Source organism: Tyto alba, unplaced genomic scaffold, assembly GCF_018691265.1.
Source record: "Tyto alba isolate M040663 unplaced genomic scaffold, T.alba_DEE_v4.0 Super-Scaffold_28, whole genome shotgun sequence".
Lineage (NCBI taxonomy): Eukaryota > Metazoa > Chordata > Aves > Strigiformes > Tytonidae > Tyto > Tyto alba.
Genome location: NW_024881302.1, coordinates 4,121,905 through 4,190,823, shown reverse-complemented (window position 1 = coordinate 4,190,823; position 68,919 = coordinate 4,121,905). Strand labels below are relative to the sequence as shown.

Genomic DNA, 68,919 nt, shown 5'->3' with positions numbered 1-68,919 from the left:
GCCCAGCACAGGAAGGTGCCGGCCCTTTCCTGGGCAGGACAGTGGATCCAGAAATGAGGCGAGCAGGGCTAAGGGGGGGACGTGTCCAACGCCTCACCCCAGGCAGCTGGCAGAGGAGCAGTGCAGGCTCGCAGCTCCTGCTGGGGCCTCCAGGAAGGATCTGGTGGTGCTTTTCAGGACACGTGTTCTGCAGTTGTTCCAGGTTATTGTTTTGGGTTTTTTTTTTTTTCCTGGCATTTACCCTAAGGCTTCCCCAGAAGCTGGCAGTTCCCAGCACACTCCAGGAACCAGCATCGCCCTGCCCAGCAACAAGAAGAGATGCACCAACAGAGCCGGCGCTCCCCTCCCCTGGTAATGGGACACATGGCATCGCCTGCACAGATCCGAAGGATCCACCCCCATGACCTAAAGCTGGCCTTCAGCCCAAGCCCTCTTCCTCCATCATGTCACGCCAACACACCTGGTTCAGACCCCTCCTGAAAACACTGGAGCAGACAGAGCAGGGAAGGAAGCAGGTCTAGAGAGCTTTCCTCAAGCTACACCACTCTCCCCTTGCACACACCATGCCCAGGCTGTTACAGAGAGCATCTCTGCCCAAGCTATTAATACACATGACAGTGGTCAGAAAAAGGCAGCAGGATTGTTCCCTGGACCGAGGCAAAGCTTCCTCTCCCCTCTCCTAACCCTAACACCTTGCACTGAGGCCGGGGGGCTCAGATCCCACCAGCCAAGCCACCTCCCAGCCTGGAAGGTAAGCAGCTAGATATAGGGCTGATCCAATGCACAGTATTTTTAGCTCACTTGCAAACAGCTTTTTGCAGCCCCGGGAGAGCTCGTAACAAGAGAATGAAATAAAAGAGAGACGGTGGCTATTTCTAGCAGCGTTTTTCATCAGGTCACTAGGAAAGGCTTTGGAGAGCTGGAATGAAGCTTTGTGCCCAGCTTTTCCTGGGCCACGGGTAGTAATACAGCTCTGCGGGTACACCGGACAAAGGGGACTTTGGAGCAGCCAGAGAGCGCGGTGAGGCCACACTGACTTAGGGCCCATGGGCTGGGCCCATCCATTCAGACCAAGGTGGCTGGTGGGGCTGCCAAGAGACGGCTGTGATTTCCCACTACAGACAAAACCGCACACCTAAACTTTGATGCTACCCATCTGCCTCGCAGGGACTGCCAGCAGGCAGGAGGGACCAGCCAGCGAGTGCACGGGATCAGAGACGAGCCATCTTGCAGACGAGGTGACATGTTCAGCTCCCCAAGAGTCACTGCTCTAAACACACACAGACACCCCACTGCACCTCAGGGGAAAGGTCCTGCTGGGGGATGTCTCATCCCTGCAAAGATGCATCCTGTGAGGCTGCACCAGGAGGGCACCGTCCTTCTCACAAGGTGCTCTGAAACCTCAAGATCTAACCTGACAGGTTTTCAGGCATGATCTATAAAACTCTCCATGCATGGGGCAAACAGAATTGGAAGCAAATAAGAAACTACACATCGACACGTACTTTATCTCCGATGGTAATGAATGCTCTGGAATCCAAGTTCCTCGGGGGCCTGAAAGAAAAAAGAGAGAGTCAGGAGAAAGCCCAGCTTCATTAACCAGAGGCAGGTTTCATGTTCCTTCAAGGACTTTCAGCCGCATCTTTCCACCATGCCTTGTTGTCGTGGGTTCAAACCAGCTCCCTCCAAACGCTCACAAATGCTTTCATCGTGCCAGTAACATCTCAACCCACACCCACGAGGCACTCGCTGCACGCAGGCAGCGAGAACCCCAGAGAGTCAGCTAGGTGAGACACGCATCAAAGCAACAGGCTACGAGACCATCCCTGCTCAGGAGATGAGCCCGAGGAACCGAGAGCGACGGGCTGAGACGTTTCTGTGGCACAGCAGCTCAGCTGTCATGTTTTGACAGGCAGGTGTTGTCACAGGACAGCCACGTAGCCCAAAACGCATGCCGAGAGAACAACAGGTAATTCCTCACCCGTGAGTCATTTGTGTACACTCGCAGGCCTGTTTCAGGCAGCGTGGCAGGCAGAGCAGGCAGTACTTCAGTGTCACGCTTTGCACAATATCACGCAGGCAAAGGCAAAGTCTTCCTTTGTGGCTTTTTTCCTCATTGCTGCCCACTTCCCATTACAGGCAGCATGGTACTTTTAGAGCGTTTTGTCCCTCGTGCCTCGCTTCTCTGCTCTCCCCATCCCCTGACACCTTCTAAGAGTGGAGATTGCCCAACTGGTTTAGCTTCTCAATTGCCTTTAGAGCAATAAGGCAACCTCCAGCTTCAAGGAAGTACTTCAGGCTCACAGCAAAAGCCTTGCACTATGCAAATATTTGCACTGCAGCTCGAAAAGCACAGAGAAAAGGAGTTGTAGATAGCTTGCACCAGCCTCTGGGCACACAAGCACCCTGCAAATTCCATCCTGACGCCTTCTCCAGGGGAAATTCAAACACCCATAGGAGCAGAGACAGATGCACCCACAGGGGAAGGAGGTGGCTGTTGCATGCAGGGCTCGGCACATGCATGCTAGGCTGCACAGCATTAATGGGGGAGTTCCCCTGGCTCCAGCAGATCTGCCCTATCTACCTGGGGGTTTCGGTAGTGGTATTTCCCCTTTGGGGATTTCACTGCTCTCCTGGAGCTGGGAGAGTCTCTAGAAAAGGTTTCTGGAGCAAACAAGGCTCAGTGGTGGAGATGCAGCCCAAGGTGTTTTGGAAGAGCACCACAGAAAAGGAATTTAAGCTGTCTGCTCTTTGTCAAATCAAGCACTGCTACCCTGGGCTCTCCCCCACAGCATAACAAGCATGAGCCACACAAACAGGGCAGAGAGAAATTCCAGTGCCCCAAGATATAGCTGGGCACCAGCCCCCAGCACCAAGTGATGCCCAGCACAGCAACAAGACATCCATGTCCTCCTCGCAGCAAGACAGGGAGATGCAAACAACACAAACTAGCCCTGACGCACATGTCAAGGGGAGGGTGTCCTGCCATGCAGAGCATCCCCCCAACCCTCACCCCCCTGCTGCTGCCATGGTCCAGCTGCTACCACCTCTTCTGAACTCCCTGAACTAAGACCCTTTCCCTCTTCTTCCCTCGGGCAGATTTGTTCTCTCCACCATGCCTTTGCCCTTTGGTATTGGCACTGCCATGGCAGGAAGGCTGAAGAAAGTTTCCAAGCCATCTCCTAGCCTTTGCCTTTCAGCCATTTCAAGTCACACAGGCGCCTCCCAGAGAGACACACACTGTGTATCTGTGTGCATACATGTGTAGTTCCTTCTCATCACCTGCAAGCCAGAGCTTAAGAGAAAAAAATGAACTATCCTGATTCTGTAAAGTCTACATGGGCCATTCCCCTTGACACAGTGTTGAATCCAGCTCTGAAGAACCACCGTCTGGCTTTAAGCAACAGACACACTTACGTTGTGTTGGCAACGGGCTGTTTGATGGGGACGCATGTTATCCTCAGTTCCCGTTTCTTCTTGCTTTTCACTGGAAGAGAATATGCACATGTTAGCAACTGGCATTTTTACTTTTCTTCCTTCGAGCATCCTCCCGCCTCCAGCCACCAGGTAGGAGAGGCAGGGCCTGGATCCCCTAACACTCTGCAGCCCCAGCAAGATGACAAGGTCACAGTGCTCACGACCATTTGCCCAAAATTTCAGGCAAGAGCCAGAAGCACAAGTGAGTCTCAATGTTGAGCACCTGCCTGCAGAAATACCTAGGGGTGCACTGACAGAGACCATTTTCAAAGTCTCACAGCCAAGCACTGTCTTGCAGTGCTCCTTGGACACCCCAAAAGTGCTCTTTACACTTCATGGCCATTAGCAGTCCCCTGACTTTGGGGATTTTAACTGCTCATGTTCAGGAGATGGGTTAAGGCTGCCATTTCTGCTGGGTGCTTACCCGGTTTGTGCGGCTCCAAGGATCCTTTGGAATCTGAAAGAGAGAAGGGAGACACCAGCTCAGCCTTCATGGTCCAGACCTGCTGGGTACCCACCCCACATCCCTCACGGACCCACGCACAGCCCAAGGAGAGCTCTCCCTGCTGCTCTGCAGGCAGAGACACACAGACACAGGCTGCCAGAGCCCAGCCCAGCAAAGCCTGGCCTGATCCCCGTTTCTCCAGCCACAAGAGGTCCCCACGCCATTAGTGATGCACAGGGCTCCCGAAAACACTCCCTTGTCCAGCTCCTCCTTGCCCCACAGCCCCCACTCAGATCTTCCTGGGACGAGGCAGACCCACTCTGCAGTTTGGGACGGAGCTGGCACAGAGGACGACAGCCACGAGACCTCAAGCAAAACCAAGGAGTCACTCCCAGCAGGAGAGGGAACACCCCACACCCAACAAAGGGAAACCAGGGCAAAACCAGAACCGAGTATAAAAGCCAGTAGCAAACCAGCCACAAATCCAGGCTTGCAGAGGCTGAGACCCTGCCAGACAAGGCATGACCCCATCAGGAGTGACTGGCAAGAGGATACTCTCTTCCCCCTCCTCCCCAACTCCAAACAGCGCTGAGATAACATAACCCACTGCTGTAGAGGGCAAAGGGGTTCAGGGCAGGCCAAACACTTGCAGATGAAACTGCAGGGATGAGAAATAACCAGCATGGGGCTCTAGCTGGCAGCAATGGGCAGAAGAGACCTGTACAGGGCTGAGAAGGAGCTCTCGGTAGTGTCACGAACCCCAGGCTGTTCACTGAAGCCCCAGCCACTCTTTCATCAGCAAACAGCTCACCCACCTACCCCAGCTCGCTGGGAAAATAAACAGACCATAAGGAACTGGGATGGGGGCTGAAGTGATACAGCTGAGAGCATCCAAGTCCTGATCCCCCCCCAAAAGAGACAAAGGGGCAGCTGTGCTTTGCAGCTAAAGATGCTTCTGGCTGCACAGACCTGGAAAACGCATTAAAAAGCAGGAACAAAGAGGTGTGATCCAGGCACTGGGCTGGAAGCAGACAGCTCGGAGTGGACTTGGACAGCCCTTGAAAAAAGGTTCCTACCTGTCTGGCTCCTGGGAACAGGCTGGTGGACAAAGTCCAGCACTCCCAAGGCTGCCAGGGAAGGAAGGGGAGAGGCGAGGAGCTGGGATTTCAGCAGGAGATGCAGCACTGCGCGAGAGCTCCCGCAGCAGCAGCGAGACAGAAGGATGATACATGTCCAGCATGTTCCCAGAACACGTCCACCATCAGCTCCACATGCCTCAGCCAAGATGGGTGCCCAAAACCCACTTTTCCAGTCCCGTCCTTCCCCAGAGGCAAACCTCGCTGAGGCTGCAGGTGGAAGCTGGACTGCAAGATACTGCAAAAGTTGCAGCAGCATCCCTCCCTGCTGAGGGAATCGGCACAGATCAGTCCATATCCCCATCTTATCTGCCACCTTTCCTGCATCAGAGCCAGCCCATAAAGTCTGGGAATAGCACAGTTTCCGTGCGGGAGCGATGTGAACTTCCAGCTCAACAAAACCAGCCAGCGAGCTGCTCCAAACTGATCCTGCTTGGCTGGAAACCAGCTCTGAAGACCTGACCACATCATGGCAATCACAGCTTCTAATTCGTGACCCTGCAAAGTTTCCCTTCCCCACCGCCCACCCAGCAGGGTTGGAAGGAGGACTAGCCCAGCGTGCCCCCTGATGATACTGTGCAAAATACCTGGTTGGGCAACGATGGGAGCAAACGCAAAATGAAGCCAAAGGAAAAATGCCATCCATGGATACCCACACCCAGCCTCTTGTTATTCAGCGAGGGGGGCCGACCACAGAACCTAAAAGCTGTGGTCCCCAGAGTCCTTCTGCAGCCAGGCAGGTTGCGGAGCTCACCGTGGGCACACATCCCACCCAACCCAGGGGGATGGATTTAGCTCGCTGCTGACCGGGCGCCTTGCCCCAAGCATTTCTCCCCCCCACCAGCGACCTGCTCCAAAACGCAGACAGCAGTTTGCACGCAGCCCCCCCAGGCAGTTACCAACCAGACCTCTACACGAAGCCCCGAAATGCCCCCCCAATCCAGTTGGTATTTTGCTTAATCCGTTTGCCCTCCCTCTCCCCAATTGCCATAGTAACCCCACACAGCCGGCACAAAGCGCCTTCTGTGCCGCCGGCTCCCCTGGCAGCGCCGGCCGAAGCGCGGTGACTCACGGGGCAGGAGCAGGGTCCACACTCTCCCCGAGCCAGGCGTCCCAAAGGCTGTGGCGTCAGCCCTTCCTCAGCCCTGGCTGCAGGAGTGAGGCCGGAGGGAGCTGGGAGCACCCAGTCTGGGGTTGGGAATCAATGGGGCGCGTTGTTCGGTGAAGCCCAAGCTCGCAGGCGGGTGGATTTGCAAGCATGGGTTAGAGGGGCAGCAAGGGACACAGAAATTCCCTGTTACAAACCCCCTGCACCGTACAGGAGAGTCATTTAATACCTCTGTGCCTTGGCCATCACCCACGAACTCAGCTGTAACAGAAGCCCTGCATTTCCCCGTACCCCCAAACTGCTGCCCTTGACTTCCCAGCGTTGTACCACCAGGCTCAGCAACAATCCCCTTCCCACCCTGTCCTGCCTAGCCCCAAAAAGCATTTCCTAGCTCCAACCTGAAAAAGCACTGATTAAACCGGAGGTATTCTGCCACCACTCCCAGACTCTGGCTGGGCCACCTACGCCGGTGGAAAACCCAGCTCAGCCCATGCCTGCAGAAATAAAATCATCCGCGATGCCGCCTTGCAGCCGGGGGAGCTGAGGCGGAGATTGGATTCGCCTGTTACAGCTCTCCCAAAATTTGCTATGATCTTTCCAGCATGCTTCGGGCTGGCCCAAAATCCTGCTCCTTGCTGCAAGCAACTCCCGCTGCTGGTGGCAAGGGTGTGGGTCCAGCCGGGCAGAGGTGGAGTGGGCAGACACCACTTCCCCTCGAGTGCAGCCCGGAAAAAAAAAAAAAAAAAAAAAAAAAGGAAAAAAAAAAAGAGGAAAAAAAAAAAAGAGACAAGCAGTCCTGAAGGTCTGCACAGCCAGCTCTGAGCAGGCTCCCAGTATGGGAGATGGGGACACAGTCTCCCCACAACTGTGCTACCCAACAGTTGCCCCCCAAGCGCCCCGGCGCTGCCTGCTACAAGCCCCAGAGCTGGATGTGTCACCTCCGGGAGGTGACCTTGATCCTGACCCTCTGCAGCCCCCCAGGGAAAGCCCACACACTGTTTCAGGGTGAACGAGGGTGGAGAAAGGACTGGTGGGGGGAGGAAAATAAAATGGGAAGAACAAAAAGGCAGTGGGATGGGCATGACAAGACCTTGCAATTCAAGCCCTTCTGTCCCAAGTACCTCCCAGGGCAGCATTTGCTTTTAGCCCCCGCAGGCAGCTGCTCTCAGCTCCTTCTCACCAGCGAGGCCTCAGCACCATCTGCCCCACGTTTGGGATCCCAGCAGGGCCAGTGCAGGAGGAATTGCTATAACATGAAGAACATTTTATGTCACCTGAAAATCCCAGAATTGCTAGTTTCCCAGGGCACTGGGCTCTTGCAAGAGGGGTGGCTGTAAGCACAAAATAACACAGCTCCCTTCCAGAGAGCCCCTTCCACGTGGGCAAAAAGGCAGCAGTGGGACAAGAATTTGGGGACACATCCCGGTTGCCCCCCGCGAGCCCCAGGGCTCTGCTGCCAGCCCCGAGCCCGCGGGACGGCCGGGCACTGCCGGTGCTGCTCCGGGCAGCGGAAGGGGCTGTCGGCCGCGGGGGCACATGGCACAGTGCCTTGCACCCGGGCAGGGGAAAATTAGCTGACAGAAGTTCCTGGTGCGGATGAGATTGTAACCCACGTGATGCTGCAGGCACGTAACTGCATCCTTTATGCTAAGAAAGGAACCATTTCCTCCTTAAAAAAAAAAAAAAAAAAGCCTTTTTTTTTTTTCTCTCATGCTATAACCTCCACCGGCTAAGAACTGACACAGACATTTCCTGGAACTGCTTAATTCAACATCTGAATCCTCATCTTCCCCACCACCGGCTCCAGTCCTATTAAGCTGCACCTCTCCCTGGGAGGTTTATCCTTCCCACTCCACTGGTGTGGGTGGAGAGAAATGAATAGGACAATCTAAAGAACTGCAAATAAAACTATTTGCCTGAGCCGACCTTTGAAATTAAACCTCTCCACTGCCTTCCCAAGGCTCTGGTTCCAGGCCCAGGTGAAGTCCTGGGGATGGCTGCGGCACAGGAGAGTTCTTCCAGAGCCATGGCACTTTATTAGAGCTAGGGAAAACATTTTGGATGCATCCTGATTCTCCTTGATCCAAGGAGAGTCAAATGCCATGGATGGGGCAGAAGGCTGGAGAGTGGATCCCAGCCGTGCTGCAAAGAAAGAGGTTGAACAAAAAAGCATCAAGGAAAAAAAAAAAAAAAAAAAAAAAAGACAGAAAAATTAGGGGCAGGGTGCAAAGCAGAGAGGGGAATTTGGTTGCTTTGATCATGAGAGCCAGCTCCTCACAGGCACACTTTGTGCTATTTTCCACTGTTGAGAGTGGAAAAAAACTATCTGTGGAAGTGGAAAAAGGGCTCTCAACCTGCCGAAAGCCGTCACTCATCGGCCCACTGAGGTCCTGCTGCAGAGAGAGGCTCCTGCGGGTCATTGCTGCCCCGCGCTCGCCACTTCTGCAAAAAAAAAAAAAAAAAAAAAAAAAAAAAAAGGCAAGCGAGGAGGAGGAAAAAAACATGCTTCAGAAAAAGCCCCTTGCAGCCCCAAAACAACCTGTCAGCCTGTGCTGAATCAGAGCTCCTGACTGCCGTGGCTGCCCGCCTTTCCAACGCAACAGGCTTTTTAGCAGGGGACAACCACGCAAGAGCTGCTGGAAAACCCTGCATCCCAGGAATGCAACCAAAACCGGAGCCAGGAGCTAGCTTTACCCATCGAATATTTTCCTTTAGCCATGCAAGATTTTTTTTTTTTTTTTTTTTACAATTAAGATGCCAGTGTTTCAACTCCACATAAAACATGCAAGTTTCCAGTGCTTTAAAAATAGATCCCCAGCTGCAAACAGTGACCCCCCCCAGCCAAGCAAGAAGAAAGAAGTAAAACTGCAGGGATTGACCCAAAAAAGTTACACGGCCCCTTTTAGCACTAAAATCAGCCTTTCACTCTCCCCCACCACGTGTTTTGGAAATTGCAACATCTACCTTGCTTCTTGTCCATGGTTTCCCAGAAATGAAGAACAGCGCTGGCAAGCCGGGCAGAAGAGAGGGATGGGGGCGGACGGGAGGAGGGAAGGGGGGGTGGGGGGGGAAAGGAATAAATCCCACAGGATCCAGCACACGGCACTTCTTGCAAGCACCGAGGATTATTTTCAGCGGGAATGCATGGCCCAAAGTGCTCGCCGGCTTCACGCAGGGCTCCTCGTCCGGTGTCCCCAGTTCCCGGGGGTCCGTGGGGCTGGGAGCAGCACCGAAGGCGAGCGGGGGGAGACGGGGAAGGTAACGCCGCGTTCCCTCATCGGCAGCTGCCGAGGTTGGCCAGTCTCGGCTCCGATTACCCTTGAAAGCTCAACAGTTGTAAAAACTGCAGCAGCGAAATAGCAGATGACGTCAACAGGAAACTGGGGGGGAGCCAGCTCCAGCTCCGGGAGCCATTGAAGGCCTGGATTGCTACAGCGCATCCCGGTGGGACGCGTGTTCTTCCGACAAATTAAATCCTTCCAACCCAGCATGCGGGCAGAGAGGCAGAGCCTGCCCTTGCCTCCTCCATCCCTTCATCTCACCCGGGCGACCCTCGCTCGAGGACAGCCCTGCCGTCACCCAGCATCAGCCGGTCACCGGAGCAGAGGGAAGCCCACGCTCGCCGGTTTGAGCACCGAGGAGGTGCCGGGATAGAAAGAGGTCACATTTCTCTGCGCTGCAGGTGACGCTCTAATTGCTTTGCCACTAACAACTATTACCACAACAAATAGTAGAAATATTGTTCCATGACAATACCAGCAAGAAGCTTAGCAGCTATTCCAGGGTGACAACTGAGACGGCACCTCTGGTGGCAAAATATAAATCGCTGCATGCGTTTGGCTGGTAAATAGCAAGGGAAAGACATGAAGGCGAGGGAAAAAAAAAAAAAATCATTAATTTCTCTGCAAACGCATGCAAGAAAAGCCACTGCAAAGTATCACTGCTTTTCCCCTTTCCCTCAAAACCAGCCTGGCAGAAGGCAGCACTGACATTCCTGATCAAAGCCAGACTCAGCTTTGACGGGCCTCAGTTTTGTTTTCGATTTCCCTGTCAGCCTGAAGGGGAGATACTGTACCAGCTTCTTTACCTTAAACTAATTACAGAAAACATGTCTTTGGTTTGCTCCTGAGCTATTCCCTAACTTGCGGGCTGTGCTGGGCCGTACACATTTGCAGGCAGAAAAGTCAGAGGTCAAGGTAAATGCACATACCAACATAATGAGTGACTCTAATTTTAAATAGTGTTTATATAAGCCCCAGAAGGACTGTGGAAGATATTTTCTCAGGCACATTTCCACTCCCAGGGTATAGTTTCAGGCACAGATCATCAGCACATAAAGGATGCTGACGCAGGAGCTGCTATCGCAGACAGCACCAAGAGCCACCGGCACCCATCCCCGGCACTCCTGGGGAGAATGATGCTGCGTTGTCCTCCCAGCATTAACTCTCTGGCTTGATGGCTAATTCCCTGACCCAGACATAAGATGCTCCAAGGGTCTTTACAGACACCCACAAAGTCAGTGCTGCTTTGCAGCAAAAAGTCCCTAACCCAGCAGGTGGGACGGGAAACACCTGAATTAGTTCTGTTGGTTTTCAGTGCCCAAGGACCAGGGATGGTATAAAGCAGATCTTACCAACATCTCCAAAGCATGTTAAAAAAAAAAAAAAAAAAAAAAGAAGCCAGTTCAAATCCAAGCATCTTTTCAAGTCTCACCATTGGCACCTCTTCCAAAAGTTTGCCGACGCGGTAGGAATTGCCCAGCCTTGAAAGACGCACACCACTTGCTATTAATCATCCAGCCCTTTATATGCTACTGGTAATCCCAGAGGAACAAAAGGCATCGGGTGTTTCACTGGTGTTAACGAAGACTCCCCACACCTCGGTACTGGGATGTCACCCCATGACAGGCGAGGGAAGCTGAGGGAGCAAATCCCACCACGGGGAGAAGCCAAGGCACTTGCTGCAGGTCCAGGTACAAGGACGGTTCCCCTCACTCCCAGCAGCCTCCTGCCAGTGGGCCGGCTTGAATAAGTGGAAGAGCACACCCTTAAAAACAGCAATGAGCTCAAACAGTGCCCTGCCAATGCCAGGCCCCTCTCCCCACCCTTCCCCTGCAGACAGGCAGCGTCTCCCAAAGCCAGTTTAGTTAGGACTGGCTCAGCATCGCAGCCGGGGACAGGGGAAAAGCCCCTTTGCCACGAGCAGCAAAAGAGGAATGCCCCATTTAGGGTCAGCAAGGAGCTTTTTATAGGCATGTGTTTGGGATTGAGCAAAAAAATTAACAGCTTCGCCTGCCCCGAAAGAAGACTCACTGCCTAACCAAGGGGAGGGGGGAAGTTTTCATGGGATACCCCCTCTCCCTCTGAGCAGAGAAAACCCCACGCAGCAGCTGGCTGCACCGTCCCAGCCCCACGCTGCCCGATGCCCACTGCACCTCGCCACCCGACTGGGAATTGCAGCAGTTTCCCCGGCCAAGGCTGTAACGCAGCCGCGGCCCCAAGCCCGGGATGCGCTCGCCTTCCCACGCACGAGGTGCACGTGCCCGAGCCATGCACGGGACCCGCAGCCTCGGAAACTCTGCGGCAGCTCTATTTTTAAACAAAGCCTTTGAACCGAATCCAATCGGAAAGGGAACGGGGTCATTTTTCTCGTCCCCCTCGAACGGTGCTCGGGGACGATCAATCACCAACACCACGCAGGGCTCGTCTCCTCCGGGCGGAGGGGAGACCGATGCGACCTCCTGGTACCCAGCAAGGGATTTGGGGACAGGCACATTAGCCAAAGCCACTGACAGCCAGAAGACAACATTTGGCTACCACCTCTGGGGCTGGGAGCCACACCCGGCCTCTGTGCACCGGCCAGATAAAGCTGCCACGAGCCGCACCGGCTCTGCCAGCAGCTCCAGGAGGATGTCACCACCCAGTTACACTCCAGTTGTATTTTTAGGTTACCTGCACAACCCCATAGGCTGGAAAAATTTGAAAAAACAAACAAACAAACAAACAAACTTTGGTTTTGTTCCCAGGTAGCAGCTTGGTATCCTGCAGTCCCATGATTGTGGAGCACACAGGCTCCCCTCTGAGAAAGCATACATGAGCAGAGACCAGACTCATTTTACAAAACTGACAAGCACCAGCACTATTACACTATAGGGCACGCTACATACATGCCAAGAGTTGTGCTGCTTGTACAAGACCCTAGTGCAAAGGTGGTTACGGTCACCGGGGCACCTCTTTGGAGCAGGCACAGAGCTGGAACGCGGGCAGAGCATCCTTGGGGAGCGGTGCCACAGGGATGGACTCTGCCTCCTTTGCATCCATCACTCCAACTGGATTTTCTGCCCCTAAAAAAGCAGCAGCAGAGGCTGTACCTCCTCCAAGCTCAGCTCCAGCACAATGCCAATGTGGACCCACCAAGGGTAGGCTGGGGGGAAAATGCTTGGGATGGGTAATTAACCCAACCCACAGCTCATCAGAAACCACGGAGCTGGGGGGTGCGTGGGTCTGGCCAGCCCACAGCATGCATGGCCAGTGTGAAACCTGTGGCCACGAGCCACCTCGTGGGACGGACACGGGCTGCACCGACTTAGCTGCAGATGCTGGCGTGCTGCCATGAGACAAAGGTCTGGAAGCAATCCCAGCCCCAACACCTTAATTGTTAGGAGAAGGCAAAGGAGAGAGTGTTTAGAGAAAAGCAAAGAGCCTGCTTAAAAAAAAAAAAAAAAAAAAAAAAAAAGCAGAACCACCATCACTTGTACTTATCTCCCTGACAGAGGGTACCCAGCCCTCCCCCGAGCAACACTCTTTCCTCTGATTTCTCAGCCCATAGGTGAAGACATGAAAAAATAAAATCTGTTTGGAATTGATGTGACCAGCTGGTGACAGTTTCCTGATGGGAGAGAAAATTCAAACAGTTTTTGGAATAGATCAGCTTGACAGGAGGCACATAGTTAGCGGGAAAGGAAAAGAGTCGTCTGACTTTTTGTCAGCTGTAACTCAACTCTAGAGTTAATAGACAGTCTTTCTATCCAAATTGGTGCAATTCAAGTACTTCCAGGTGTCCTCAAGACTCTGTAAGCTTGGTAAGAAAGCAAAGTATTCCCTCTCTGCTTCTAATGCAATTCTTAAAAAAAAAAATTAGCTTTCTATCATCCTCCCTCCAATTTATTTTGGGCAGGGATAGAGTGATTTCATTGCTGCAAATGATGTAAAACAGAGCAGGCACCTGGTCTGAAAACAGATTTTATGGAGGGGTAAAAAAAACAAGGCAGGCCTCGATGTCCAGACACCTGCTCCAGAAAATAGGCAGAAACAAGACACTGACCCAGGTGCTTCCGGGGCCCAGAGACTTCAGGTAGGACTTTCGCGAGACCAGCGTCGGTGCTGGAGAACGGGGCAGGCTCAGATGGTTCACAGTGACCTTACCCTCTGGGACCTGGAGTGCTTCCCTGCTCCCGGGATGCCATCGCAGCTCGGGCAGACCAAGCCTGTGTATCTTCAGAGGAAAACCTCTGATTTTCAGCAGGGTGGAGGAGCAGTGAAAACCTTCATTTATTTCTTTCAGAGCAGGGTGACGACCCTGTGGCTTACAGAAAGCAGCAAGCAAGCACTGTGTACAGTCCCCTATGCCTCCTGCTGTCCCACACCAATTCTTTGTTCTTTCTGCTGCATCTTCAGTGCCATTCCTCTTCCCTGCATCCCTCACCCTGTCCCCTCCCCGCTCCGAGGGACCAGGCAGAAGATACAAATGCAAAGCGCTCATCACGCCAGAGAGCTGGTACAAAGCAGACACAGCCAGTTGGAGTCCCCAGTTTCTCCACTGAGTTTTTCAGAAAGAAAAATCCACCCCACCACGAAGTGAAGGGGGAGCCGGGATGCCTCCCAGGGCTCGGATGAAGCAAAGGAAAACTGCAGGCTGAGAGCAGCCAGGGAATTCAGAGATTCTCCAACTCCCCTCAAGCCACCACTCAGCCTTATCTCCACGTAAAGCTTGTTACCATGCTCAAACCTCAGCGCCCAGCCAAAAACCAGCAGTCTTAACCACTAATGATGCTCCCAAGTCAACAGAGGTGACCATTTGGTCCCCGTAACCTGCTTGCAATAGGGCTGGGAGTAAAGGCTGATGTACCGAGGAGAGAGCTGGCTCCCAAAACCCCCAGAAGAGCTCAGCCACAGTGAGCCGGACCTGCAGCCTGTTTTCAAGGCATTACCCACACCACCTCTCTGACCCACACCACATACCTCCTGCTCTCCCATCGCTGTCCCTCTGCGCCAGAGGACAGACTACATCCACATTCCCAGAACAAGCCCCACATCCAGCTGGTCTGTGAGATCAGGTCCTGCTGCTCACTGGTTTAGGAAGATATATATATATATATCTTATAAAGATAGATAAGAGAAGCAACACATACTTACTAAGCTCCACATTTTGCAGAAATCACCTGCAAACATTTGTCCTTTGTTCCTCCAAATTCCCTGCTGCAAAACTTAAAAATCCCACCCCCCAATTAAAGGCTGGACCACCAGCACGCTGAAAACCGCTGCCAGCCCCACTGCCCAGCATCACCCTGCACCGTCCCCTCCCACCTTTCCCCGCCGTGGGCTCTCATCTGAGACCGCAACAGCTCTGCGTGGGGAAAACACCTATTTTGCAGCAGATTTGCCCAGTACCCACAGGGCAGCTTTGATTCGTGCCTAGCAAAGGCAGGGGCTCTGCGGGCGACGTGCCTGCAGCTCAGCAGCATTTCGCCACCGTCATCCCACGTGGCCGCTGGCAGGAAGGGCACAGCCTCGCTCCGCTGCTTCCCCTCAGGTGGGCTTTTTTTTTTTCCCCCCTTTTTTTCACTCCTCGCCTACCTCTCTCGAATTCACCTATTGCACTGCAATTTTTCTGATGTGCAGGGGAAGTAAGCGTTGCAGGATTTTCCTAGCAAAGCCGGATTAAAGAGCTGTCGCTCTGTCCCAGGAAGCCAGCGGTCTCCGCAGAGGGGCCAGTCCCGACACATCCGGCTCATGTCCCAGCTCAAGAGCTCGCAGGCTGTGACTTGGGGCAGTTCAGCCTGCAGCTTCTCATGAAACATACCTAGGGCTTCCAAGAAACATTTCCATTTAAATAAGAAATAATAAAAGTTTTTAAATCCCCTTTGCCCCCAGAGAGCAAGCGCCTCCCATTAGCATTTTGGGGGAAGGAGGAGTGCTCTGCAGGGCGGCGTGCGAAACAGCAAGGACAGGAGGCTGGAAGGAGACATGTGAAACGTCAAACCTGCTTGAGATAAGGGGAAACACATGCTGGCTCCCTTCCCTGCGATGGTTACACACGGTTTTCCTCACTGAGCTGCGACTGTAAAGCCCCACGGGGAAATCCACAGTTACCGAACAAGAAATTCTTTGTGGATCCAAAAACTAAGGGTAAACTTTTGCAGCAACCTGGAATGTACACAAAGAAATCACACGTACAGGAGAGCTCCTGGAAGAAAAGCCAAGTCGTTTTCTAGCACCTTAGCAAAGCACACACAAGGCTGATAAGAGTTTCAATTAAAATTCACCCACAGTCTCTGCCTGGTGATTTCCAGAGGCACCTCCTCCAGCCTCCACTTTACTCTCATCACCCAGGCATCCTTCAACAAACCAGGCAGCGGCAGGTGTAATTAATACCTGCAAAAAGCTTCTCTTGGGCAAGAGAACAGCGTCTGCATTGGACGAGAGGCAGCCCAGCCCCGTGGTATCCCGGGCTCAAAGGACAACCCCAGCCCTGGCCAGTGCCAGCCATCCTCGGGCACCCGGTGCTCACCACTGATGCTCAAGGCCACAATGCTCACAGCCAAGCAATTGCAGGGATCGGCCAAAAACCTGGAGAAAACGGGCTGCAGATGCTAACAAAGAGTGAACACAGGGGGCCCTAAAAGCAGCAGATCTAAAACACCCACTGCATCCTCCTTTTTTTGGCAGCCTTAAGGCAGCGTGCAGATGCTTCCAGCCTTAAGGAAAATGGGTGCTGCCAAAGACAGGCAGCCAGTGCACAGCACAGAGGCAGCTACAGGTCCATGCCAGTGCCCCAGCAGCATCACCACCCACCGCCCACTCCCCCAGCACCCATACCCCCCTTTCTGCACTATTACATCATTTTTTTTCTGACCACCAAACTCTTGCCCAAGGGGATGGCAGTTGGCACGGAGCATCTCAGGCGAACTGGGTGAGGATTCAGCACAGGATGAATGACTTTAGTTTCAGGGAGACCAGGGAAACCTCGAAAGCCAGCTCAGCACACGTGCACACGCACAAAAATGTCTTGCACTTCCCTGCTCTGTGCCGGCAGGGATTTTCTGGGTGCAGGCACGGGGTTTTACAAATAGGCACGTGGGGCTGGGCCTGCCACCTACCCCCGAGCACCTTTTCAAGGTGCTTGGAAGATGACAAAGAGCAGCCGAAGCAACGTATCAGCACAAGATCGTTTCATCTTTGGCTGAGGTGCAACTTGGCAGCGTGTCAGGAGAAAAACCATGCGGTCCGCAGCGGCAGGGGATTTTTAACTATGCAGAGCAGCTTTCTTAAAAAGCCTCAATGGTGAGCACATCTGGATCTCAGAAAAAGAGCCACGTCATTTTTAGTGACGAGCTGCAAAGACATCCTCGTGTCTTCAGGACAACACACACCCCTACAGCTGTGGGGGCCACGGGGCACATGTTCAGGACTGACTCAGAGGGACCATCCTCGGGGCTGTATGCTCTGCTGCTCCATCGTCTCCCTCTCAAGCCTCTGCTTTCCCTCTCCGACGCCAAGGAAACCAAGATCTCCATCCTGCTGCAAAAATCACCCCCATCATGCAGTATATTCACTACCTTTAATAGAAAACAGGCTCCTGCAGAGACAGCATGCAGCAGGAGAGGACATCTGCTCCAGCTATGGCAAATGCCTTCCAGCAAGCCAGGTCAGGATGCTGCCACCTCCAACAGCTGCTGTTAACACACCAAGAAAGACAGCCAAGGCAAGCTGCAGCCCTGCAAGGCCACGGCACCCAACCCACCGTGGCCAACTCCTGTAGCACAGGCAGGCTGCTTCATCAACCGTCCCTGCGAGATTCGAGCTAGGAGGGAATTTATATACACACACCACAAAGCAGTATCTAACTGGCCTGCAAGCCCAGACAAGCTGACACTCCCTAGATAACCTCGTCATCCTCCCCCTAAACCACCCCCGGCCCATCCACGTAACCAGCCCTGCGTGTTTATGATCTGTCAAACACATGATTGTCACCTGCCAAGCCCTGCAGATGAGCTTCTTCCCATCCTGTCCCTCTGTCAGGCACCGCTGGTCCCACCCGCACCCATCACCAGCAGATAGCAAGGGAGGACACGGCTCCCGGCACCACCGAATCTCAAAAAACCTCCGAAACCTTTATGGGAACGAAATACAATTATTAAAAGCTGCTTTTAGGTTTCCTAGAAGATACAACAGGCACTATCAAGGCAGGAGATGAGGCAGCAGGGTACAAACGCCCCGTGACAAGGGGCACTCGATGCCCAACAGGCAGCTCCCTGAGAGGAGAAAGTCCAAGCACCACCATCATCCTCAGAGAGGTTCATCTGATACAAGCAGTTAGGCTGATGCCAGTGCCAAACCACAGCTAAGCTTAGCAGCCTCTGATGGGAAATTACTTGTATCAAGCACTCTGGAGGTTTCTTCCTTTCCAAAACTAGATTTTTTTTCTTCGGTGGTGGTGTGGGGGGAGGAAGGGTGGATGCTCTACAAACAACTTCTGGTAAGTTTTGTCTCCTCCTCATCCTGCCTCTTCTTCCACTCAAATTATGCTTTTAACAGAAATTTATCCTTTTTTTTTTTTTTTTTTAAAAAAAAAAAAGGCAGCATTTCATTTGAAATGATGAAATTAATGCTCAGAGCAGGGGACAGACCTAGCTCAGCATTGACCCTCGCAGAGCACAGTGCAGCACCCCAGTGGGTGTTGGACCCTCCCCAGCTCCCCGTGCACCCTGCCAGCTCCCGGAAGATTAAGCAACAGCCAGGCCATCACCTTCACACACTTCTCCTTCCCTCACTTCCCCGTGAGCAGGGCTATAAAGCCATTGCTCCCAGGAACAGGGCAGAGACATCCCACTGCACCACACCCCAGTGCACCAAACAGCTCCCTGAGGTCACAACACTTACATTTCAGAGAAACCAAACTCCAGCACTGGATGTCTTTAAAAACAAGATCGGGTGTCTTTTTACACAATCTGGCTGAAGTCACCCAAAAGCTGTTGGACCGGCTGCAGTAATTCCTGGAAGCAACGTCCTCACCTCCAGCCCAGCACGATGCTCGCCATTGTCCCTTCTGACCTCAAACCCCATGATTCAGGTATTTTCCCATTCCCCCCCCACACGAGATCCAGCAGCACACAAGGGCAATTGTGCCACACAGAAAAGCCCACCAGCCTGCAGGGCTTCAAAGGGATGGGTTCTTCCAAAGTGCTGCCCACCTTCTCGTGCAACAGGTCAATACCGCACACAGTGCACAAAGGAGCCCTGTACTATTACACCCGTGGATTAAATAAACCATGTTGACAACGCAGCACAAGATTAGTGGGGGAAAGGATGCTGAAGAGGGTCCACCTCCCCCCCACCTTCATCCCACCGCAGGACCAGAACCTCCCGCAGCATTAGGCAATGATTCCCTCCCTCCCCTGGGACCATGAGACCCCCAAACCCTGCCCTTCCCCTTGGCCACACCATAACCCACTGCATCCCGCACGGGCAGCAACTCCACTCCAGTCTTTTCCTGGACAGAGAAGCTGCTGTAAGAGAAAGGTGCAGGCAGGGAGCCCTGTCCCAGCTCCAGAATAGGGAGCAGAGATTTGGAGCCACTGCAAACCGAGGCCAGCTGGGGTCACAAGACACTACTGTGATATCTGAGATGGCTGCAGTTGTGCCCAGTAATTATGGCATTCCTTGGGGAGATGAACATTTAGACTCACAATGCTGCCATGGAATCAGTGCAGCATTGGCCCCATGCAGATGAGAGGCCGTGGGGAGATGGGGTATCTCCCAGGCTGAAAAAAGAACATAAACTTCCAGTTTCCACCATAAAAAAATTCTCTCTGCCCTCTCCCCAACTCAAAATCCCTGGCCAACACTCGACCTGCGCTACAGAGTTTTGTCAGCAAAAGAGGCGGCGGGTAGATCTAGCTCCATACATACCCACAAGCAGTCCTGAGTCATGCCAGTAAAACCCCAGACTTTTTGCCAGTAGAGTAAAAACACCTCCCCAGCCAACGCAAGTTCCTCTCCCAGCTCTTTCCCCAGCAAACAGCCTGCCCAGGCAGTGCCTTGTTAGCAGCAGTGAAAACCACCTTCCATCCAAAAACCCACAGAGCCCCACATCCGCAGCAGTGGCTTCTTGGGTCACAAAATCACCAGGACCAGAAACCCGCACCGAATCTTTGGGAAGCTCTACAAGACACAATTACAAAATACGAGTTTCCTGCAGCAACGACCACCTCTGCAAACAGGGGCAAAGCAAACTCCGGCTCAGCCGTGGACTGCAGCCCAGAGCTGGAAAATAAAGGCAGCAGCCTTCGGGGAGAAGCATTATCCACTAAAAAAAAGCAGGGGAGCATCCCTCCGTGGAGGGAAATGGATTACTGAAGCACAGTTAAATATTTATCACGTCCAACATGATATTTTCCAGGTGCCCACCGTTATGCTAGCAGAAAGTGGCATGAGGAGGAAGGCCAGAGCAAAGCGCTGTGCGCTCCCTTTCCGATTGTTATAATTAATTGGATGCAAGTTCCGTAATGCTTCAACTAGAATCAAAATAAAAACCTGGCTCCATGGGATCAGAGCTCTTACCCCTGCCACTCCCGCTGCCCACACACACCCAGGGGACACCAGACTGGTGGCTGCCCTGCCCAGACACGATGGGAGCCCGAAGCCAGGATCCTGCTTCTGCATATCACAGCCCCATGTGTATTTTCAGCAGAACTGCCTTTTTTTGGGGTGGCGGCAGGAAAAGTGTGAATGGCACATGAGACAGTACAGGATTCACAGATGACTGAATTGCATAACAGTGGTGTGCTCCTGCGGAGGGCACAGCCAGGGCACGGGAGGGACGCGTCCCCACCGCTTATTTACCTACCCAGAATAGATGGTGCCACCAGAACAAGTACCAATTCATCCCCAGGTTCTGGCATTTCTCCCCACTGATTTTTTCCAATCTCTGTGTCAAAAGAGAGCTGCCTCCCCAGAAACACAGCCTGGCTTAGCCAGATCCTCTCCCCAACAGCACCTATCTTCCCAGAGGAAGATCTCTCCCCCAAAGAGAAGGACTTGGTTTTGAATTACTCAGGCACCGGCGCTGGGTGAGCCCAGGGGAGGCTGAGCAGGTCTCCTCCTGCCAGACCCCATCCGTGCACCTTCCCTCCCCGCAGCTGCACAGCTGCTTTCTCCAGCAAACTCCCCGGTTTTGGGAGACACGTATCTCCCCACCAGCACGCTCCTGCCTGTCCCTCCAGGAGGGGCTCCCCAAGTCACAGCCAACAGCCACGGTGATGGGCACACGGGTCTTCACACACAGGTAGAAAATATGCCTCAAGTCCCAGGGGAAAGGCAGCAGCCTGGATTTGTAGGCACTGAGTCTAACACAAGCTCTTGCACCCTCTGCCGTGTGCCTGCACACACCCAAAGGCTGCAAACTCCCCCAGGCTCCATCCCCTCCTGCTTTAACCTCTCAGATACAACACCCCTCCCTTCACAGCATCCATTTCACCAAAAAAAGCTCAGACTTTGTTGGAGAATCATGCCCAGGACTAGCCACAGCAGCAGCTCTGGTGCTTTGCACACAATTCCTTCCCTCAGTGGCACCCATTCAATGAAAAACAGCTCGAGGGAGCTTTGGTGACCTGAGACAACAGGGAGCTTTTGCATATTTCAGTAATCATCAGACCTGACAGTGCAAGATAACACTGAAACCAAGCGACGTTTTCCCACACACCTGATGCTGCACAATAATTTAGATCAAGCAGATACAAGCAATACAAGAGGAAAAGAAGAAATCCTTCCTAAGCTTCGCATAATCCCCAGAAGGTGTTTATCTCACAAACTATGTTTAGCACAAAGCAAGGCAAAGCTCTCGCTCAGCACCATTCCTATCGCCCAGCACCATTCCTATCGCACGTGTCACAGCCAGCCACGCGCATCCCCAAAAACTCCCGAGGCAGGAGACAAGCCCATGACTAAGCCAAAATGACAGCAGGCAAGTTTTGGTACACATCCATCATGGAAACAGCCAACTTGAGAGCTTCAATGCAGCGGCCTCCATTTATGACCCTGATCAAGTCAAGCCCAAGAAGGGAAAGCAACCAGCAAAAGGAAACCTGAGACTGCTCGCTGGATTTCCCTAAGGAAAATTAAGGAAATTTAGCTTAAATTCTGGCCGCCTGAAAGGAGAGGCAGAAGGAGCTGCCATGAGTGCTGGCAGCAGCATCTGAAGGTATTCGGACCTGCGAGCATCCCTACGCGGCAACGGGCAGCCGGCAAACCCGCTCGGAGGGCTGGCACTGCCCAGGCAGATGCAAAACCAAGGAGAGGCATGGTGGATGGCTAGCAGGACAAGAGGAGAGGGTTTTGAAGAGGCAGACGTGTTACACACGCTCAGGATCGATCCCCGTGCTGAATGCTGCCCCAACAAAGGAGCTTCGGGTCAGATGCCAGTGCCAGCAGAGACCAGGTGCACTCAGCACACGTGCGATGCCTCCAGTGAAGGGTATTAGGAATAACTGTATGAATGAACCAGTTGGGTATAACCAACAGCCCCAACGCCACCAGAAACCTGCAGACACAGAAGGGTTCCAAAACTTCCTCCGAGGAAAGCACCACGCGCCCAGGTGCTCCTGCGGGCATCGCCTTTTGCTGTCAGCCAGATTGCTTCCTCCAGAATCCTCCCAGGCCCAGCTCAGGCCTCGTCACTCATGAGGTACGAGTGGTCCCTCGGCCAGACTCACCTTTTCCCTCCATCCACACATCCACACGCTGCACTACGGCGAGCTGAACAAGAGGTCTGGGCTTGGGCGTCCCAGCAAGAGCCTTTTTAAGAAGCCCGGTTGATCCTTTTCAACGCGGGACAGCAGCTGGAGGCATGTGCTCCTACCTGTGAGTCAGCAGCTCCGCTCAGCAGCACCGTAAATCGCTGCTGATTCACACCCTGCTTACACAGCAAACAGGAAACTCAGGTCCACATTCCCTCCGGTTAAGACATGGATCGTTTTAAAAGGAGGAGGGGGGGGGGAAAAAAGTCACGCCGAGGTGCGTTCATCTGCTCACATGGTTCCTGACTTCAAGTTTCCAGCGCATCACTCCTGAACAAGGAAAACCCCTCAAATTTTATTCCGGTGATAAGAGAGAGGCAGCAGCTGTAGTCCGTGCGCTGCCTCCTCCGCTCGCGGCGCTGATGCAACCGGCTCCCTGGAGCACCAAGACACCAGCAAAACCATTTCCCTCGTCTTCCTCAACGCCGGCACACTGGCGGTGTCATCCGGGGCCGATGCCTGCCGGCCGGCGCTCACCTCGGGCCGGCGACCGGGCCACCTGAGTCACAGCAATGCTCTATAAATAAACACCCGTGACACACCGTCACGTTTGCGTGCCGCGTACGTCGGCCACGACGGGCAACTCGGCCACGGCGCTCCCGGCATCGGGTCGCGGCTTCGCCCCAGCCGCCGGTGTGACGCCGGGGGGACCAGCATCCTCGCCCCCATCCTTCCCGCCTCACGAGGCTGAGACGAAGGCTGCGCTCATCCTCAGCGCGCACCGCTCCAAGCCAGCCATGCCGCTCGCTGAGCTGCCACGGGTGGTTTTCTTTGAGGGGGAAGAGACTCCAGCAGCAGGAGAGGAAACTTGAAAATTTCTTTTTTTCTTCTTTTTTTTTTTTTTTTTAATCGCTTTCCACGCCAAGAGGAGCTTCGCCCCGTCCCTCCCCCGCAGGCCCAGCGCCGCGCTCGCTCCCCATTTCCCGCAGCTCTGCAGCTCCGGGGAACGCAGGACCCCGGCCCCGGCCAGCGATACCGGGCTGCAGGCGTGGAGCAGCGCGGAAAACACCCGTGGCCCACGCAAAGGAAGCCCCGGCCGGTGGCAGCGGGAAGCCCACGCCCGGCGGGTTGGGCAATAGCCCCGTCCCCACGGGTTACGCCAGACCCGAAGACGCGGTTCCAATTCGATCCCCCCCCACCCACCCACCCACTCCATCGCGGAACCCCGAGCCCAGCACCCCACGGAGCATCCCCCCCCCCACACACACACACACGCTCCTCGGTACCTCTGGGCAGGGACATGGCTGGCGACGGCCCCGCTGCGCCCGGGCAAAGCGCGGCGCCCGGCGGAGTCCGGCCCAGCGCGGCGGCCGCCGAGGAACAACCGCGGGGCGGAGCGACGGACGGCGGGCTCCGCCCCCCCGCTCTGCGCCGCGGGATTGGCCACTGACGGGGGAGGAGGCGTGGTTAGTGCCTCCCGAGGGAAGAGCTTCGCGGTTCTCCGGTAGGGCTGTGAGGGTGAAGTGAGGCGGGCGGGAGGGAGAGCGGTGCTGTGCAGCCTGGGGGGGGGGCGTGATCCCACTGTCCCTACCACCGGGGTGACCCCGCCACGACAACCCACAGGGCAGAGGTGGAGTTTGGGTCGCGGAGCTCTGTGGGCAGCATGGCCCAGGGGGGCCCCGTTGCCTCACACCACACCTCTGACAGGAGCATTGACTAGGAGCCTGGTGCTGTGCAGCTGAGACTGGCCAATCTCATCGCATCTTCCAGGACGCTCTGCTCCTGCACACCGTGGATCCCACGGGTGGGTCCGGCTGAAAATTCGATGGGGATTTATTCCTCTCCGAGTCACTGGGGAACCAATCCCTCCCAGCCCAGCAATGTGCTGTGGCAGGTCTCGGGGTGAGGATGCTCCCCCAAACACCGGAGCTGGGTTGCCAACAGTAGTGGCTGAACAGGACGTGAGTGATGCAGTTGAACAAGCAAAAATGAGATTACGAGTGCCATTTTCTGGCTGAAATTCCTAGCATGATCCATAAAGAGACATAGGAGGGGTTGGAGGGGTGGCAACTGCAGACAGCCCTGGTGAAATCACAGCTGGTCTGTCACAGCCACTTCTCAGCTCTGTGTTTTGCAGAGCATCTGGGATCAGATGAGGGCTGGAAAACCTGCCTCAAAACCAGACAGCTCAAGGGAATCACTGCAGGAGGGAAGGAGCTGGGTGGATTGGGGTCTGTGTCTGTCCACAGAGCACTGATGCCTTGAATGGACCTGGAATCCAGCAGCAATGGCATAAGATCCAGCAGCTGCAAACTGAAGCTAGAAAAGTTCAAATGGGAAACAAATTACAGTTTTTTTACAGGGAGAGCAATTACCTTCCCGAGAGACGTAGTAGATTCACCACCTTTCAAGTCTTTCAACACAGGCAAGGAGTCTTTCTAAAAAAACTCCGCTCCAGTTCAACCACAGCGTTATTAGCTCTGATGCAAGAGCCGCAGATGTCACTGCCTGGGCTGGGCAAGCAGGAGGTGGGAGCAGAGGGGACCTTCCTGGCATTTAGCCGTACGAATCCCTGAATCAACAATGGGGTTTGAACTCTAGCCCGACTGATCCGAACGGGTTTGGGCTGGGCTAGGCTTTGGGTGCGAGATTCCGAGGGTGCCACTGCAGAGCAGAGCATCGTTAGCACCTTTGCAAATGTGGACGTGGACCTGCGAGGACCGGTGGGACAGGCTTCAACACTTCGTCTTGATGCTGGCAGCACCTGGGGTGTCATTGCAAGTGCAGGGCACGACCCTGCTGTCCCCAAGCACGTTACATGCTACACCATTCCTCCACCTGCATCCCCAGGCATGGCTGGAGATCGCCGCTGGCCCTGGCTGCAATTACAGGGGTGGATGAAACAGTCGCCTGGCTTTTATTCACCCATCTTGAATTGCCAGGCACTTCACAAGTGGGAGTTTGTCACCTGTTCCGCCGCCTTCCAGCTCAGGAGCAGGAATAGAAATTGGGGTACACTTGGCATCAAAATCCAACAGGGTGGGAAGGGGTGGGGCTGGGGAGGGAGCCCACAGACCCCCACAGGCTGTGGGAAAGGGACCAGAGGCAGCATACGGTCACCTCCTTGTCGGTGGCAGTGCATGGAGACCTCTTGGGAGCACCCCTCCTTTTCTTCTGCAACCTCTCAGTGCCTGCCAGCATGGCTCCTTTTGCCTGCACCTCTTTCATCTGCCTGAGCTGCTGTTGTCAGACCCAGCAGACTTTCTGCTGGAAAAGTATATCTGAAAGAGCAGAGGCAGCTGTAACTGCTTGCCTAGGGCAGAGGGAATCATCACAGGCAAAGGCAGAGCAAAGCATCCCAGTGGAGCCTGAGCGCTCCCAGAAATTTCAGCAAGGGTGCTGGGTTTTTGGCACCCCTGGAAGGCTGGTCTGTGTTTCCAGGGTGCTGTCAGTAAACTTGTAGGTTTGCAGGCTCTGGAAGGAAAGCATGACAGAGGGAGAGAGAAGGAGGTACAGGTGCATCCCAGGGCCAGACCTCACTGGACACGCTGGGACTTTTGCCGGTGGCGCTCGATGCTGAACTCTTCAGCGCTGGCTCCTCACTGTGGGGCTGCAGCAGCCTTGGTTTGGAAATGCACCCATGGCAGGACAGGGTGTCCCCGGTGTCCCCAGCATGGTGATCAGGGAGATCACTGAGAGAGCCTTTGTCTGTGCCAAACCTGCTTCTCCTTTCCCCTCCCTCCTAAGGTTTCCCAGTGAAGTATCTGACTTTTTCCTGAGCACCCACCCCTATGTGCTGGAGGGCATCAGCGCTCCCTCACAGCTCCAAGGAAGGTGGAGGATTGGGCCTCTCTCTCCACCTTGTTCCCCTTTGCCCTTGGGCTTGCACCACTCTTTTTCCTCCCTGCAAAATCACAGCTGTACTTGGCCTGTCTGTTTGCAGTGTGTTTGCTTTCCCCTGCATTCCCCTGCTCCGGGTGTTTTGCCATTTTTATCTTCCTTCATTGCTGTACAGCGTGGGAACACAGGCAGAGAGAAGGCTGCCAGGGAGGGAATGGGAAGGACAACATCTCACCACTGACATTTTCTAGCCTTTCATGGAGGAGGGAACTGAAGCGAGCAGACACCAATTTCTGCAGACCAGTGGGTGCTGAGGGTGCTCGATGGGAACAGGAGAGCATGATCCCGATGGGCACAACACCAGCCCCTGGCACCAGCCAATGGAGCAGCACAAACCAAACAAATCAAGTGGCCTGATGAATTAATCAGCTGATGGACTCTAACTCAGGGAGCAGGAGCCAAAGGGATGAGTAAACAAAGGCCAAGCTACACGAGATGGTATTTAGGTGCAGAGTAGCTGCCAGTGAACTATTACAAGTTGCAGATTAATTCTAGGTGTTGCTGCTTTTCCTGTTGCACAGGCAGCCGCCAGCCTGCCCCACTGCGCAGCCGGCGTGCAGACACCTCGGACAGGCTCAGCTCCTACCTCCGAGAGCTTTCGGTTCAAATATATCGAAGTGTTGCTGCTACAGCTCCATGGGCATGAAGACAAATGCCCCTATCTCCTTCCCTGTTCTTGCACGTGGTGGATACACCGGGGTTATTGAGCAGTCCCTGATGTACACGACGTGGTGTGTGGAATCATAGAATCCTAGAATCATAGACTGGTTTGATTTGGAAGGGACCTTGAAGATCATCCAGTACCACCCCCCTGCCCCGGGCAGGGCCCCCTTCCCCCAGCCCAGGGGGCTCCCAGCCCCGTCCAACCTGGCCTTGAACCCTTCCAGGGAGGGGGCAGCCACAGCTGCTCTGGGCACCCTGGGCCAGTGCCTCACCCCCCCCACAGGGACGAATTTCTTTCTTAGATCTAATCTAAATCTGCCCTCTTTCAGTTTAAAACCATTACCCCTCATCCTATCTCTACATCCCCTGATCAAGAGTCCCTCCTCACCTTTCCTGTACTCCCGTTAAGCACTGGAAGGCCGCTATAAGGTCACCCCGAAGCCTTCTCATCTCTAGGCTCAAGTGCTTCTGTTTTTGAGGGTGCACTTAGTGCAGCCATCCCATAAACAGCGACTACGGCATGTATGTGTCCCCCTGCCACCCACGGTGTCCCGTGACAGCTGATGCACAAAGTTTCCCTGGTTTTGGGGACCGCTGGGACCAGCACCTTGAAGCCAGCTCTTCACACAGCAGCGTGGCCACCCTGACGAGCTTCTTGGTGCTTCCCGGGGTTTTCTGTGCTGCGGGGTGACGGGACACGGTGATGGGACGTGGCGTCACCCTGTGGTGAGGCACCACCAGCCCTGCCCTGCGCTGAGAAGAGGCCCGCTCCTGGGGGGCAGAGCATGGCACGGGGACCTGGGGCAGCCAGCCTGCAGGGCACCAGCACAGCACCAGTGCACCAGTCCCACGTGCTGGTGTAGTAACAGCGCAGCACTGGTACACCGGGGCAGACAACCCAACAGACGGCTGCGATACCCAGTGCAGTAACAACCGCAGGGCAGGTGGCACAGTGGGGCAGTACTAGTGCCCTAGGGCTGGGCCCCTGCGCAGTACCAGTAAGCTGGTACAGAGTACCCAGCGCAGGACCAATACACCAGTACAGAGCACTAGGGCCGCACCAGCATCGGGTAAACCCCAAACCCAAACCCAAACCCAAACCCAAACCCAAACCCAAACCCAAACCCAAACCCAAACCCAAACCCAAACCCAAACCCAAACCCAAACCCAAACCCAAACCCAAACCCAAACCCAAACCCAAACCCAAACCCAAACCCAAACCCAAACCCGTGCCCGCCCGCGCGAGGGCGCCGGGGCCCGCCGCTCAGCTCCGGCGGGGCCGGCGTTGCGCTGCCCCTTTAAGAGCCGGGCGGCCGTACCAAAACAAAACGGCGGCGCGGCCATTGGCTGGCCCGCGGGCACGTGGCGCACAGCTGGTTTCCTGCGGCCGCGCGCCGGTGGCAGCCCCGCGGCGCCCGCCGCCCCGGCCCGGCCGCTGTTCCCGCTGTTCCCGCCTCTACCCCCCCCCCCCCCCCCCCCCCTTCCCGCCGCCCCGTCCCCCTTTTACCGCCGCTCCCCCCTCCTCCCCTCACTGAGGGGTTCCGTCCGGGGCCCGGCCCGGCCATGGCGCACTCGGCACCGCTCGGCCTCTTGGAGCAGGGCTGCCCCATCCAGGTGGAGCACGATCGGAAGCGGCGGCAGTTCACCGTGCGGCTGAACGGTAAGAGGCGGGGGTCTGGCGCCCCCCTCCCCCCTCCGGTGCCCTCCCTGCTCCTCTTTCCCCACAGTTCTACCCCTCAGGGGGGTCCTACCCCCCCCCATTTCCCCCCGTGCCACTGTGTCCCCCAGCACCTACGGTCCCCCGTGCCCCCCGATATTCTCTGAGCCCCCCCCGCACCCTCCTCAGTGCCCCTGGTTCCTGTTGCTCCCCTCCCCCCCCCCCCCCCCCCCCCCCAATCCATCCTAACCCCTCTGAAATCTTGACATGGGAGACCTGTGGGTCTTTTTTGGAGCCTCACGCTGGCGTGGGCAGATTTTGGGGGACACACACACGCACATGCTTGTCCCCTTTCCCCCCCCCCCCCCCCAACCCTTGGACAACGTGGAGGTGGTGCGCCAGGGCGGTGTTGGGGACGTGCCTGGGTGGCACGAGCTGCTGGGTGGCTTTTCTGGCGGGGTTCCTGCAGGGAAGCCTCTCGGGGGTGTGCATGGCCCCACGGGAACCCGGCGCTGTGGGTGCTTCAGGAGGACCCCCAGACACAGAGCCAAGCTGCCGTCAGCACCCGTGGGACCGGGGCTGTGGAGTCTGGCGATGTGGTGACACCCCCCCCCCCCCCCCCCCACCTCCAGCTCTGTGGCATTATCAGGTGAAGTGAACAATAAAGTAGGTGCCGCTAAAATTCCTCTATGGCACGCCGATTCTTTTCCAGCCATCCTCTTAATGGTTAATCCCACATATTCAGTGATCCAAATGTCTCTTCCCTGTCTGTCTGTCATGCTGAGAACCACTCGGGGAAAAACAGGCCGCCTCGATGCCCTACAGAAATTGCAGGGTAATTGCCTTTTTTTAAAAAAAAAAAAAATAAAATGGGTAGTTCAGAAAATATACAGACTGTAGGAGGCATTCTCAATAAAACAACAGGAATAGTCTGGATTTTATTTTAGAGTCTTCCTCCCCCCACCCCATTTTCATTTCAACCACTAATTACAAAGTGCAGGCTGGAGGCTTAGCAGTGGTGGAGCAAGGAAGGAGGAGACGTGTGTGCTGGGTGCGGAGAAAACAATTTTACCAACTGCTTATTTCAAGGAGAGGGAGATCAAACGAGGTCTCAGGTGACGGGTCCCTACTACCATCGCGAGAGCTGTAACGCGGTGTTGTCGCGGTCAGCAAAGTTCGTACGTGCACAAAAGAGAGGGGAGAGCTGAGGGCCAACAGTTATTAGGGAAATGTAATCTTTTTATCGTGGTTTGCTGAGTAAAACCTCTGCCACCCACGCCATGGGCTGAGTAGTGTTTGGCGGCTGAGTGGGGATGAGTCGGATCTGGAGAGGGTGAACTTCAAGAGTGGGAGAATCAACTGTGGGACTCATGGTGGGAGTCGTGTGTGAATCAGCACAAAACCTCCTGCTTCAGGAGGGGACCACCATGACCTTCCCAAGGGTTGTAGGCAGATCCCTGTGACCTGGGTTGTTTGTTTTGTTTCTTTTTTTTTTTTTTTTATGGGAGTTTGGGGAGGCTGAACCCTTTTTTGTGAATTCAGCACTGACCACGTAAGGAAGCTGAGCTGAGCAATGTCCTGGTGTGACGGTATTCCTGCTGTGACGGTATTCCTGCCACTGGGCTGACTAACATCCATGCAGAGCGGGTGATCCGTCGTCTCTCCTTCTTTGGCATGTGCTGATAACAGCCAAGCCCTGGAAGGTGGTCAGGAGATAACCATCTCTGTGGGAGTGCGTGGCAGGGTGTTTATTTCCTGGGCTGCTCTCTTCATCGCTCCCTCTCCTGGCATGATGAGCATCAGTGGTGCTGAATGCTCCAGCAGATTTTCCCTGTTGCACGCAGGGGAATGACAAGAAACAGGTCAGGCATGGATTTTAGCATCAACGTGACCCATGACTGTTGCTGAGAGCACTTTTGTCCCATGTTACTGCACTGTGATGGAGATGAACAGCAGCCTGTGGGGTGAACCTGCAGCTCGCCAGTGGGCTCCAGGGTCAGCTTGTCTCTGGAAATGGTGTGGGTGAGGCTTTGGGAAAAAACAGGTGCATCGGGCTTGTGGACCGAGGAGCCAGGCTTTGGTTGTCTCCAGTAATAGCTGGTCTCTGGGCTGATGGCTTGGTGGTTTACAATAGTGTGATGTTGGGTAGAAAACTTTCTGTGGTGATATTTTTATGGAAATCTCTGTAACAAGAGGCCTGGGACACTGAAAGCTGTGAACTAATTGTGAAAGTGTTTTTCAGCATCGTCCTGTGTTTGCCTCTGTGCTCCCACGTAACCTTGTGTTGGGACTCCCTCCTCACACGAGAAAGATAAACTGCATTTGGTGTTTTCTAGGTTACTCTCTCTTTCCCTTTTCTGCTCATTGTTCCCTTCATTGCTGCACATGGCATCTGCTTCACTTTAACACATTCCATTTTTCCTTGCATCCCAAATGCAGAAGCATTGAGAAGGTGAAAGTAAAGCTGATTATAACCAGACCTCACCAAGCTTCATTATCCCTCTGAGAGGAAGGTAGAAAGAAGCCCAACTGGATTTCTAATCAGTTAAGATGTGACTAACAGCACAAGCTAGCCAGAAGCCTCCCCATGCAGCAACTGCGTTGGAAAACATCAATTTGTCAAAGCTAAAAACTTCCATGGGAATTGTATAGTCTGGTTTTGTCAGGAATAGTTGGGGTTTTTCTTTTGGATCCAAGATAAAAGTCCGGGTCAAAACAAGAAACCCAAAGAGACCCCCCACACATCTGCCCCCAAAGTAGTTGGCTGATGAGTCCAGCTGATTGAGGCAGGGGAACAGCACTTTTAGAAGTGGTCTCTTGGACTTCTTGATGCCCATCAAACCCCTCAGGCTCTGCAGTCAGGAGGTGGGCAGACTGCATGCACTGAACAGCTCCAGTTCCTCTGGGATGGATGCGCAAGCTTCCTGCACACCCGCACTCCTGTTCGTTCAGTGCGTGGGTGCAGCAAGCCACGCTTCCCAAACCTCCCAACTCCCCAGCTGGGTTTGGGCAGGATCCAGTGGCTCGAAGCTCCTGCTTTGCCCGCTGCTGATCTGACTCTCGGGAGCTCCTTGTCAGGAGCCCAGGCTCGGGCTTATTAGGAAAAGTGGAGCAGGTTGTGCCTTGGTGTTTTCCTCCCTGCTGAGGCAGATGCTCTCCAGGAGGGGAAAACTGCTGAGTTTGCAGTGGGGATGAAGGGATCTGGTTGCTGGACTCTGCATCAAGAAGACCTCGCTCTTCTCCCGTGCCGCAGTCATCTTGAGAGAGCTCCTAAACAGGAAACTGCTTCAAACCAGAGTGCCCCCCCCCCTCCCTGCCACCGCTCCTGTGAGCGAGGCCCCTCCGTGATGGTTGCACCGCCTCTGCTCAGCTCCGTCAGTGTTTTCTCTCTGTAGTAACATGCCAGTGGCTCCTTGGGGAGCAAGACCAGCCCGCGGCGTGCAGTGAGCTGTGGCTTGGGATGCACGAGCTCCTTGGGATGTCTTGTCCTTTCGGCTTGCCCCACACACAGTTTTCAGTGGCCACCTTTTGGCTCAGCAGCCAGAAGAGCCCAGCTGCCGCCTGCCTCGGCTTTCCTGGGTCTGAGAGTGGGAAATGGGGCTGGCGTCTGTTCTCCCACTCCTTGCTCTCGGGGAATGGCTTTGCAGCAGTGCCCCAAGGAGGCTGGAGCTCAGGGGCTGCTTCCAAAGGCTGATGAGCACAGAAATTGCCCTGCAGGCAGCCAGCCCTCACCAGGCCCATGCCCTGCTCCGGTCCCAGGCACCCAATGGTGTATTGTGGGCTGGGGCCAACTCAGAGGGACAGGGAGAAGGCCTTGGGCTGGAGGGATGGGTCTTGCTGTGCTGCTGGTGCTGTAGCATCCCCTTACTGGGCAGGTACTGCGTGTGCCCCAGGAGAGGGAGTCAGCGAAGGACAGGCTGGAGTGGGGTGCCAGTGTCCTCCCGGATGCCCACCCTGTCCCTTCCTCAGTTTGGGGCTGAGGCCGGGCTTGCTACTTGTTCCCCCGAGGCTCACAAGCTGCTTGGCCTGGGGACTTCTGTCTGGCAGTGCAGCTGAGCCCGCGGTGCAGGGACCTTGTCTGCTGCCCAAAGCCATCCACCCTGCTTGGGTGGAAACTCTGTGCCACTGGTCCCAGTGGAAACCCGCCGTGGAGAGCAAGTTTAGACCTGGTTCCTCACCCACCTCCCCAGCAAAGCTTCTCCTTCCCCGTGTACCCTGCGATTCAAGGGAGGGAGGGCTGAGGACCAGCTGTGCTGCCATTGCTGCCATTTTCATCGTGCAGCCTCCTCTTGCTCCTCTTTCTTGTCGTGCTGATTTGCATTGACTCAGACTTCCTCGCTTGCGGTGACCTCGAAGCCAAGGCGCTGCACAGGGGAGTGTCTGCAAGTCCAAGCATCATGATCAGGCTCATGGGGCACTACTCAGGCCAGCCAAGTCCTGAGCTTGTTTTGCCAAGGTCTGTCTGTGCAGGCTGATAAAATCCCTGCCCCAAAGTCTGAGAGGATGAGACAGGCAGGAGGTCGGCATGCGGTGTCCCTCCTGTGCCATGTTTTGGTGCGGTTTCTGCTTGCGTGCCCCTTCTTCGCAGGGGATTGCAACAAGCTGAGGCTGGGCCCCTCCTGTGAGGGGTCAATGCTGCTTCCAGCACCCCCAGCTTTGCAACGCTCCCTTTGCTGGGAGCAGCCCCCTGTGACCAAGGTACCACGTAGCAGCAAGGCTGGCTTCTTCTAGCATCATATCTCAGTGAGGTGCCTCTGTTCCCCTATCTCCTCCCTCCAGCCCTGGAGAGGCTTTTTGATGGGATAATGAGGGTTATGCCTGGAGCTGCTCATGGAGACCCCAAGAACAGTCCTGATTTTGGGGGTACAGTCTGCTTTACCCTGCTTTTCCCAGAGGTTCTAGGCCCTGTGAGGGTGGTGTGGAGAGGATGTGCAGAGCAGCTGTTTTTGAAGGAAACAGGCTTTCCTGCCAGCCAGTCCTTCCCCTCCCTTTGTGAGCCATTGGCCACCTTCAGCCTTGCTCAGCAGAGGAAGAAGGATCTCGACCTCCAGGAGAGGCTGTTCCTGCAGAACCTGTGCCATGAGCTGGCATTGCTGCGGAGGCAGGGCTGCCACCAGCGCACAGCCCGACAGCATGAGAATCTAGGTGGGATGCTGTCTCACAAATCCATTTGGATCCTGGCTTGTCTCTCCTTTGTTGATCAGGGCTTTTTCCCATCTCCAGCTTCCATGGTGATGCAGTCCTGTGTGTTTACCTGTGCCCAGCTTACAGGTTTGGCTTGGTACATTCTTGCCCGGACAGGTTGGAGATGGTATTTGTGGTGTCCTTTAAGCATCACCACTCACCTCAGGCTATCCCCCTGCATCAGCAAGTCTTGCAATCTGCATGCTTGGTTTGTGGCTCTGCATCACCCACCATACTGCAGCAGGGAGCTGGAGATGAGGGACTGGGAGATGCTCAGTTTAGCCCAGTCCAGTCTGGGGGCTGTGCACGAGTGGGGACACGGCAGCAATTTCATCCGAAACCATTGGTATCACCTGCAGGGCCCACACCAAACCCTGTGGCACTAGTGTCCCTGATTTCATGTGCTAGGTAGCTCAGGGTCCCATCACCAAGGTGAGCACATACAGATGCATTTATGTACTTGGCTGAACAGGCATGCTTTTCTGAACTGGGACCGGTCTCCCACAGCACTGGCTTTCTCTGCAGACCTGGTTATAAAATCCTTTGGGCTCTGTGTGTGTTTTTCTATATGCCGGTGGCACCCTGCAGCTCCTGTCCTAGCTGGGGTTTTGTGGTGCTACTGTGATACAGTGAATATCGAGGGAAAGCATGTCCAGGGTGGATCTGAGATTCTTCAAACACTGCATCACCTTCTGCTTTAAAATGCATTTTTGTGGGTGATATTCTATATAGCTCATTCTCTATAAACATAATATATAGATGTATATTTAAAAAAAAAAACAAAACAAAACAATCTTTTGCTCTGCCATCACTTAAAGAAGGATTTAATTTTGAACTTCAGGCAGAATCTATGGAAAGGTTTGGCTCGGGAGGAGGGCAGAGTGGAAAGGCTGCAGCATGTGAAAGCCACTGTTATAAAAGCATTTTACAGCCTTTGGTGCTGCCAGCTCTGCCAATGGCACCTCTAAGAGCTGCCACCAAACATGTCACTTCTGATTCAAGGGCGAGGGCACCCGGCTTTGCCTGTGCCCTGACCTGGGTGGGCTTTCTCTGGAGTGAAACTAGTCTGTGCTACTGGGGAAGGGCTGGGCTTGCAGCTGCTCCCTTGGCTCTTGGTTTTTTTAGGGTGCCTGGATCCACACAGGGAAATACTGCAGTTATTCTTTTTTTTTTTTTTTTTTTTTTTCCCCGCACAAAGATATACAGAGACTGTAAGATGGGGCTATAGGATCTCATATGCACTGGTCCTGGTAATGGCGAAGAGGCGAGCACCCCTTCAGCCTTTTCCTCACCCCATTACCTCTGTCCATCCCAGCAGTTCACCCCAAACCCTCGGTCCTGAGACAGAGCAGGGGGATCTGGGATCTGTAGGGAGACTAAAAGGGCTTAGCTTTTTGGTGAGCTAGAGGCAGAGGGGGGACAGGACTGATGCCTCTAAATATGCAGGGGGGATGGCAAGGAGGGAAATGATTTATGTCCACCCAAGAATAATGTTGGCACAAGAATAATGTTGGCGGGTAGAACCAGCAGGAATAAACTGAGGCTGGAAATGCAAAGGTTTCCATCCACCGTAGGAGGATTGAGTCTCTGCCTGAAAGGGGCAGGAACAAAAACTTGAGCTGCTTCTCTTGAAGCACAAAATTCAAATGGGCTCATTTCTAGTGCCTCTCAAATGCCTGGTTAAGGCAAACTGGGCTGGAGTTGTCAGCTGTAATGCAATAAAATAAAGCATATTGAGCTCAGCTAAAGTGTATAGTAAATGCAGGTGAACCTTGCAGCCCTTCACCCTCCAACAGTTATTGGAGGGAAAGGAAGGGTTTTCATTGCTTTAATTGAGCTTGTCTCTTTGACTGGAAGCTTGTATTTCTGAAACTCACTTTTAAATACAGAAACCCTCTAGAATTGAAATGTTTGCTTTTGCATTGAGGACAGAAGCTCAGGTTCTGCAGATGAAGCCAGAGGGGTGTTATTAGCTCTCCTCTGATTTACATGTGTGCTGAAACTTCTTTTTTTTCTTGTAACTGAACTGCTGTGAGAAAGCTCAGGGTGTTGTAACAGGAAGCCTGTGTGCATGTGTGCATGTAAATGTGTGTGCACAGGCCCCTTTGCACGCCTGTGTGCACTTCCCTGTGTGTTTGTGGGATTCATGTCTCCCAGCATCTTCCCCAAAATGTGTCTATCGAGATGCTGCAACACTAGGCCAAGAAATCTTGTCCTGTTTTATATTCCACATCAAAAAACTCTGTGCTGTAGGGAGAAAGGAATTGGTTGTTACCTGGGCCAACTTTGTCCTGTTCTTCCCGCTCCTCTTTTTGCCCTCTCTCCCCATCAACATGTCTCACCTCTCCCACCGGCTGCTTTCCTACCCTAAATGTCTTGTGTTAGCATATCGGCGATTCAGGTCTGGGTAGAAAACTTGCCCTTGATCCAGGGGCTTGGAAAGACCAATCAGATGGGAGGACCAGCGAGGACATCTGAGTGTCGCTGAAAGCAAAATCTCCCACCGAGCAGCACAGCCGTTCCCACGGGTGCAAGGGCTGTTGTAGCAGTCCCAAAGCTGCCTGTCGCCCAGCCCCAGCTGTGGGCTCCCCACTGAACAGCCCCATCCGACAGCGGGCCGCGAGCCTGGAGCTCCCCGGGGGTGTCCCAAGCCTCACCCTTCTCTCACATCCCTCAGGTTGCCATGACAAGGCGGTGCTGCTCTACGAATATGTGGGGAAGAGGATCGTGGACTTGCAGCACACGGAAGTACCAGATGCCTATCGAGGGAGAGGAATAGCCAAGCACCTCGCGAAGGTACGGCCCCAGAAGCTGTCACTGTCCCAGCTGCGGCTAGAGACCCTGGCTGAAATGAGGCCCCATCTCACTGGGGTTGCACGTGTGCCCCACGGGAACCATCCCTGCTCCCACGGGAGACAGGGTTGGCTGGCAGGGCAGATGGAAATCCATGGTCAGATATTCCTGTTTCTGGCAGTGAGAGGAGCTGGGGGAGTGCCAGCACGTCCAGGCGCTCGGCCCTTTCTTCCTCATGCCCACCACGCAGGGACCAATGCAGTGCCTTTTCTGGGGGCCAGACCCCCTCACCTCAAAACTTCAAGACACTTTTGAGCCTGTTTCCTGTCTCAGGCCCTGCTTTTGAGGCCTGCAGCCATACAGGGAGAGCCGAGGAGCTGCGAGTGGAGTGGTGGGGGAGGACTGTGGGGTGATGCTTTGGGGTTACAGCTGCTCCCTGGCCCCATAAGCCAGGGCAAATGGGTGACAAAGGTGGCCTTTTTGTGATGTGGCTGGGTCACCTGCAGTGCAGCATCTACCAGGCTGGATGTTTTGAGGGTTACTTGGCGGGGTGTGATCCCCACACACCTCTGGTTAAACTGGGGACCCTGTGGCACTGTGGAGGCTGTAGCAGGATGACTGTGGTCTCCTCTTTTTTTTCCCCCCTGCCTCGCACAGGGCGTATGTGAGGGCAACCTGCTGCTTTCCCCAGCTGTGTGTGGGGTACAGGAGTCCGGATCCCTGTGGGGGCTTCAGAGGATCTTGTGGGATGGGGGTGCTGGTTGTAACCCATCTGTCCTCTCCGGTTGGTTGCAGGCAGCCCTGGACTTCGTGGTGGAGGAGGACCTGAAAGCTCACCTGACGTGCTGGTACATTCAGAAATACGTCAAGGAGAACCCGCTGCCGCAGTACCTGGAACACTTGCAGCCTTAAGGCAGGACTGTTCTGACACCAGCACGCCTGTCCCTGACTGTTCAACGCGGCCTTTGCTTCTCTGCGGTCTCAGGAAACCCCCCTCCTACACTCACAATTCCCATTCTTTAAAGCGCATCCCTGTGGTGCACGAGTGTGGGCACAACCTCCTCCTCTCTGCCCACGTGTGAGTATGGCTATGGCCCTTGGGCCAGGCTGGCTCCGGGCACATGTGGTGCCCCCCTGGTGCTCTTCCCAAGCCAGGGGTTGGAAGAGGATGATTTTTTCACCAAATTCCATCAGAAGACCAGGGAATGACTCGCTTTACACCTCATCCTCTCCCCTCTGCTTGGCGACAGCTGTGAACTGGCTGGGGGATGTTGGTTAGGGATGGTCACAGGGTACCAGCCCCCCTTTCCTCCTGGCAGCTGGAGGAGATGCTGTGGATTATTAAGCCTTGTGGGACAGAGGGAGGTGCTGGAGGAGCCCCGGCCCCATGGCAGGTTCATCCCCTGCAGCATCTATTGGGTGCTGAGCTTTGCCCAAGCCCATGTAGGGCACGGATGAGAACATGTGGGCCATGGTGACACCTTGGTGGCTTTGCTGTGGAGACACTGGGACGGTGACACCTTTGAGCCTAGAGACAGGAGCCTTGTGAGGATCAGGCTTCAGCCGCAGGGGCTGCGGCAGAGCTTATGCAGCATGAGTGTGCAGAGGAAGAAAGGGGGCTGAGTTGCAGATGCTGCTCCCTGGAGATGCCAGCTCCTGCCCAGCCTTCTGTACGTAGCCCCAGCATGGCATCCCCGCAGGGTCATTGGCTGTCGTTCCTGTCTCTGCTCCCTGCTGTCGGTGTTGACCGTGCTGGTGTGGACACAGCCTGCTCAGGAGAAGAGCACCAGTCCCCACAGCTATCCCTGGCCTATGCAATGAGGGGACATCGCATGCTTTTGCAGGGACCAGGGTGGTTTTCTGCAGCTGAAGAGGAAGGCTCCCCCCCATCTCCCTCGACTCCAGCTCTGCACTCCTCTCTCTGCCCTGGATCGTAAGGCCTGAGCTGTCATCACATCCTGAGAACAACGGGGATGAGGCCTCCGGTGCCTGCTCCTGACCTGTCTCCAGGGCTCAGTGCTAGAGCCACCTGCCTCTGCGTGGATGCTTATTGCTTCTCCTTGCAGCCTTTGGAAAGAAGCCCTGGCTCAGGGCATTACCCTTCTACTCACTGGCCTCCTCACAGCTCCAATCCCAGGGTGCTGGCAGCATCGTGGGGTCCTCAGCCAGCAGCAGGAACACCCTCGTGTCATGCTGTTACCTCCACGGATGATGATCCCGTAACAGAGCTCAGCGTTGCCACAGTCGGATGTAGAGGTAACACCGTGTCAGCAGGGCACTGCCTGGTGCTGGCTTGCTGCCCGTCCTGCCTTGCTCAGGTTTTCCAGGGCCTGAGCTAGACCCCAGAGCATCTTCCCCTGAGCTCTTGGGATTTTGCAGTGTCCCAGAGCTGGGTTGTGTTGCGGGAGATGGTGCTGCTGGTACACCAGCCCTAATCAGCTGCTGGGGGCTGCAGCCAGGCAGAGCAAGATAAAGAGCCTTTCACCTGGAGGCTAAATCCAGACCTATCTTATCTCTCAGCAGGGACTAAAGTTTACAATCTGTGCCACAGCCAAAAGGCAGCTCAGCCCTCTCCCAGAGCACAGTCCATGGCAGCAAAGGCAAAAGCTCCTACAACCTTCTCTCCAGGTTGGGTTGGTCAGAGATGGAGACCCTGTGCCTGACCTCGGCCAGGGAGGCCCTGAGCTGTTCCTCCTGGCCACCAGCTCGAGGTGAAGCCCTGCTGCCTGCCTGTGCTTTGGGGCTGCCCACCGCTGACATAACACAGTCCTCTGCCCACAGGCTTGAGTAAAACCTCCCAAACTCCATCCCTGCCCTGCCCGTGTCCACCACCCGCCTGCGGAGGGACCTGTGCCTGGCGGCAGACCCATCTCCAGCCTGTGCTGCTCAGGAAAGGCATCGGGCTCAGCCCTGCCGCTGCCTTGCATTTCTGCCCTCCTTGCTGCTTATTTCAGCCTGGCTGTGTCCTTCAGGATGGCTTAGAGGGACTGGGAAAAGGGTCACAGGTAACAAACTAAAGAAAAGGGGCTCAAGAAGAAATCTGGGCTGCTAAATATTCACTCTTTAACATGCAAAACACACTTCGACATCTAGTTACAGGAGCAAGGCTGGCTCTGTTACAGCCAAGTGATGACAGAACCATCCCAGCTCTTGGTTCCAAGGTGAAGCTGAACTGTCTTGTCTCTTGCAAGCCAAGATAAGACACCATCATATCTTTGTCACAGCGAGGCTGGGTGCTTAGAGATGTGTGCCTGGTTGCCTCGTGGGAGCAATAGCATGAGCCCAGAGCTGCAAGTCTCTGCCCTGGTTTTGTGCTCATCTCCACTGTGTGACAGTTCCCAGAAGTACCCCATCATGTCTGCTGCATAAGTGTGGCTCGCTGGAGGGTGTGCTTTGGTCGCTGCACTGGCAGTGTCCCAGCGTCCAAGCCTGGCTCTGGAGCCCTTTGTGCTGCTGTGGCAGGAACCTCGTGCTTCCCGGCGCTGGATCACAAGTGGTGATTGCTGCCTTAAATCAGGCACAGCACATGGTTTTGCTGCTGCTTCCCTTTGAGGTGCTACAATCCCTCCGGTGTTTGACCTGACGGAGACATGTGCCAGTGTCTGTGCCAACCGTTTCACTGCTGCACCCCTCCTCAGCCCCAGCCTTCCCCTTCCCTGTGGTCTTTGATGTTGGCGAATAGCAATACCCGCAGGTCACCAGCAATGCCACGGTCCGCGGTGCTTCTGTGATCAGGCACTGCCAGGCAGGAGATGGTTTGGAGTCCCTCAGTGTTGGGCAGCCCTTCTTCCTGCCTCTCCACCAGCTGCCCTTTCCTAGCTGGGCTCTGCAGGAAGGAGCTTGGAGTCCGGTGCTGCCCCTTGGTGCTGACTAAGCCTGGAGGAGTTGGGGATCCTGGACACTCTCTGGCAACAAAAGTGTGGAAGTGGTTTGGTTGAATATTGAGGTCCCCAAACCCCTTTGAACTACAGACCTTGGTGGGTGGGGAAAATGCAGATTGCTGTCAAAGCTGCTTCCACATCACCCAACTTGAAACACCCCCTCCCTCTTCCACTTTCCAGCATTGTCTTCCTCTGTCCAAGGTTTCCATTCTGTTGAATTCAGTGGTTACAATGTGCCTTTCCTTCTCAGGACCTGTTACAAATGACCTTTTTTCTTCTGTTTATGTCTAACATTTATCTTTATCCCTCCCTCTGTCATACTATAAAACATGAACGTAATGCATGGAATACAATACAATAAAAAGTGTGGCATAACTGACCCGCAGTGGTTCACTGTGCCGTGCTCGGTGGGAGGCAGGAGGAGGTGTCCGCGGAACCAGGGGACCTCGGGCATCCCCAGTTCTGTCACTGCTGGGCTGGGTCACTTTGTCAGACAGCCTGTTTCACAGGTCCTGTCAAACAACTGTTCTCCAGTTTACATCCAAGGTGTGATTTTTTGCTGTCTTGTTGCACACTAATTTTCTACATAAATGTAAACGGTCTTTTTCTCATCCCCAAAAAACACATCCTCTACCAAATCTCTTTGACAGGAGCTACCATGCATCTGTCAGCATCTTGGAGAAGGAGAGAGAGAAGGCAGGTGCTGGCAGATCTGCATGTTGGTGTACTTAGCATCTGCTTTCCTGCTGCCTAACCTTCCCTTCCAAAAAATTGAGACAATGCTACTTCTCTCCATCATGAGGAAGAGGATCTCCTGCAAGAAGAACCCCATCCAGGTGATGAGGATGATGGAGGGTCTGGAAGACCCTTGCTAAGTTCAGGACAAAGGAGTCAGTCCCAGACCTGGTGTTGGCCGTGGCTCCCTGTGACTTGCAGACAGCTATTTGTGTCTTTTCATCAGCTAACATGGACACTACCTGCATCACCCTTTTCCCATCACAGAGCACCTTGGAGCCAGATCCCAGGCGAGACTGGCACACTCCCATTGCAAATGAACAGGGACGCAGGGGCTGAAGCTATTGAATTTTATTTTGGGTCATCGAGCTGGCTCACCTGATGACTCTGTAGAGCTTGGGGTGAGTGGGCTCACAGGTGGTTCTTCTCCTTTGTCAGCTGATCTGTCCCTGCTCATGCTCACCAGTCCTACCCTGAGATTTCAGGCCAGTCTTCAGTTGTCGTCCTGCAAATGCAGCTTCTCATGAGCAAGCACTCAATGCTTGTGTTTGTTGGTTTAAGTTGTTTGAAAACATTAAGGCATGAAAACATTTAAATAGCCAGCCAGTGGAGCCGTTCCCTGCTGTGCTTGTCCAGAGCAAGGCGGGTGGGAAGGTGACTCAGAGGAACACAAGGCGCTTCCCTCCCAGGGCCAGCGCTCCTCAGCCCTGGGAGCACAGCCTGAGTTTCCAGCGCTTGGGCTCCCAGCAGTGTGTTTACTTCGCTTCCCGAAGCTGGGTGCAAGCTACAGAGGCTGAAGTTTTAACAGCTGAAAATGCCAGGGCTGGGGTGGTGGTGGGGAGAAGGGGCATAGCTTACTTACAGTTATGATTTGATCCAACGTGACAAGTGGCCCCTGGGCTGCAATTTGAGCAGGCAGGAGCGTGGGTTTTGCTGCTCCTAAGAGAAGCGCGGTAGGTTTGTGTTATAGCACGGAGTTGGGCTGTTGCTGGTAACACGCTCTGTTTACATTCCACATTCCAGACAGTCCGATGCTCCGGCCTGTCCCAGCAATGCCGCCGCTCGGCCATGCGCTCTGCCAGGCTGGGCACGCTTCCCAAACGCCTCTTGTTCGTGCAAATGCACTGTTTGCCTCCGCTCAAACAGCTGAGCCCCAGATCATGGCTGAGAAAGCAGGGGTGCAGGAGAGCCCTGCAGTCTGGAAGAGCAGCGTCGCGATGCCTGGGAAGGCGGAGGCAGCCATGGGTTTGTCCTCTTTAGTTACATTACATCACTCGGAAATAATGTTGTCAAAAAGAGGCTTTTTCTAGGAATGGGAGATGCAAAGACAGCGCAGCTCTCTTCTGACGCGCACTGCCAGGCTGGAGGAGGGGTAGTTGTGCTCTCTGACGGGTGCTGGGAGCAGAGGACAGCTGGCAGTGCAGCGTATCTCCAAGAAAGGGGAGGCTGCAGAGCAGGGAGCTGCTGTTTGTTAAGGGAAAACTAATTCCTGAGAAAAAGGCTCCTCTTCTGGGAGGAGTCAGAACTGGGAGCTGGAGAGGGCCCTGGAGACAGGCCATCCAAGCACCCTGGCACAGGTCTCCTTGGGTGACCCTGCTGTGCTGGAGGGTGGCCCAGGGGCTGAGGACAGGGTGGGACCTGGGACACCCCCACAAAACCATCATCGACTAATGCTGGATCAAGAGGAGCTGGGAAACCTGTGGCAGTGGCAAACCTGCATTTCATTTTCTAGTGAAGTGTTTGGCTATAATCTTACTCCTCAGAGGTGCAGAGTGGTGGAGGCTCCCCATTCCCTGCTCCTCTTTCAGAATTAAGGAGGCTGAATTTACCCCTGCAAAGCGCAGTCCCTCTTCCCCAGGGAGGTGCTGCTCTGAGGAGGTCCTCCATCCCGCCTCTGCCTGCAGACATAAATCGCCTGTTTCTTTTCGAGCAGGAAAACAAGGTGACGCTCAGGCTGCGGAGGGCTGCTAACCCCCAGCAAGGGCCCACCCTGCCCCTCTCTACAGCCACTTCCACAGCCCGGACCAGGCCTCTTCGCCCGCGGCGGAGGCCGCACCCCTCCCTCATGGCGGGGCCGCGGGGCAGGCCGGGACTCGCCGCGACGCTCTTCCCGCTGCCGGTGGAAGGAACCGGGAGCAGGGACCGAGGCAAGGGCCGGGGACTGCTCTGGCCGGCCGCCGGTGACGGGACGCGGCCTCGGCGTTCCCGCCCGGCCCCACGCCCGCCGAAAGGACTACGCGTCCCAGGGCCTCCCGCGGGCGGGTGGTGGCGCGGGGCACTTTGGGAGTTGTAGTCCACGCCGGCGCCAACCCCCCCCGTCCGCCGAGCGATTCCGGCCTCCCCCGCGCACTACGTTTCCCGTCGGGCAGCGCGGCAGGCCCGCGGTGCGTTGGCGGAGACATTTGCGAGCCGAGTGTCTCCAAGATGGCGGCGTGGGGAAGGAGGCGCGCTGGCCCCGGCAGCACCAACAGCGGTGGCGGCCGGGAGAGGTGGGTCGCGGCGGGGGTGGGAGGTGTGGGGCTGCCGGGGCGTCACGGGCAGGCGGGGAGCGGGAAGAGGTGGTCTGCAGCCGCCCGGGGCTCCCCGCGACCCCGGGGCAAGGGCGGGGGCCCAGCTGAGGGGAGCGTGGCCGGGCGGGACGCTGCCCCCGCTGAGGTGGGGCTGGGGCGGCGGAGGCCGCCGGGACCGGCGGTTTCCCGCTGTGGGCGGGTGCGGGGAAGGGGCCGAGGAGCGGGTCGGGGGCCGGGGAAGGTCATCGCGGCCCCTCAGGGCGGCGGCGGCGGCCGCGGCCCTTCCCGCCGCGGGGATGCGAGGCCGGGGGGGAGGAGGGCCAGCCCTGGGGAGGCTCCTTCCGCGGCTATTTATAAAGGTGGTAAGGGCACCGACGAGTTCTGCAGGGTGACCTCCTCCTGTGGGCGGCCGCGGCGGTCCCGGCCGCTCCGGGGGTCAGCGCGGAGCCGCCGCTCTCCCCCCGATCCGGGGTTTGGAGGAGCGGGGGGGATGGCGAGGGTGAGGCGGGCGGCGGTCGCCGCCTCGGCGCTCGCAGAGAGCTCTGTAACGCTCTCTCTTTGCCTCTGTCAGGACGGAGGAGCGGCTAGGATGTGCTGGAAGTACCCACAGAGTAGCTGTAGAAGTTTGGAAATCACCATAACTTTAAAACAGGAAAAAGAGACAGAGGAAAATCCTGTTGAGCTACTTCAGAATCTGTATGCACAGTTCTTTACCTACTTAAAACGTCTAGTTAAATCCTGTATTTCTTTATGTTGGCATTTTTCCTGTTTTGCCCCAGGGCTGACTGATGTAACCAGCAGCTGCTGAAAACTGCTGCATTTTTATTGCGAGAAGTTTTCTTTTGTCCTGCCGCCTTACCTACAGACTCTGATATCTCATTTAATTTTTGCTGTGGCTATTGCTTCATTTTGTTCCCTTGTTGTAATTCAACAGTACTCTTTTTGATGGTGTTGAATCTACATAGCCAAGGAGAGCCAGCCACAAGTAGCCCTTGAAATTCTGGCGCTAATATAAATTGCAGGAATGTTGTCTGTGTTCAGGGAGTTTAAAAGTAATTGAACTGGAAGAGCTGATGGAATTACTGCATCAGTGGAGTCTATATAAACAACTAAGAATACCACAGAGCTCAGTGGCACAGTGGTAAAGCTGTCTGCACCCAGTGCTGGCATCTGCCCTGGCGCTGAGCACATGAGGTGTGTTGTTTTCATGTGGTAGACCTGTCCTCCCAGCATAAGAAAAAAAAAAAAAAGTTAGGGAAATATGGAAAAGAGCACTTGAGTGAAAATCATTCTACCAGGGTGAAAATTGACATGGACTTAAAAGTGAGTTGTTACCTTGTAGTTTAATCTGTGAACTGTACAATAATCTAATTGTAGTTTGGGGTGCATTTTTTAACCTACGATTACTCTTGATGTTATGATCAAAAATACTTATTCATAAACACAAGTTACTTCATGAACCTGCTGCATGTGATAATTTTTCCTTTGCCAGTGGGAGCATCTAGCTAAGTATAAGAAAGCACAGAAGCAACATAACAGAACAGCAGATGCACCACTGATCAGCATTTCACAATCCCTATCAAAAGCTAGTGGTTCTTTTAGATGCCATCTTGTACAAGCGTGATGGAAGATCATACTTCTGATAGGTGTTGGGTGATGTCAGCTAGGTACAACTTCTTGTAGTTGCAGAGTTGGAGCTAGATATGACTGGGCCTCTGCCTCTCTCCGTTGGTGTGTAATCCTCATTCACACCTACTGATCTTGTTTGGCTGCTGGCAATGCCAGTTGTGTAAAAGGCAGTGCTGACAGACCTGATGTCATCAAATGATGACATATGCTTTTTATATGGTGAATGCAGTTTTCTTACACTGGGCAGGATTCTTGTCCAAAGACGCATTTCTCTGAACTGAATTTGCTAATCCAGTTTTCTTCATAAATGAGCTGCTTCAGGGAGTTTTATAGTTGTCAGCCAGCTAGTCTAAAAGGCATCTGTGTGTTGGGAGGTGGTGTGAGGAGACTCAGGAGTGAATAAAACACTGTCTGCTATTAGACTAGACCAGCTTTCATTAAAAAAAAAAAAAAAAAGTCCAGCAACTCTTATCTGTAGGGACTGTATTCCTTCATAAACAATGTTATTGATACAAAGAGGTCTGTAATTGGTAAGAAAGTGCGTTCCTCAATAGGACTAAATGTAAAGACATTAATTTCAAAGGATGTTGTCTGTGAACTCCAGCTGGCGCTCTGGTGGTAATAAGGTTAAACAAAATAACCCAAAACACTGAAAAGAACCAACTAAATATTTGTTTTTCTTCATTCTGGATAGACTCTTTAATGGAGACTGTCTAAAGGGAATTGTTAATCTGTAGACCAAAACAACTTTTTTATACAGAACAGACACTGAATTGTACTTAGTGTTTTTGTATAAAATTCAGCATGATGACCGCCAGAACAGAAGACAGAATGCCATTTGTTCCCCCGGGAGATGTTCTAACAAACTCTAGAAAGAACAGCTTTAATGTCATCACCACTGCTTGTACTGGTTTCTCTGTGCCCTTAAAGAGGTCTCTCCTTTCGCTACCTGCACTGCTCAGATTTCTGGTACTCTGTTTGCTTACAGCAATGATTGACCTGTTTCCATTAGCCTGGCTAATCATTAGATGACTTAAAATTGACACCTCTTTTTGCTCTGGTGGCTGGAGTTTTTTGTTATGGTCTGGTGATGTTTTCCTTAGTGTTGTCTTCCCTTGCGAGGCTGCTTGAAGATCTCACCTATATTCTGTTCTCTTTCCTATTTGGATTTAAGTTACATCTTTTGAACAGAAGTCTTGCTTTATTGCTACAGCTTCCTCATTCTTCCCCCACTTTAATGTATTGACAACCTGTTGTAAATGGCCTTTAAGAAGCCACAGGCCTGACAGCTGTGGCTGATGGCCTGAGACTGGTAGATCGTGTCGATGTTCAGCAGAGAAACAAGTCTTCAGGTCGTTAAGCTCAGATGTATTAGTACTTTCCATACACGATACCCTGGAGCTCTTCTGAGTAGGAAAATACACTGTTGAATATGACTTCGAGGTGGAATATTTTCACAGAAAATTAAAGCCAGACCATAGCTCATTCCTTAATCTTGAAATTAAATTACATTTCAATAAGGATTTATGTGGGGGAAGTTTAGTTATTTAATTTGTCATGCCTTGACTTTATTGAGTTACTCAAGCTTGTCTGAGATGCTAATAATGACTCCAGACACTGTGCTTTGGCCATCCATAATGTCCTTTTTCTGCAGTTCACTTGCACAAAGTCCCTCTGTTGCACTGCTAAACTAGATTTTGTGTGTGTGTGTGTGCTGCTTGTGACAGGTGTCATCACACTGCTGCAAGCCTCTTCTTCCTTATTTTTTTTAACTGGTAATCAGACTGGTCCTCATTTACAGTTAATCTGAACGTATGTTGATGCTCTGAGCAATACTGATGTCCAGGAACATTCTTTAAAAAACAAAACCACACAAACGAAAATGACAAAGCAACCAAACTTGTCCTACATGTTGTAGGAGGGGTTTTGGAAGAATTTTTTTTTGCACAGAACTGTACCTGTGCTTTGTGCAGAATGAGGTTGTTTCTAACTGTGATTCTGAACGTTTTGCAGAACTGAGATAGTTGGACGACTTGAACCCCTCACCAAAAGTCTCTCTGGCAGATTGAGAAACACCTTTAGGCTGAGGGCTGCACGCTGATGAGGCTCCGACATTTTCCCATGCAAGTGGACAGTGGTAGAAGGATGCTGGGGCTTCTTCCAGGATGTTGTCATCTGCACTGTTTTCAGGACTCTTGTTCATTTGTTTCTCTTTTTCCCAGTTGGCACCTGACAAAACCAAAGGTCTTTTCACATTGACTGGCATTATGCCTCTTCCTTAGAAGGGTATTTATTTGTTCATCCATACAGACTATTCAGTTGAACCTTATATTTAACAGACAGGCTGCTGTTCTCAAGAGGCAGCTAGGAGACTGCTTCTGAGCTGGAGACGGAGAAATGGAGCTGCTCTGAGCACTGTAACTGGGAAACTGCTGGAGTTGCTATTGTTCAGCCCCTGCAGCACCTCTCTCCTGGTGCTCTTTGATATTCCCATGTTAGGAAGATAATCCAAATGTAATTTGAAGCTTGCCCTATAGCTAAAACAGATACTTCTGCCCCTCCTGCTCATGGTAGCTCTGTTAACAACTGATTCCTTATCTATAATTTTGGCAATATGTAAATTTTACACTGATGATTTTACATTGTATTCACCTTGCTGTGTTGAATAGTTGAGAGCACTGTCACATTCCCCCATCTATGCATGCAGTTGGCACCAGGAATTAGACATTTAAAAATTCTCAAGTACAGAATGCATGAAGCTGCAGTAGAATAAACTTTTTGAATATAAGATCCAGAACAGCTGTACAACTTTTTAACTGAGCCCTCTTTTTGGGGGTGGGAAGACAGGTCTTGGAAAATCACTTCACTGAATAATATTAACAACTGGTTTTAGGTTCTGGTCTGTCTGTATGCTGGGCTTCTGAACATGTGGCAGTGATTTACAGTTTCTGGAACTAGGTCCTCTTCAACACTGGTTATTTACTATTCTTTTAAGTAAAATGGATTTTATATAATCTTTTTTTTTTATACTTTATAACCAGTGGATGCCAGCTTGGAGTTGATTGCATAGCTCTATATTTTTGTTTGTCATTGCTGGGGGTTGGGGGACAAGTTCCAAAAGGCAAACTCCATAGCCTCCAGTGTTTGAGCAAATCCAGTTGCTTTGACTGGATTTGTTCGTGTGCAGCTGCTGTGTTCAATTGAAAGGCTGTGTCAGGAGAGATCGCCTCTCTGGATTGAGGTCCTCGGGCCTACTCTGCATGCCAACAAGATCTAAAAACATTTTCAAGCCCACATATCTCATCTGTGTCTCTTTCTGTATCATCTGAAAACAAACCACTTTTCAGCGTTCATCCTCCAGGGGCAGCCAGTTCTTGTGTGAAAATAATATGTGATAAACCCCACTCCCTCTGTAACAGAAGTGGAGACTTTCTGCTTGCGTTGCTGACTCTTCATGTGTCCTATTGTTTGAGCAGCTAATTTTTCATTCTTTGTCTTTTGTTTTTTGGGTTGCCCATTTTGCCATTTGCAGCTTCAGCACTGTGACAGAGATTTACTTCCATATTAGAGGACTAATTTGGAGAAACAGCATAGTTAAGGTGCCAGGCTCTATCAGGAATGAAGCCTTTGTGCAGATTATTTCCCAGTGAGTTTTTACAACAAAACATATTTTAAGATCTGTTTGTTTTGGCTTAGGAGGATTGTGCTTTTCTTGATTTCATTGTTATAAAGCCCCAGAGCCTGGCAAGCCAAAAGACTCCAGAAGAGATGGACAGTACTGCCTCTGGCCAAAGTCTTTTGGATTCCTGCTCTCTGACAGGTGGCTTTTGCTTGTGGTATGTCTCTGTGTGCACACACTGTGGTGAAAGGAAAAATGGGATATTCAGAGGGAAGACCAGGCAAGATCTGAGCAAGGAGAAACGAAGTAGATAGGTTAGTGCCACCTGTCCTGATGCTGAGCGTGGAGAAGTCCCATGTAATGTAGTTACTTGGCTTAATTCCTGTGGTTAGAAGCCCAGTTCCCCATGGCTCTTGTACAGGCAGAGAAGAAATGGGCTTGCTTCACCGTTGTTTTCCCAGTGATAGCAGGGAGGTCCTAGGGTGACGAGGCTATTGTGCTATTTCTAAGCCTCTGCAGAGTTCATAGTTGAATTTGGATTCAGCTTCTCTTTTGCAGAGCCACGCTGCATGTTCCTAGGTGTTACAAAACAATGAAAAGGCTTCTTGGTAGGAAATACTAATTTTGTCTGGAGGGCTGTGTTGGCACTGGGTCAGCTTTTGGCATGAAAATGCCTTTCAGCAAGAGCTTTTCCCTGAAGTCATTATGCTTTAGCAAGTGGTTTCACATAGTCATTGGTGGTGTTTTAAGTTGGAGTTGCCTTAAGTCTCAGCATGTCTTCTGTAATGAAATTGCAATTTTTGACTTGGAATAAGCTGCACTTGGAACAGTTGTCATCAAGAAAAAAATCCCTTGGCAGAAACCATTATCAGCTGTGTCCTTAATGTATCAGTGTAACACCTGGTTAACTAGTTCGTTAGAAATTCCTTAATGTTAGCTAGTATTTAACTATATTAGAGATATAGTGCCCTGTAAAATTTTTCTATAGGTGCTGCCCTTCAGGATTTTTCTTCAGATACTTGCCAGTTTACTACAGAACATCAGAGCCTACCACATCCTGTGCTGAAAGAGTTAAGCATAATTTTCCAAACAATGGCTGACAGGAAGATGGCCTTAAAGATGCCTCTGGCATACACAGCATTCAGGTGGATTTCTGTTTTCCTTTCTACCCATGAACAGGCCAAGGGGGAAATGCACTGCAGAGAACTCAATAACTAGGTTGTAAGTTGAGTTTTCCATGCAGGTTATATAAATTCTGGCCAGACTTTTAATGAAACTGCTTATTACTCTGTTTTGAGAGAGGCTGGTGCATCTTGGGTCCTGCTGTTTGAGATGTTTGCTGTTGTTCACAAAAGCACCTACTTCTGGCAACAGCTTGTAATTTAACAATATGCTTGATTACAGATGGCCACTGCACGATACCCTTTGCAGCATGAATGGAGCTGCACAGTAAGCGTGATGTCTGGTAAAACAGCAGCTTGTGAATGTGTATTTTTCTCCCTTATTTTCCAGTTCATGCACATAAGTACCATTGTATTCATCGAGCAAAAAGTGCTAGTTGCATTCTTCATCTCAGCAGTGCCTTGCCTCCCAGTATTGGGAAGGGCTAAATGATGTTGGGATGAGGTTTTTTTTGTCTGCTGTGATTAGGTCAAATATGTATGCGATTTGTTCTCCTTCTGCTAAAGGAATCTGCTAGATATTTTTATCCTTGAGAGGCCACATGCTTAGTTTTGTTCTGGTTAAGCACAAGTATGTCAGAAATAGTTATTTCTTCTGCTTAGAAGGGAGAATTTTGCCTTGTTGTAGTGGATAAGTTTTTACCCTTTCTCAGTGCAGGCAGTCATCATCCTCTTTCTTAGCAGTCTGTTACATTAATGTAGCTGCAGCTGAGGTGATGTGTGTGAAGAGGGTGGAGGGACGGTGGGAATTGATGTGACTTCAGGTACCTAAAAGCTGCCTCTCAAATGGGGGATGTGCAAGTCTTGTGAATCCCCTGTCAGGGAGCACACTCCAAGGTAAAGCGAGCAGTTCGTTCTTTACTGTTAAAGCCTGCCTGGGTTAAAAATATGTTACTTTCTTGCTTTGCTGCATCCTATTTCAGAAGAGGGAGTGAACAGTCCTGTATCAGAGTGCTCTGCTGCCTTTTTCCCCCTCGTTTCCAGCAGTGTTTCTTGGCCATCCGTCGTGGATTTACTATGGATTTACTAGGTTGGATTTACTATGAAGGACTAAATAGCAAGCTGCATCAGTGGCAAGGAGGTAGTTTTACTGTGGGGAGAAATCAAACACATCCATCTGAAGATGCTTCCTCTCTTTAAACCTTCCAGTGCAACTTGCCCTCTTGATGGATGAGCTGCTAGTTTTATTTTCTGTGAAAACTCCTTAGGTCATTCATTGATGTAGTGTGGTCACTCAGGTGTGATACTTCCACTATCCCGAGAGAAGCTGCTCGGGTATCAGTGGGAGGAACCATATCAGGATTGTTAACAAGACCCTACTTTCCCAAAATGTTCTAGCTCCTCCATGTTAGGAACAGGTAAGGAAGAATATGTTGCCTTATTTTGGGATGATTTCACGTACAGCAGGCACATCTAGCTGATGTGAAATGAATCTTGAGTTGAAAAAGCTGCTTGTTGTTGAATAGAGGCAGTGACTGACCGTGAGGGGTTGCCTTCACTTTAGGCATTTTTCTTTCCTCACAGCTGGGTGGGTGAAAAGTCTGCCTTAAAGCTCTGTAGTTTTAATTCTGTGTTTCCTATTAACAGGGTCACCTTGTCCTCCACGGACTGTTACATTGTCCATGAGATCTACAATGGAGAGAACGCTCAGGACCAGTTTGAGTATGAGCTGGAGCAGGCCCTGGAAGCGCAGTACAAATACATAGTGATAGAGCCCACTCGCATTGGGGACGAGACGGCCCGCTGGATCACTGTCGGGAACTGCCTGCACAAGACGGCCGTGCTCGCGGGCACCACCTGCCTCTTCACCCCTCTGGCACTTCCAGTAGATTATTCTCACTACATCTCCCTGCCTGCTGGTGTGCTGAGCGTGGCTTGCTGCACCCTTTATGGTATCTCTTGGCAATTCGATCCCTGTTGCAAGTACCAAGTAGAGTACGACGCCTATAAACTTTCCCGCCTGCCCCTGCATACGCTCACCTCCTCCACTCCGGTGGTGCTGGTGAGGAAGGACGACCTGCACAGAAAGAGACTGCATAACACGATAGCACTCGCCGCCCTGGTGTACTGTGTAAAGAAGATCTATGAACTCTATGCTGTATGACTTCAGCAGGGAAGAGAGAAACTCACAAAGACAAGTGTATTAAGACTCCCACAGTAACATTTTGTTTTTCCTCTTTGAGAAGCAGTGGAGACTGGGAAGGATTTGGTTTAATAGAGCTGTTATTTTTAAAATAACACATCACTGGTGCACCAAGGTTTTTCAGTTCTTCGTTACACTTAAGATGTGGATGTGTGGTGATTTGAGAGGTGTATGTTAGGCCATGGGAGTCCAATCCAGCAGAGGAATGTCGATGAAAGAAAGCTATAGAAAGAGGGGGTGTGAGAGCTTCTTTTTTTTTTTTTTTTTTTTTTTTTTTTTTTCTTGGAAACATTTAAGTATATTGTTTAATTGTATTACACAGAACCAGCCAGAAGTTATCATTGACCATTAAAGGATGAGAATTTCAAATCCTTTTGCTCTCTTGTTACTGTTATCATAGTTCCCTTTTATAGTGTGCTTCCAGGGGATGGAGGCTTTGCGATGAGAACTTCAGCAGTGATAATTATTTATGCAGGCCTCCATGCAGACCTCATTCCTCTTGTCCGTTGCACATGGCAGCAGCGCCCGCCCTTGTTACTTCACAGCAGCCATCTGTTGAAGGAATACTTGTAGAGTGTTGCTTTCCCTCTTGCTTGACTAGTTGTGTTTCTTGGAAGACACTTATTTGTTATCCCAGTTTTTAGATCTTTTTGGCAATTGCTTAAACATTGATGGCTGGAGCTAAAGGTGTCCAAATCCTCTGCTGCCCTGCCGCCTCCAGCCATTACTGCTCTGCACAGTGGAGGTAACACTGTAAGTTGCCATCTACAAACACCTTCTGCTCCGTTCCTGTACAAGTTCTTTCTAACGTGGACACCCCTCCGCTGAAACGTGTTGTGCCACGTGCAGCTGAGCGCTGCTGAGGTGGGAGTCCAGCTGCCTTGTCTTTGTGCTTTTGTTACCGCTACAGCCGTGCCCCGACTGCACAATTCCACTGCTCTTGCTTGGAACACGCATTCTGGAGCTGCCGGCTGCTGCTGCAAGGCATCCACGTGATTGTATCTTGTAACTGTGCTCTCTGAAATTTTAGAATTCACTCTTGTGCATTAATTCATCTTTTAGCTCAAAACTGTCAGAATCTCGTTCTTAGAATGGGAAGTATTTACTGTTTTGCTAGATCTTGCCAGTTACTTTTTAAAGATGGGGGCTTGCTTTCTATAATCTCCTCCTACCAGATGGAAAATTAGGTGTGGCTTGCATTTGTAAGGCCAGCTTGGCACCGCTTCAAGTGTTACGATGTGAACGCAAGAGCAAAGCCATGTAATAAAAACTGCCAGCACACAGGTGTACTGCTTGCTTCAGCAGTACTTGCAGCCTGACCTCCACAGCTGAAGCACTGACCTTGGAAGGGAGTCTCATGAGTTCAGAAACCAAATTCGGTAGTTCTATCTTTATCTTTTGAAATTGCAACAGCAGGCACCAAGATCTCCTCCTTGCCTCCCGACTGCAGCAGGCTTTTCTGGCCGCAGTTCCAAGTTGTGCTTTTCTGCTGATGCAGCTTTTGTGGGAGCAGAGTGTACATCCCAGTCATGTGTGTACTGGGCAAATGAGGTTTGCTGGGAACTCTGAGCAAGTACTTTTACCACCTGAGCAGGCGCATGGGCTGGAGGAAACTCCAGTGGCATCGAGACATTTCTAGGTGGCGGCAGCCCTTTGCCTCTTTTGCTGGTACAGTGGCCGAGTTGTCTCTCTCCAAGGTTAAAAGAAGCTGTGATCCAGAGCGTCTCTATTTATAGCAACAATGTACAGTTGCCTTGGCAGAGAGGAGGGGAAGAAACACATCTACTTCATCTTTCTGTGGTTAGGCCAAGACTGCTGAGCAGGATGCCTCCCGAGGCCTGATGTTTGTTTCTAAGGTCCCGTCTCCTGGATGAATTTTAAACTAGTGGCAGATGTGCCGTAGCTAATACGTACTTTATTGCTGCAGAACACCCTGAAATATCCTTGTGCTAGCCACACAAAAGACATTTCTCTTCTTGTTTTAATCAATGCAGAGTAATCGTCAGGGCTGCTAGTTCCTTTGCTTCACCAAACCTCTGTGGCTTTGGCAATTTTTGTGTTAAGCTTTCCCTTGCCTGGAACAATCACTCTGGCAGAAGAACTCACCCTGGGTAGGCTCCCTAGACATGTGGCTTGCATTGAAGACTCGAGTTAAAAATAAGCAAGCTTCCTGGGGTCTCTTATTGCAGGAAGAAAGGTGGAAAGTCAGCTGAGCTGTCACAATAAGGTAAGTCTGTTTTAAAAATGCACCCTTCATTCTGAGGTGGAGAGAACATAGATCATAGATGGGGGGTAAAGGGGCTTGTTTTCTGATAAATACTAGTGATAATCTAGCTAAAATGCTTGGTGACATCCTGGCTGTTAGTGCCAGTAGCTGTGGGTTACAGTGGCTGGGGACACGTCTCCCTTTGCTGCCCATCCTGACCGTTACAGACATGCTCTGAAACAGCGCGTGCTGCGTTCCTCTCGTCACAAAGAGGGAATTGACTTTCCAAGGGGGAGTGTGCACACTCTCAGTAACCTCTGACCTGGAGCTGGAGTTCAAACAGTAACTACAGTAACTCCCCACATGTCATTTTTTTTCTTTTTTTTTTTTTTTTTTCCCCTCAGGCCTGATGTGTTGCACCCCTCAGCACCCTGGATGCAATAGAAATGCAAAGCGGCCCCTCGGTCCTACCTGGGTAGCCATGACTTGAAACACCAGAAGACCAAGCAGCTGGACAAGACTGGCAGGAATGCTGTATTTTGCCAAGAAATGGAGGACCTGAACACGCAAAACGAGAAAGGAAAAGCGCAACTAATGCTTACAGAAATTCCCCCTGTGGAGAGAGAGAGAAGATAATGCCTTGGTTTCCTGTCTTAACAGGAAAAGAGATATGTACACCCGAAAGCTTCAACTTGTAATTTCAACCCCAGGCCTTTATGTAACAAATCTGCAACCTCAGCTACAGTGAAAATAGTAGAGGGTGTCCTAACTGAGCAGCAGCATTGTGATTGTTAAACATGTCCTGGGCATCATCTGGGATGGATTCTCTGTGATGGATTCTCTGTGATCATTTATAAATCTGTAGTGGTCGAGAAAAGGCTTTTTGAAGAAGGGCCTGCTGAGCCTGCACACCTGTATCGGCGTTTAATGTGACTAATCCTCTGTGTGGATTCACACTTTATCTACTGTAAGCTAGATGATGGGAAGCGGGCTGGCATGAAGTATGTTGTTCTGCAACTACTACTGGTACAATAGCACCCTGCAAAAATGTAAGAAAAGAAAAACAAAACTCTCCTGCTTTCCCTTCCTCTAATGTTACCTGCTGTGAGGAGCTGAGTAGAACAAAGGATTAGTTTCATAGCGATGTAATTTATTTGTCATCAGCTCTGTGCTCACAGGCAGGACAGACAAGGCAGTGGAAAATGCTGGTAAGTGCATGGAGGTGGCAAGAGGGTCTGTACCTTGATTCCTGTTAGTAGGCTTTATTTCAATTATATGTTAAAAAATATTATTTCTGTCCTTGCTGAACTATCTCTGTGCAACCCCTCCTTTTACCTTGTGGTGCTGGTATCCCTCACATGAGAAGGGGCGAGGAATGCAATGCAGCACTCCCTCAGGCTGTCAGACTCCCTGAACTCTGTGCTATGTGAACAGGCATGTATCATTCCCCCACCAAATGTGATCCTAATTAGCACCCACGATTGCTTTAAAACAGATGTGAACTAGGGGTTTCTCTCCTATACTGTCCATCCCATGCACACAGATTCTCCTCTGCTTGCCAGGAGACGGCGTGCCTGGCACCTGCAGAATCGCACTGACTCTGGGCTCTGGGCCTGCAGGAGCTACAGCTGCACAGTACTTACACGAGCAGCATACCTTGCTGTGATATTTTCTATCTGTTTGGTGCTTCCCCTGCATTAATTTGTGCAGGGGTTAATACTGTACTGTCAGGTAGTGCAGTGTGTCCCTGTACATCAGAAAGGCATGATTCAGACAGACAAAATAAATGGCCCAATAAAACTTAAATTTTACATCAGTTACTTCTTTAAAAGTGGCACTGGACTTGGCTTTAGCTTTACATAACGGATGGTTTGGCACGTTGACAAGCAGAGGCTCTGTGAAGTTTCCCACTTCAAGCAACGTATTCTAGATCAGATTGGAAGGAGTGGGAAGGAGATGCTGATCACGAGAGCTCCCAGCTGAGGACTATTTCACAGGGGCTGCGGGGTGGGGAAAACTAAGATCTGCTTATGTGAAGGCAAAAAAGTGGGTTTTATTTGTAGCAGGCCAGCAGAGCTGAGCATGCCTGGAGTCAGGTGAGGTGGTGTCTTTCAGCCCATGGGCCTCCCCTTCTGCCAAGCGGGTTCCCTTGAGTTCCCCTCCCTTGAGGCCTCAGCTTCTCCCCCTTTGTCCAAGCGCCCTTCTCCAGGTGAGGTTTAGGTGCCATCTTCCAGCAAGTTGCCCTGCCCTCACGTGGGGGAAGCCACCTCCGTGCATTGGTAAATGGCAGCGTTTTGAGAAAGGTTTTTCCTGCAGAAGCACCTCCACCCGTGTCGCAGCCAAACTGCAGGGGGTTAGCCTCTCCCCACAGTTCCTGCTCTAAGGAGCTGAGCTCTAAGAGTCCTTTGCTTTTCTCTCCTTTTTTGCTCTAGCTGCCATTAAGGTGAAGAAGAACCTGGGGAAGAGGTTTCGCAGGTAGATGGCCAGCGAGGGTGTCAGGCCAGCTACAAGTACTTCCTTCTTCTTCTGTCCCACTGCATTGAGAACCACCCGAGCGACCTCCGCGGCTGTCTGTCCTTCAGCGGTGTTCTTGTCCATAACTGCCAAAGGAAAGCTGAGTCAGCACCAACGCCAGCAGGTAAGCCCACACGTAAGTACCCTTCCTAAGAATGCTCTGTTCTAACTGTACATGGCTGCTTGTCTGGGTTTGATTTTTACACCAGTTGTGTGTGGGAACACAGGCAGGTATAATTCACGGTTAGGCTACAAGTCAGCAGTTAATCTTTAGGAGGGCTGAATTTTGGGGGTTACTGTTCGTACTCTGCATCCAAAGTTGTCTTGAGATATTTGGGGGCTAACCCGTGTCCCCACTAGAGGCCACGTGTTGCGAGCACACTTTGGAGCAACTCGGTGAGATGGAGATGCTTTAGATAGAGGGCACAAAATTGTATCTCACCTCCATAGCGAGATCCATCTGCTGTTACAGCATTGAGGGAGAGGTTTGTCTGAATGTACCCGGGGCTCACAACTGTCACATCAATGTCGTACTGTTCCACCTCTGCTCGTAGACAATCAAAGAAGGCCTGGGTAGCATGCTTAGAGGCAGCATCTGAAAAAACAGGAAAAGGACTGTGTACTGAGGAAAAGGAGCAGGGCTGAAGGACCCCGCATGGGTTTTTCACTGCAATGCAGCCACTTCTCTGCAAGAACCCAGCAGCTGTTTTCCAACTTCTAGGTTTGGGTTTTTTTTGTTTTTTTTTTTTGGTGAATGGCAGCAACAGGTAGTGGGAGTGAGAGGCAATTTAGGAAGGCAAAATGTAAATACTCAAGTTGAAAACTGGCTAGGATCCTGAGCTTAATATCACAGCCATGCCAAAGCACTACAGAGTGAACCCAGGCTGCCTCCCACTCGCAATAAAGGAGCCGTGAAGCCTGGCTTGGGAAGCATTTGATAAGGGGCTGGGGGACCGCGCTGCCAGCACGGGAGGGCAGAGCTGACAGCCGCTGCCGAGCGCCCTGCTGCCCTACGTGCACTGAGCACCACGGGCTTGCAGAGCAGGTTCAGTGCTGGGCTGCACACAAGTCAAAACCCGATCACAGGAGTAGAGAAGTGTGGCCTAGGGCAGGATTCCCCCCTGTTAAATAGCGCAGCGGCTCCTCTTGCTCGCTCCCTTTCCGTGTGGGCTTGGTCGCTGCTACCGTGACTGCCATCACCTCAACACGGCTGCAGGGTTGACACCAGCAGCACGGAGCTCAGCGCGGGCTGCGTCCCTGCCCGAGGACCTAGGCAGGAGCTGAGCTCCACCCTGGCAGGCCCGTGCGGCTCCGGGCACTGCGCAAGCGCTCTGCAATATCCTCAGGACGCGCTGCTTGGTGCGGTCGTACCCACATCAGCTGCAAGACCAGATGGCCCGAACCTTCCAGGCTCTCCTTCACTCAGCATCGTGCCCTACCACTATATATGCCATCACCACTGTACTTTTCCATTTTTAACGTTTATTTTCCGTGATTTACAGATGCTTGTACGCCAAATGCTCTCCTATTAGCTCCTCCCCTTTTTATAAGGTTTTTTCCAGTAATCTCACCAATATTATTTCTTGTCAAAACTGATTCAGCATGAAGAGTTTGCTGGATCAAGATAACTGTTCAGGCTTTTATTTTGGCATTGGTTGTACTACGGCACTTCATAGCTTATTAAAACAAAAAGTTCCTACTTTCTTATAGGAAATTAAGCAGGCAAACAGCACAGATAAAATGCAATAATATTATGGAATTAATCAGAAAGTTTATAGGGACTCTCAGGTGTTGAGACAGGAATATCAAACTGTTTCCAAACACTGAAAACATATTCTCCTCCCCCACTGCTTAACAACTCTAGGACAGGGCTAATATTTTTGTATTTGAGAGTGCCTTCCTCAGCAGCTGTCAGTGATTTCTGACCACACTAAATGATGCACAGCTCTGCCTTCCCTGCATGCAGCCAGCTCTACAGAGAGCTAAATGTGGAAGCAGTAGCCAAGTATTCATTCAGTCTGCTGCCCCAAATATGTCTTCCCCATCTTCTGTGGAGGTACTTACATGCGGATCTGAAAGGAATGCTTATTTTGCCTTGAACACTGCTGATGGCCACAATGTGGCCTTGTCTCCTCTTGATCATGGAGGGGAGAAGCGCTAGCAAAAGACAGAAAAGACCCATTCAGAATGAAAGTCCTGCCATTACTGCTGTCAAAGCATTCAAAGGTGCTTAAGTGAATTTCAAGATCCTTGTTCAGTGCAGGGGTTGGGCAAGGGATAGTGCTTAGGCTGCCTCTGACTGACGCTGCAGTCTGGCTGGGACATTCACCTCTGAGGAGACTCTTTGCGCCAGCGAGGCGGAACAAAGGCTGGTACAGTTGCTCTCGTCTCCCCCAGGACTTGTTCTTTTCTGCCACCAGAACATCTTTCCATTTCCTGCAGCTGACAGCCTCCAGGCAGAACTTTCTGGGTAAGCAAAGAAGCTTCCTAGGAAAGCTACAGCTTCACCTAGAACTCGTACTGCGTTCTCTAGTGATTTATCAGCACAGACAGGCTAATCATATTTCTCTTCATGAGTTCCTGCCAGGCTAGAGTCTGGAGGTGTTTTAAACAAGATGGTATCTCTAATTGGGTACTTCCTGTGCAGTCATGCCCAAGCATCTCCTTTAGACCTGCCCCTAAACCAAAGCTTTCCTCCCCTCTTATACAGTACTGTACCAAATACAACTACAAACAGAAGTTAAGCTGTGCTTAGTTGTGTTGGCCTGCAGAAGGTATCAGTCAAATCCATTGTCCCCCTGTAATCCAGATCATGGGTACCTTTGGTGAGGGCTATAGGACCAAAATAATTTGTTTCCATCACTTTCTTATCCACATCCAGTCCTGTGTCCACGATCGTGCCTCGGAAGCTGATGCCTGCATTGTTGATCAGTATGTCCACGTGACCCAAGTACTTCAGGATCTCTTCAGCAGCATTTAGGACAGTTTTAGTGTCTGAGAGGTCAAATACCACGGTGTGAGGTTTGTGTGTCTGTGAATAAACAAAAGTTAGCAAAATACCAGCTCAGGCTGTGCTGAATGTGCTGTATTTTCACACTTAGGATGGGATTTCCCAGCTCTGGAAACCCTGAAGCAGGGCCATTGAAACCTCGTGCCATTGCAGTGCAGCTGTTCCATTTGGCAGGAATACCTGACAGAAGCAGGTTGTACTCTGGTCTTTCTCTGCTCCTGTAGCCTGTACCTTATACCAGAGCCTAGGAAAGGGGCAAGTGAGATTCTCCTCAAGTACTAAAGTTTCCTATTGTCTTATTAAAGAAAATGCATCCAAAAAAGTCAAAAATTTAACCCTTGTGCCTTCTACAGAAGCCACCAAGACCTGTCTTAGCCACTGTCAGCAGAACTAGACATAAAAAATAAAAGCTAACAGAAGGAAAGCCATTTTTCCAGATTCAGTATATGACACACAGATGCCAGGGGTCTGGGCACTCTGCACTTGCATGCTTTCACTTCTATTACAAGGCAAGGAGACTTTCAGATGGCTTATTTTTGTAGGATTTTTACAAGATATGACACGTCAGTGCAATGTACTCCTATAGCAATATCTATCCCTAACCACAGAGTTGCATTTTTTCTATTGCTCAACAGAACGACCCACAAGCAATTCTGGAAGTTCTGTAATAACATGAACAGAAATCGCAGCCAGACAAGAAGCCTCTCCTTCTCCCACACTTACGTTCTTTTGGTGATTGGTCACAGTAGAAAGCTGCTGCACCAGGTCTTGGAGCTTCTTGCTGTCTCTGCCACAGAGCACCAGCTTGGAGCCAGCTGCGTGGAAGGCTTTTGCACATTCTTTGGAGGAAGCAAGGAAGACAGAGAAGTAGACATTTGAATGACAAAGAGCAGATCCACATCATACCTGGTGCTAGGCTAAAACTTCTTTTAGCTGGCAAGGGTCTGAGGTGGCTTTATGACTCCTCAGCGACCGTGTGAGTTACAGTGAAGTCCCAGCAAGGTGCTGTTTTCCTGTGACTGACAGACACGTGACTGCAGGGAGGTGGCTGATGTGTTCACGGTCACCGTGCTGGTTATACAGTTGTGCTGTTTACTCATCCTCCCCCATCAGTTGGTCAGATTTGCCTGTGCCTCTTCATTTTTGTCTAGATGCTCTTCTTAAAAGGGACTATAGTTACCTTGTGTATGTCATCTAATGCAATGGGGCCTGGTCTTAGGAGTTTCAGTTTTAGTGAACACCTCCAAGGGGTTTGGAAACCTCTGGAGATAATGGCTTCATCACGGTGATCCTCTTCATCAGGAAAAGGCTGAAGGGGAAATGCTGTGCTATTGTCCTTCCAGTGCTACCAGCTGCTGAGTCAAACACATGTTCTTCTACTCTCCCCTTCTGTGATCCAGTGAGACAGACCCCTCATTTGTGCAAGAGATGACAGGGGATGGCAATGAAGGGTGTTTAAGAACACACAGTAATTATGAGTGGTCTAGTACATTAATAACCAGGAGGGGGAATCGTGTAAGATCTTGGCAATGAGTCCATAAGGGGGGAAACTTCCCTGAGCAATGGTGGAAATCTGTAACCCAACACCACACAGCACTTCATCTGCCCAGCCTATCCCAGCTGGAAGGTCCCTCCTGAGACACTAGTTCTATCTCTTCCTGATGCAAAATACAAGTTCTTTTACCACTCCCAGAATTTTGGTTCTGACAGGCAGAGAGGACAATTTCATCTCCTTTGGCCATTCCGTTACTGAACACCCCTATCCTTAAGGACAAACTCGCGTGCAAAGACAGCACCAATTTAAGCTTTATTTGTTCTATAAACGTACTCATACTAATGAAAGGCCTTGATAGCAGAGAACACCTTGTCTTTTCTTCAAGAAGCTTTTAAAGCAATTATAGAAAGCAAAATTAGACAACATATCCTCTCAAAGAATACGTTTTATTTGGAAAGAAAAAATACTCACTGGTGTTAATATTGCCAAGAGTTTTGAATTTAGAATGGATGGATTTGTACCGTAAGAGAAAAGGTACCTTAACTTGAGGGTGAGGGGCAGGGAGAAGGAGTGGAAATTATGGCAGGATGTCTGGAAATACAACAAACATGAACGCAGAACACCAGTTCTGGGAAGCTTCACCAGTTCTGGGAAGATTTAGAGAAACAGTTTGACTTCCTGACTTTTTGAGGATTTAGAGAAAAAAGACCCCTGACAGCACAAGAATGGCATAACTTGTTCCTTGCTACGATGAGCTCCAGTTTGTACCGAATTATTAAAATTTTTCTTAACAAATTTTGAGATTTTCTTGCATCAAAATTTGCACTGGCTATAATTACAACTGATATGGCTGTGCAAGCTATGTCTCAAAATTCAGAGCAATAAGAACTTTCTGCTCATTACTGCTTTATTCCAATAGGTGCCCCTTCCACAAACCTCTGCTTGTCCTGCCTTTGGTGCTCTTCTTTCGGTACCTACCTTTTCCCAGGCCAGAGGTAGCCCCTGTGATCACAACCACTGCTTCCTGGAGGTAAGCTCGCATCCGCATCCACTGCAGTAGCCGAAAAAGGGCGAAGATCCCCAAGCTGCCACAAAGCAGCGGGATGATGACTGTGCTCATGAGATCCATGAGTTTTCCTTTCTGAACGGTCTTCCTAGAGCCACAAGATGAAAGGAAACAGACCACTTCATCATCAAGAAAATTAGCTGAGGCTTGACAACTAGGGAAATCTGTTCTCTTCCCCCTGCCCTAGACCACCAATTAACCAAATCCCATGCAGAGGTATCTTCAACAGACTTCCTCCTTCCTTCATTTAGGCTTTCAAAAGTTCACATCCATACGCAATTTTAAGCATTTAAATGCTAATCTGAACATCCCAGCAGGGCACTTGGTGTTGGATCTTGTCAGCTGTCATGTAACAAACTTGGGTTCAGAGACCCTGTTCCCACATTTTGCTCTAGATTGTACAAAGTATATTTAGAATGAAAGCTCCTCAGGGCTGGGATATGTCTCTGCATTCTTCTGATTGTAATAAAACCTCTTAGATTTCTCTAGAACAGCCAGTACCACAGTATCTACACGACAGAGAGCAGTTACTGTGTATTATCCCAGATGGATATAAGCCAGTCTATCTTCTGGAGGCTCAGAGTAAGTTGTCTCTCTGAGCATGTTATTTGCTTAACGCACTGAAATCTGCGCTTTCATCTCCACTGTCTTTCACCACCTCTTAGTAGAGACAAGTTATCTGATTTTGATGAACCACATGTCCAATATATTAAGATAAAGCTTATTTTTATGCCAATGTTAATTGTGCAGTTTAACAGCATCAATCTGTGTTCTAATGTACTCAAATTAAACCTGTGAATGAAACCCAAGCTAACGGTACCTATGAGACCTGGCTCATCCTGGAATTGGATTCTGATAGCAATACATAGCCCTAATCTCCTTGCTAAGCCACTGCCTTCAAGGGAGTAGTTTATGTTACAGCTTACTACATGGCCAAAGTGTAAGTGATACTTCTGTAAAAGAGATCACTAATTTTCCCACTGTATATACGCCCAAGCTCTTATGACAGTAAAGTCTGTTACAACCCCTTCCTGTAATCTATACAACTTTTGGGTCACACACAAAGTCAAAACCAAGGAGCAGTATATCTTCCCTGTTGTGCAGAAAGAGTTTGAACTCTTTCAGTTTGACCTGCAAGATAGGCCTTTACCAGGAAGATATTGGAAAGGTCTGGGCACACAACTCAGACTACTTCAAAAAAAAAAGACAGCACGAGTGACATAAAGCAAGAGGTAACTAGTAATGCTGAGCCAGAATTCAGTGTCGTTAAGTAAACTGAGCTTGTATGGAGCTGAAGGGATGACAGAGGCTCTACATGCTGTGGAACATATCAGGGTCTAGCAGATTTCCACTGGGGGCATGGACAGAATTCCTGAAGTAGCTGGTCAGTGAACAGACTTGCTGAACCAGTAGTGAACTGCATAAAACAAGTAGTTCTGGAGGTATTGCTAGAACACAATAAAATACCACGTACAGACAGCTGAGCTAGCTCTAAATAGTGACAAGGTCTAAAAATAAACCCATCAAGTTAGTATACAGCTCTTCTCAAGGTACTGTGGAGCTTCCCACTCCTGAGCTAACTCGTGTATCTACAAAGTACTTCATTGGGTCATACACTGTGCCTAATGCCAGGCCACAAGCTCCCCCGGGCACAGGGAGTATGCCCAGGGTGGGAAATCAGAAACCCAAAAGGAAAATTAAACTTAATGCATTGCAAAGCAATGTGTGAGCACAGCACCCAGCTTCTCAGTCTCATTCCTCCACCTCTCTGTGCTGAGCACACACAGAGCGTGCCTTTTGTACTGATTCACAGCAGAGGACTGGTAGAGTTGATTTAACGTAAGAGTGTGTATCGCTCCTAAAATAATTCCTGGGAAAGAGCTGTTTAGACACAAGAATGAGATTCAGGAGACGAGATGTGGGCAGGGATAGCAGGTGCTGTGCTGACACTGAGCAGCGTTGCTTACAGGTTATTTTGGAATCAAAAATCTTCAGCTCCCATTTAGGACCTTTTTTTATTTCCAAAGTGGGAGCTGACAGGTGGAGTGGCACTTCCTTTAGGAGCCCGTCTTGAAGGTAAGGCATTTTAAAAATCTGGTCCTGACCAGCTTTGCTTCTGATTTCACTAAAATGCAGATGACTGTAAAGCAGATGAAAAGGTAACCGGGAAGAGGAGGCTTTTCTGAAACATTTTCTAACTAAACCACACTAGGAGATGGGAGGGAGTCCCTTGTTTGATTACAGCACGGTCCTTTCCCCTTCTTTGGCAAAAATAAAGGTTGAATTTGCAAGGACTGAACTTTCTGCCACAGGGGCTGGTGGAAAAGAGCCCCACCTTACCAACTAAAAGCTGCCTGTGTTTTGGTGAGGTAGCATCCATTGCTCATCAATATGAACCAGTTATGCCTGCTTAACTTATTCCTTAATTGTATCACTTATTTATCTACCTTCTAGAAGTAGAAAGGCTGACAAAGAAGGTCTGCCTTTAATCCTTTTTCATTTGAAAAATCTCTCCTAGCCTTTTACTGTTTTTCTTTCTCTTCCCTGCCCACCGATGTTATATACAGGAACTGGGCAGATTACCCAATCGCTGCCCTAAGGCTGCAGCAAGCCACTTTTGCAGCTTCCAGGCTGGAGGTCAAATTAACAGGTAACCACCTCTGATGTAAGGGGAGGGGAAATATGGGACAGGAAAGAGAAAGACTGGACGAGGGAGGGGAGCAAGAGAGAGAAGGACAAGCCAATCAGAGATGTAGATCCTATTTTATTAGGGCATACAGTTGCAGTAACTTCTTCCAAGGAAGGTACTCAAATGGCCCCTTCAAAAGAGCCCCAAAACAAAGAAAATCTCAGTTCAGTCAAGCGTGAGAAAGAGGACAACCTAGCCAAACCAAATTAATTTGGAAAGAAGACAGAGTTCCTGTAGTACTTCAGACCTACAGCAGCAACTTTTTCTTTGATTTCATGGACTAGCTTATACCACAAACCCATGAGTCCTTGTTTCAGCTTGTCATATTGAACATGCTTTAAAAAATTAGTGATAAAATAAGTATCAGTGGAACAGGAGAACATGGAAATCAGCTCAAATCACAGAGCCACACTGCAGTATGTTCAACAATTTCCATCTTACAGAGCCCAGTGCCAGGCTACTGACACAACAGGGTAGAAGTTACATTCTGTTCAGTTTTCAGGGTTATTTGGTGGAAAGGCCAAAGGAAGGAATTACTGCAACCTGAAGGAAAAGTCATATTCTGTTCAATATTAGGGTTATTTGCTGCAAAAGCCAGAGGAAAAAACTGCTGCTATCTGAAGAATGAGCTAGATTGTAAATACAAAACCCTTGATTCACATCAACAAAAGTGCAAGGCAAAGGCTGAGAGAAGATGACAAAAAGAAGAAAACCCAACTTAAGATAGGTAACGCTTGAAAATACCTAAAGATGTCCCAGGGCAAATAACACCATGTCACATTATAAACATGGGAGAGGGTGGGGAACACAAGGGTTTCCACGCCTAATTCGAGATGAACTGGATATCCTCAGACATCTTGCTTAAAGGTCTGAGACCCCATAAACACCTTTGTTCTAAAATGTTGGTATTCACACCAAAAAAACCTGTTATTAATTCGTAATAGATAATGTTTATGACACCAGGCTATTGGCAGGAGAGAAGCCGCTGCTCATAATTGGTTCAAATAAAGTCCTGTAATTCTCAGTTCTCCATCCTGAATGGCAGGGTTGGAACATGCAGGTTATTAGAGAGCAGAAATAAAAACACCAATAATGTAAGCAAATACAGGTGATTGGGAACTTTTTGAAAGGCTTGCCACAAAATAAATCACATATACCCACTTAAAAAAAAAACCTTTCCCCTTAAAACAAAAACTGGGTGTTATCCCATAAAAGCCAGGACAATGATTTCTGAAGGAACAAGGGTCTTAGTTAATAAGGTCAAGAGTGCACTAAAGGCAGCAAAGACAAGACCGAGTGCTGAAAGAAACTAAGCCCGTGGTAGTTTCCCTAAACAACACCTATTCTCCTTCAGCTTCAGCCACCTAGAATCACATTGTCCTTTACATGACAAATGACAGCAACTGGGAGGCTATTTTCAGAAATCAAAAAGTGTCATTTAAAAGGTGGGGGGATAAAAGGATGGAAAAAAATAATTTTTTTCTAAGGAAGCCCTTGTCCAGAAGCACAGCAGTTCTAAGCTTCGTTAGCTACCAACTTTAGTCTGAAGAAAGCACAATATCCTACCTTTGAAAAGAACTCACTTGCCAGTGACTGTGAGATGGTGTCTCCCTCTGGTCTTTCAACAGGACAGACCTGACTTAAATTTGGAAATGGCAGCAGTCCAAGCAAATGCGCTCTGTCCAATGCTAGCACAGCCAAGAACTGCCTCTAAAAACAAACCTCAGGAATACGGGCTGTGACCTTCGAAACAGGGGGTAATTTAGACCCCAGATTGAAGACAGGTGTGAATTCAAAGCGATAAAAAATTTACTGTGACCTTCTGATTAGTTCTAGTACTAAACAAATAACTTCTAGTATTGAATCCACAGTATCCATAAAGACTAATACTAGTCTTTCCACACTCTAGATGGAGAAAAAAAAAAGGCAGCTTATTACCTATTAATGTAATGAGTTTGGGGATGTACACCGATGTTGTAGTGCACACTCTAAAATGGGTATCATGCTAATTTAAAGAAAACAAGACTTTTAATTTTTTCCCTTAGGATTCTTGAGAACTTGGAGCACAACTGAACTGACAGATGAGTTTCTCATCCCACTCTGCATCAAACCTCGGTATTTAATGGGGAAATGGGCATTCCCTCCAGCAGACCAAATTTACTAAACCCCTTATAAGCCATGTTTGACAGGCAGGAATGCGAGCGTTATTTGCGCTTTATATCAGCTAAACAATTTTACTGACCCGACTGCTTTAGAAAGAAATGGAAATAAAACTTACAGACAGCTAAGCCAGAAAAAAGTCATATATCACTGTCTGTTAAATCAGTGATTTAATAAAAGCCAATGGGAAATTTGCTGACAATTTCTCTGATGCACAAGATGTCCATAAATGGTAAGTTAAACTTCAAAAAATTCATTCAAAACCCAATGAGAAAAAACAATGATTACATTAATTCAAACAACTCAATTACTGAAATGCCAGTGCACTTACATGCTTACATAATCAGCTTTCGTTCCAAACTCTGTAAGCAGAAAATACCATAAAAAATACACTGAGGTCATCAGAAACCAGTAAAAATCCTAAAAAAAAAAAAAAAGAGTGCAGGATACTGGACAGAGCTCCTCATTACAATACAGCCATTTGAAACAGAAAACAGAGAAGGGGTTCAGGAGAAGGAATACAATAACCCAAGTGGAATTCTCAAAAGAAATGATGGCAACTGGTGTTATCAAGAGTGCCCCAGAAGTGCTGTGCACTGGCAACAATAAACAAGGTTTGCTGAGGGTGGGTACCCTCCAGAATATTCCAGTACCAGCTGGAATATTCTGAATTAACTTTTTCTAGTGCGATTTGAACCAGCTACCATCTGACAAGAGTTACTTGAAGCAACGCCTAGAAAAAAACAGTGGTTGTATTTCAGTCGTCATTCCCACGGCGCCCTGCTCACGTATTTACGTAACTAAAACAACCACCTCGCGCCGTGGCACTGGGAGTGGGGGAAAATATGTTTCTAGCGCCCCCCAAAAAAGAGTGGACTTGAGAAAACATCTTGTCACAAACCTCCCTGCCGCTTTTATTCAGTTACAAGCTTAATTTCCAAGCTCGAAAATCCTGCAGGTGTGTTCGGGGCACCAGCAAAGCGGCCACGATTAGCAAAACGGAAACGCTCGCTCCGCCGCAGGTGTTTTTCAGGTATTTACCCCATCGAGAGCCGCCTAAAACACGGCGAGAAAGCGGAAGCTGGCGCGTGGAAGGGAGAGGAGCTGTGTAGCCAGCAGCCCGCGGGGCCCGGCCCAACCCGCCCGGTTCCCGCCGCCGCCGGGCCCTACCTGGCCGCCGCCGTCACCATGGCCACCGCCGGAAGCGGCGCGCCGCGCATGCGCCTGAGGCCCCAATGCCAGGCAGCTCCCCTGTGACGCAAACCGGAAGTGGCTGCCTTGCCCTTCTCCGGTCCGCCCGGAGGTGCCGTCCGGCTGGGGAACGGCGCTCCCCGCACGGGGTTCCCGCGCCCCCCGCTTTCCCACCCGCAGGGCAAAGGATGAGGTTTGGGTTTTTTTTTTTTTTTCAGCGTGAGCGTGGGACGGCGGCCGCTCGTACGGGTAATGCTTATCCCGCGTCATTCCTCCCGGGCCGCCTCCGGATGAGCTGCTCAGTGGGGTTTGCTGGGAGTGCCCGAGGGAAAGGGCAGAAATGGCAGGAGGGGTCAGAACGGGCAGGTGGGTGCACTTGGCTTCACCAAACACCTGTAGTTCTGGCTCATTTTTACCATCAGATTCAAGGTGCAGAAATTTGGCCGTTCCTAAGCAGCTGAGCTGGGTAGGCTGTGTCTGGGGCTTGTTTTAGGGGAGTCTTCTGTAATTAG

General features: G+C 51.2%; 4 protein-coding genes across 9 annotated transcripts in view; 2 read left to right on the top strand and 2 right to left on the bottom strand.

The window, feature by feature from the left end:
* Nucleotides 1–23,564, bottom strand: part of MAP2K3 (mitogen-activated protein kinase kinase 3) — a 34,567-nt gene extending 11,003 nt beyond the window's left edge. Inside the window, exons 1-4 of one of the 3 annotated variants that reach the window (XM_032989055.2) lie at nucleotides 23,468–23,564; nucleotides 3,902–3,934; nucleotides 3,418–3,487; nucleotides 1,506–1,554 (exon numbers count right to left, since the gene is read on the bottom strand). In XM_032989055.2, the coding sequence (XP_032844946.2) occupies nucleotides 1,506–1,554; nucleotides 3,418–3,487; nucleotides 3,902–3,934; nucleotides 23,468–23,483 (168 nt within the window). In that variant the 5' untranslated portion in view covers nucleotides 23,484–23,564. Of the gene's footprint in view, nucleotides 1–1,505; nucleotides 1,555–3,417; nucleotides 3,488–3,901; nucleotides 3,935–9,130; nucleotides 9,491–22,157; nucleotides 23,038–23,467 lie in introns of those variants that run through there. The other 2 variants (XM_032989057.2, XM_032989056.2) reach the window with 2 other exon arrangements.
* Nucleotides 23,565–28,166: 4,602 nt separating this feature from the next.
* NATD1 (N-acetyltransferase domain containing 1) lies at nucleotides 28,167–40,638 on the top strand. Its single transcript, XM_042798762.1, has 3 exons — nucleotides 28,167–28,404; nucleotides 36,263–36,381; nucleotides 37,174–40,638. The coding sequence occupies exons 1-3, from the start codon at nucleotides 28,308–28,310 to the stop codon at nucleotides 37,288–37,290; spliced, it is 333 nt and encodes a 110-aa protein (XP_042654696.1). The 5' UTR covers nucleotides 28,167–28,307; the 3' UTR covers nucleotides 37,291–40,638.
* A 2,735-nt stretch (nucleotides 40,639–43,373) lies between these two features.
* Nucleotides 43,374–52,445, top strand: TMEM11 (transmembrane protein 11). Its single transcript, XM_032989029.2, has 2 exons — nucleotides 43,374–43,483; nucleotides 51,521–52,445. Exons 1-2 carry the CDS (start codon nucleotides 43,419–43,421, stop codon nucleotides 52,035–52,037), a joined length of 582 nt encoding a protein of 193 aa, XP_032844920.2. The 5' UTR covers nucleotides 43,374–43,418; the 3' UTR covers nucleotides 52,038–52,445.
* Nucleotides 52,446–54,793: 2,348 nt separating this feature from the next.
* DHRS7B (dehydrogenase/reductase 7B) lies at nucleotides 54,794–68,445 on the bottom strand. Of its 4 annotated transcripts, none has more exons than XM_042798361.1 (7): nucleotides 68,387–68,445; nucleotides 62,280–62,455; nucleotides 60,530–60,645; nucleotides 59,617–59,827; nucleotides 58,861–58,953; nucleotides 57,239–57,391; nucleotides 54,794–56,882 (listed from the first exon to the last, which is right to left on the bottom strand). In XM_042798361.1, the coding sequence occupies exons 1-7, from the start codon at nucleotides 68,434–68,436 to the stop codon at nucleotides 56,677–56,679; spliced, it is 1,005 nt and encodes a 334-aa protein (XP_042654295.1). In that variant the 5' UTR covers nucleotides 68,437–68,445; the 3' UTR covers nucleotides 54,794–56,676. The 4 variants fall into 4 exon arrangements, with proteins under 4 accessions (XP_042654295.1, XP_032844918.2, XP_032844919.2 ...); XM_032989027.2 differs by lacking the exon at nucleotides 68,387–68,445 and adding an exon at nucleotides 68,258–68,358; XM_032989028.2 differs by lacking the exon at nucleotides 68,387–68,445 and adding an exon at nucleotides 68,118–68,247.
* Between the last annotated feature and the right edge of the window lie 474 nt (nucleotides 68,446–68,919).

Excerpts from the sequence above, each read along its gene's own strand:
- NATD1 (XM_042798762.1), top strand. The coding sequence starts at position 28,308 with ATGGCGCACTCGGCACCGCTCGGCCTCTTGGAGCAGGGCTGCCCCATC. Across the intron at positions 28,405-36,262 it reads GTTCACCGTGCGGCTGAACG|GTTGCCATGACAAGGCGGTG; the intron begins GTAAGAGGCGGG and ends CACATCCCTCAG. Across the intron at positions 36,382-37,173 it reads TAGCCAAGCACCTCGCGAAG|GCAGCCCTGGACTTCGTGGT; the intron begins GTACGGCCCCAG and ends GGTTGGTTGCAG.
- TMEM11 (XM_032989029.2), top strand. The coding sequence starts at position 43,419 with ATGGCGGCGTGGGGAAGGAGGCGCGCTGGCCCCGGCAGCACCAACAGC. Across the intron at positions 43,484-51,520 it reads AGCGGTGGCGGCCGGGAGAG|GGTCACCTTGTCCTCCACGG; the intron begins GTGGGTCGCGGC and ends TCCTATTAACAG.
- DHRS7B (XM_042798361.1), bottom strand. The coding sequence starts at position 68,436 with ATGCGCGGCGCGCCGCTTCCGGCGGTGGCCATGGTGACGGCGGCGGCC. Across the intron at positions 60,646-62,279 it reads TACCTCTGGCCTGGGAAAAG|AATGTGCAAAAGCCTTCCAC; the intron begins GTAGGTACCGAA and ends CTTCCTCCAAAG. Across the intron at positions 58,954-59,616 it reads TCCTATAGCCCTCACCAAAG|CGCTTCTCCCCTCCATGATC; the intron begins GTACCCATGATC and ends GTCTTTTGCTAG.